The sequence below is a fragment of the Oryctolagus cuniculus genome, chromosome 19, assembly GCF_051225735.1.
Source record: "Oryctolagus cuniculus isolate XC-2025 breed Fujian yellow rabbit chromosome 19, ASM5122573v1, whole genome shotgun sequence".
Lineage (NCBI taxonomy): Eukaryota > Metazoa > Chordata > Mammalia > Lagomorpha > Leporidae > Oryctolagus > Oryctolagus cuniculus.
In genome coordinates, this window is record NC_142885.1 from 25,080,068 (window position 1) to 25,152,156 (window position 72,089).

Consider the following 72,089-nt stretch of genomic DNA (forward strand, 5'->3'; position numbering starts at 1 on the left):
TTTCCTTAAGCATGGCAACTGCTCCCTGGGCTGATCTCCTCTAGGATTCATGCCCATGTCTTCCACAGTTCGCCATTGTCAACATGTTACTTACCAAGTGACTTCCACTCAACCCATATTTATTGAATATTTGCAGTGGGAGGTATTCTGTTCCTCACTAGGAAACTGATGAGTAAATAATATACCATGTGATTTAATTAAGTAGCTTATGGAAGTAGTGGGCTTGTGTTGGGTGGAGGGTGGGGTGTTGGGGGTATGGGAAGTGGGGGTGGTACAGGAGGGCAAATCATGAACAAGAATAAAAATAAGTTCATAAATATCTAGTAACATCAAAGTACTGATTGAGTGACTGAAGAGAGATGCAAGCATCCATTGGTCATCAAAGAAGAAAAAGGCACATGCAACTGGGGAACCATGAAAAGCTTTCATGAGCAGATCAGGTGTACCTCGGCTCTTAAAGAAAGGACAGAGCCTCTACAGTGGCAGAAAAGGGCTTTCCAGGTGACAAGAAATATAAAAGCAAAAAACATGAGCAGGAGGCATAAAACAGTATCTGGAGTACAAAATACAGATGGGAGCGATGAGAAACAGATTGCAGAATGATAGGTTAAGGCCATGCGGGGCCTTGAATGAATGACAAGCTGAGAGAGGCAGTTGTTTGTGGGCTGAAAAAGTGTTGTCACAACAGAGAGGAAGGGGGATGGCAAAAGTACAGGCATCCGATCTAGGGGACCATGGGCCCTGAAGACTAAACAGGGACATGGTGATGCTGACAAGCTATCATGAAGTCAGGAACGAGCTGAAGTCCAGCAGAGAGTCCAACATTCCGGGAAGAGTAGGGATAAATTTCACTCACCTAAAAAGACTAAAATGTTTTCCTGCCCCTTTTTTTCTACACTGCCAATAAAACTTAACTGCATATTATATTTGGTTTGGATTTTTTTTTCTATTCCAAAACCTCTAACAAACAATGAGTTGCCTATACACTTATTTGTTTTGTTTAGTGCTGTACTATATATACATATTTCTTTCCTGGGCTTCTAAAATATCCTGAATCTAATCATTAACATTTTTCTACATTTCCATACTTTTAATAAGCAATCTCAACTCATATATTCTAACATAATTGCACCCAGGGATATCTTTGCTAATGTTCAGTAGTAATAATGCCTTTTCCACCACACAAGGCTTACAGAGCAATCCTCAATTAATTCCCAACTAATCTTTATTTTAAAAAATTCACAAGTGAATAGTCCTCCTGCTTCCCACATCCTCATGCCCTTTGTTGGGGCAGCTTCATTGCACAATGTATGGCTGGAAACCCAGCAGGCCCAGATGTTTTCATGGGAGAGACGCTGCACCCCCTCAAAATTCTCTACGTCGACTCTCCACAAATCCAAGATGAACGCTTTATCCCCACTGTCCTGCTAAAAGTGCTTCAAATGTCCTTTAGGAACTCCTTCTGCTTGTCAGCTACCTGACTGGCAATTCTGGAATTCAGACTGGAAATTCGAATAGACTGAATCTTTCATGAGGCTATGAAGGTTAATGATTCTATGTTGTTAATTGCCACTGTCTGATTCTATTAAGCTTTCTTACTTTTCCCCTAGAAATTCTAGCCTAGTTTCTGGCATGTTCCCCAACCTTTCCCAGAAAAAATGGTCTCCTCCCTGTTCCTCTAGGGGCCTGGAACTCTTCCTAGTTGACCTTACATTTTTGAATATGTTTTATTGTTTGCCTTCTCACTTCCACAATACCATTCTCTGACACTCATATCCATTGTTATGGTGCATTTGACTGTATTTTAATTGTGGATCTACAACTTAGTGATCTAACATCTCAGTATCTCTGAGTCCATTTGTCTTTTGATAACTGCCCAAATTCGATGTTTATACATTGTCCTCAATTAAGAATGACTTTAAGATGCATATTTGTCCTCAAATCTATGCTTGCATTTTCTTCTAAAAAACAGCTGGTTGATGCAAGTGTCTATTTTTAAAAAGTTCTTTTGTAAAATCATGCTCTTTTATGTTTCACTTTTAAAGATGCTTCATTTTTTTATCATATTTAGTTTCTCTTGGTGTTGGAGTTCTCATAATTTCTTGTTCTATTGAGAAGGTCCCTCTTTCAGCAGCTGAAGATTAAGAAGGTTGGTCCTTATGTCTAAACCCACAGGACACTTTAGTGGAAGGAAGGGTTCTGCACTTGCATTATCCCATACATTAGCCACACACAGATATGGTGTGCATGGAATGTGGTTCACTGAATCAATGGATTGCATTTTTAAGTTTACCTAATTAAAATTTAAAAAGCCTTAAGTGGCTATCAGTTCCCTTACTACACAGCATGAAAGAGCATTATAATGGAACAGGCAGGAATGTTTGTGTCCCATGTGGATTGAGCACCTGGTTTGCAGTCACTGTTGCAGTCCTGGCTTCACTTCCAATTACAGCTTCCTGCTAATGTATTGGGAGGCAGCAGGTAACCAATGAAAAACTTAAGTCAGGGCCACCCACACAGGAGACCTGGATTGAGTTCCAGGCTTCTGGCTTTGCCCTGGCCCAACCCCAGCTGTGGCAGCCATTTGCAGAATGAATCAGCAAATAAGAGATCACTTTCTGCCTGTGTCTGTCTCTCTGTTCCTCTGACTTTCAAATAAATAAAATAAAACAAATATTTTTATAAAAGGGAATATTACAATTATCTCTGATAACCACAGATACAAGCCGTGCATTGTAGTAAATCTGTAATGCCTTGTTGGGCAGACATGTCTGAAAAGAATGACATCCAGAGGACAAGTGCTTGTCCTCTCATTGAGAAAAGAGACTCTTCTTGTCTTGGAATTCTCAACCCTGATGGTGTGTAAGAATCACCTGGGGACTTTTTGTAGGCTGACAGTGTCCCGATGAAATGATGAGACACTTGGGACTTGCACCAAATTACTGGGAAAAATGAGAACAGAGACTAGGATGGCAGAAATGAGCTGTCATTTGTCATGTGCTGAGGAACACTGAACAGGACGTGCACATATCCCCTACCCCATTCTCCCATTTCATGCTATGATTTCCATGGATTGTCAAATTTAACACATGGCAGCTCTACTCTAGATGAACTTAATGTAATCCAAGAGGCTTCTGTATCTTTCGAAAGGACTTGTATTACTCCAGTGCTCACAAAATTTGAGAATCACTGGTTTATGAAGAAGTCCTGCTGCACAGAAAATATGAACTGTCTTTCCTTAAGATCCAAAAAGATCAGGAAAAAGGAATCAATTTAATAAACAATATTTATTTAAAAAAAAAAAAAACACTCAGGCCGGTGCCGCAGCTCACTAGGCTAATCCTCCGCATTGCGGCGCTGGCACACCAGATTCTAGTCCTGGTCGGGGTGCCAGATTCTGTCCCGGTTGCCCCTCTTCCAGGCCAGCTCTCTGCTGTGGCCAGGGAGTGCAGTGGAGAATGGCCCAATTCCTTGGGCCCTGCACCCCATGGGAGACCAGGAGAAGCACCTGGCTCCTGCCATCGGATCGGCGCGGTGCGCTGGTTGCAGCGCGCCCGCCACGGCGGCCATTGGAGGGTGAACCAATGACAAAGGAAGACCTTTCTCTCTGTCTCTCTCTCTCACTGTCCACTCCTGCCTGTCAAAAAAAAAAAAAAAAACACTCATCAAGGAGCAGGCTTTGTGGCATGGCTGGTTAAGCCACTGCTGGTGACATCGGCATCCTGTATCAGAGTGCAGGTTTGAGTCCCAACTGCTCTGCTTCTAATCCAGCCTTCTGTTAATGCACCTGATGGTCCAAGTACCTGGGCTCCTGCTACCCATGGGGCAGACTAGAAAGGAATTCCTCAGCAGAGCCAAGATGGTGGAATAGTGAGGGCGCGCACTGATAGTCTGGGAAAATTTAGTTTAATAAAAGCTGAGTTACGGTAGCCTCAGAAAAAGGATCAGGAAAAAATTGCAGAGGAAACTCTTCCGGAGCTGTTCACTGTGACTCAGAGGACCTACTGGGAGAGCAGGGTCGCCCACCATGTGGAAGCCAAACTGTGGGAGCTGCAGAGTCTGAGAGCCAGTGCGGGAAGGGGAGTCGATGTGACACAGACACCAGCGGGGAGAGGAGGGACACCCAGGGCTCCGAGTCCACACATCGGCGCTGGAAGCGGAGGTGAGCTCAGTAACTGGAGACATTGGTGGGGAAACGGTGGACAGAATTTTAGAGGGAAGCGGGCATTGAAGCGGGAAAGTTCAACAGACTGACCACAGGAGAGAAGGAAAAATTAATAAATAAATAAATAAAAAGGTGGGGGCATACTGGTGCAGACAAATTCCACTCTCTGCCAACCTTGCAAAGACAAGCAAGAGACAAAGAGCTGGGATATACATAATAAAAGGGGAGAGTTAAGGCTACAATTCAGTAGCCTAGGCAACCCAGTGGGAGTCCGCAGGAGAAAGGAAGCCTGCACAGACTCTTTGGGTAGAAGCCAGCGGAAGCTAAATACCATCCATTCTGCTCAGCCTTGCAATATTACTTACCTCCTGAACAAAAAATAAAATAAAATAAAATAAAATAATAAATAAATAAATAAAGAGAGATTTACCACACATAACCTGAGGGTGTCACCTTTGCACACCTGTAACCCTGAAGAACCAAGCAGAGCTCTCAGGCCACACCCATATCAAGCCTCCAAGGCTCCTCCAACAGCAGGCAGTCCACTTAACGCGGACACAGTATAAACAAAAAAAAACACCTCACAGTGAGGGAAACAGAATTAACCATGCCAAGCAACAAACACAGAAATCGAGGGAACAAGATCAACAATGACACTATGACACCTCCAAATAAACAAAACACCCCAAGCCAAGATTATGAAGATGATGAGATAGAAGAAATGCAAGATATGGATTTCAAAAAATTTACGATAAGAACATTTAGAAGTTTTCAAAAGCAAATCCTTGAACTACAGAAATCCTTAATGGACAGGATTGAATATCTCTCTCGTGAAAATGAAATTTTAAGGAAAAATCAAAATGAAACGCAGAAACTAGTAGAGTAGGAAAGTGTGATAGTGAAGAGAAATCAAAATGAAATGAAGAGCTCAATAGATCAAATGACAAACACATCAGAGAGCCTTAAAAACAGAATGGGTGAAGCAGAAGAGAGAATATCGGACTTAGAAGACAGAGACCAGGAAAGGATACAGTCAAACCAAAGAAAAGAAGAGGAAATTAGAAATCTACAAAATATTGTTGGGAATCTACAGGATACTATTTAAAAAACCAACATTCGGGTTCTAGGAGTTCCTGAAGGCATGGAGAGGGAGAAAGGATTAGAAGGCCTTTTTAGTGAGATACTAGCAGAGAACTTTCCGGGTTTGGAGAAGGACAGAGACATCCTAGTACAGGAAGGTCATAGAACCCCCAATAAACATGACCAAAAGAGATCCTCACCACGACACATTGTAATTAAACTCACCACAGTGAAACATAAAGAAAAGATCCTAAAATGTGCAAGAGAGAAACATCAGATTACTCTCAGAGGATCTCCAATCAGACTCACATCAGACTTCTCATCAGAAACACTACAGGCTAGGAGGGAATGGCGAGACATAGCACAGGTACTAAGAGAGAAAAATTGCCAGCCCAGAATATTATATCCTGCTAAGCTCTCCTTTGTGAATGAAGGTGAAATAAAGACCTTTCATAGCAAACAGAAATTGAAAGACTTTGTGGCCACTCGTCCAGCCCTGCAAAAGATACTTAAAGATGTGCTACACTCAGAAACACAGAAACATGGCCATCAATATGAAAGAAGGGAAAGGAAGAACACCTACCAGTAAAATGAGCATGGGAAGCTCAAAGCATATACTAGAAAATATCTCCGGGAAAATGGCAGTGCAAAGTCACTATGTATCAATAGTCACATTAAACGTGAATGGCCTGAACTGTCCAGTTAAAAGACACAGGCTGGCTGACTGGCTTAAGGAACAACACCCAACTATTTGTTGCCTACAAGAAACACATCTCTCTAACAAAGAGGCATGCAGACTGAAAGTGAAAGGTTGGAAAAAGATATTCCATGCCAACAGAAACCAAAAAAAAAAGCAGGTGTAGCCATATTAATATCAGACAAAATAAACTTTAATACAAAAACTGTTAAGAGAGACAAAGAGGGGCACTATATAATGATTAAGGGTTCAATTCAACAGGAAGATGTAACTATTATAAATGTATATGCACCTAATTACGGAGCACCAGTCTATATAAAAGATATGTTAAGGGACTTAATGGGAGACTTAGATTGCAATACAATAGTACTGGGGGACTTCAATACTCCACTCTCAGAAACAGATAGATCATCCAGACAGAAGATCAACAAGGAAACAGCAGATTTAATCGACACTATTGCCCAAATGGATCTAACAGATATCTACAGAACTTTCAACCCTACATCTACAGACTTCATATTCTTCTCAGCAGTGCATGGAAACTTCTCTAGGACTTAAAGGAATACAAATTGAGAAGGAAGAAGTCAAACTATCCCTCTTTGCAGATGATATGATTCTGTACTTAGGGGATCCAAAGAACTCTACTAAGAGACTATTGGAACTCATAGAGGAGTTTGGCAAAGTGGCAGGATATAAAATCAATGCAAAAAAATCAACAGCCTTTGTATACACAAGCAATGCCATGGCTAAGAAAGAACTGCTAAGATCATTCCCATTCACAATAGCTACAAAAACAATCAAATATCTTGGAATAAACTTAACCAAGGACGTTCAAGATCTCTACGATGAGAATTACAAAATCTTAAAGAAAGAAATAGAAGAGGATACCAAAAAATGGAAAAATCTTCCATGCTCATGGATTGGAAGAATCAACATCATCAAAATGTCCATTCTCCCAAAAGCAATTTATAGATTCAATGCAATTCCAATCAGGATACCAAAGACATTCTTCTCAGATCTAGAAAAAATGATGCTGAAATTCATATGGAGGCACAAGAGACCTTGAATAGCTAAAGCAATCTTGTACAACAAAAACAAAGCTGGAGGCATCACAATACCAGATTTCAGGACATACTACAGGGCAGTTGTAATCAAAACAGCATGGTACTGGTACAGAAACAGATGGATAGACCAATGGAACAGAATTGAAACACCAGAAATCAACCCAAACATCTACAGCCAACTTATATTTGATTAAGGATCTAAAACCAATTCCTGGAGCAAGGACGGTCTATTCAATAAATGGTGCTGGGAAAACTGGATTTCCACGTGCAGAAGCATGAAGCAAGACCCCTACCTTCCACCTTACACAAAAATCCACTCAACATGGATTAAAGACCTAAATCTATGACCTGACACCATCACGTTATTAGAGAACATTGGAGAAACCCTTCAAGATATTGGCACAGGCAAAGAATTTCTGGAAAAGACCCAGGAGGCACAGGCAGTCAAAGGCAAAATCAACTATTGGGATTGCATCAAATTGAGAAGTTTCTGTACTGCAAAAGAAATAGTCAGGAGTGTGAAGAGATAACCGACAGAATGTGAAAAAATATTTGCCAACTATGCAACAGACAAAGGGTTAATAACCAGAATCTACAAAGAGATCAAGAAACTCCACAAAAACAAAACCAACAACCCACTTAAGAGATGGGCCAAGGACCTCAATAGACATTTTTCAAAAGAGGACATCCAAATGGCCAATAGGCACATGAAAAAATGTTCAAGGTCACTAGCAATCGGGAAATGCAAATCAAAACCAATGAGGTTTCACCTCACCCCGGTTAGAATGGCTCACATACAGAAATCTACCAACAACAGATGCTGGCGAGGATGTGGGGAAAAAGGGACACTAACCCACTGTTGGTGGGAATGCAAACTGGTCAAGCCACTGTGGAAGTCAGTCTGGAGATTCCTCAGAAACCTGAATATAGCCCTACCGTTCGACCCAGCCATCCCACTCCTTGGAATTTACCCAAAGGAATTTAAATTGGCAAACAAAAAAGCGGTCTGCACCCTAATGTTTATTGCAGCACAATTCACAATAGCCAAGACCTGGAACCTACCTAAATGCCCATCAACGGTAGACTGGAAAAAGAAATTATGGCATATTTACTCTTTAGAATACTATACTGTAGTAAGAAACAACGAAATCCAGTCATTTGCAACAAAACGGAGGAATCTGGAACACATCATGCTGAGTGAAATAAGCCAGTCCCAAAGGGACAAATACCATATGTTCTCCCTGATTGGTGACAACTGACTGAACACCAAAAAGGAAACCTGTTGAAGTGAAATGGACACTATGAGAAACAGTGATCAGCATAGCCCTGACTGTTAATGAACAACTTAATACATTATCCCTCTTAGTAGTTTTTTGGTCTGTTCTACTTAATATGACTGGTTTAATTCTGTAATTATCACACAGTTATTCTTAAGTGTTGAAATTTAACTGAAATGTGATCCCTGTTAAACATAAGAGTGGGAATAAGAGAGGGAAGAGACGTACAATTTGGGACATGCTCAGGCTGACTTGCCCCCAAAGGTAGAGTTAGAAACATACCAGGGGACTCCAATTCAATCCAATCAAGGTGGCTTGTACCAATGCCATCTCACTAGTCCAAGTGATCAATTTCAGTTCACAATTGATCATAATGAAAGGACTAAGAGTCAAAGGAAGCACATAAACAAGTCTAGTACCTGCTAATACTAACCGATAGAATAAATAAAGGGGAGAGTGATCCAACATGGGAAGCGAGATACTCAGCAGACTCATAGAATGGCGGATGTCCTAAATAGCACTCTGGCCTCAGAATCAGCCCTAAAGGCACTCGGATCTGGCTGAAAAGCCCATGAGAGTATTTCAGGCATGGAAAGCCAAAACACTCAGGCAAAAAAAAAGAAAAAACCTAAATGAATGATCTCTGTTAGTGAGATCCCAGTGGAAAGAACAGGTCTTCAAAGAAGGAGGTACCTTTCTCTGAAGGAGGAGAGAACCTCCACTTTGACTATGACCTTGTCTAAACAAGATAAGAGTCGGAGAACTCAAGGGGCTTCCATAGCCTTGGAAACTCATGACTGGTGCATAGAGAGATTACTGAAGCCATAAATAAGAGTGTCAATTTGTAAAGTCAACAACAGGAGTCACTGTGCACTTACTCCTCATGTAGGATCTGTGTCCTTAGCGTGCTGTACATTGAGACTTAATGCTATGAGTACTCAGTGTATTTCACTCTGTGTTTCCATGGGGGTACAAACTGTTGAAAGATTTACTTAATGTATACTAAACTGATCTTCTGTAAAAAAAAAAAAAAAAAAAAAAAAAAAAAAAGAAGAAGAAGAAGAAGAAATTATCAATTCCGAACTTGACTCTCACTGGGATTAAACATGACAATAGGTCTGATCTGATTTCATCATCATTTAAAAAATCATCTATTATTTTTCACTTTATGTTTCTGTGTGGGAACAAACTGTTGAAATCTTTACTTAATGTATGCTAAACTGATCTTCTGTAGATAAAGAGAATCGAAAATGAATCTTGATGTGAGTGGAAGGGGAGAGGGAGTGGGAGAGGGGAGGGTTGCGGGTGGGAGGGACGTTATGGGGGGGAAGCCATTGTAATCCATAAGCTGTACTTTGGAAATTTATATTCATTAAATAAAAGTTAAAAAAAAGAAAAAAAACAAACCAATGGAGAGGAAATTAAGTAACAACCTATATAGATTCAAAATGAGGGAGAAGAGGAAACTACTAAAACAGGAAACAAAGTAAGATGCTAAATTCAGGTAAAACATATCACAAAATTTTAAATGTAAATTAACTAAGTGATCCAGCTAGAAATCAAAATTTTCTTATTTAATGGAAAAACAGTTAATTATTTGCCATTTAGGATACAATCCTTAAATGTTTAAGAGTAAAAATGTTGAAAATATACCTACACATTTTGAATAGAAGACTCTCTTGAGATCTGACAAGACAGACTTTCATGCAGGAACTATTACTAGATATATTCAGAGAGATTTCATAATGATATAGTTATCAATTCAGTGGGAAGATATAGAATTCTAAATTCTTATGTAGGTTAATATGGGAAGAGTTTTAGCACTTGTCTTTTTTTTTCTTAAAATTTTAAGCTTTTTATTTAGTGAGAGAAAGAACTTACCTTCAGAAACAGTAAAGATTCAGGTGAAAACAACAAAGAAAATTAAGAACATGCTCATAATTCATATTCATATGAATTGAACATGAGTTTTGCTGCACATAGAATCTTTCATAAAATAAACTTTATTAGGGTGAGCGTAGTGGCACAGTAGTTAAGTCAACACTTACAGTGCCCATGTCCCGTATCAAATGCTTAGTTTGAGTCCCTGCTACTCTTCTTTTCCAGCTTTTATGAATGTGCCCAGGAGACACAGAAAATGGTCCAAGTCTTTGAGTTCCTGCCACCCTTGTGGAGTGAGTTCCTGGTTCCTGACTTTGGCCTAGCCTAGTCCCAGCTGTTGCGGGTATTTGGAGTGTGAACCAGCAGTTGGAAAATCTCTCTCTTCCTTTTTTCTCTCAATGTTGCTTTTGATCTGCAATACAAAGAAATAAATTCAATTTTAAAAAGATACACTTGATCAGCAGCCACTTCCCCTCCCAGGTGTAGGTTAGGCTTGACTAACTTGTGTTGACTAATGAGAGCCATGTGAGGCAGAAGTTGAAAGGGATAGGTTTTGTGTTACCATGTTCCCTTTTCCTTGTGCTGTCATGGGACAGGATTCTACTATTCTTGCTTGGCACGCCTGGGTAACAAAGATAGTATGACTTCTGTGAGGAGAGTCCCCTGACACAAATGATGGACCTGTACAGTGAGTAAACCAGCAATCTGTTACTATAAAACCCTGCGAGTCACAGTGTTAACCTAGCCTTCCCACCTTGACCTCGTCAACTCTCCCTCCATCCCCTACCCCATGGCCACTGTCCAGCTCATGTTTTATTCACATTCACATTTTATTCAGATTCATGATAGGAGGAGGAAACCATATTAGATGATTTATATTTTCAAGATTTATTTATTTATTTAAAAGTCAGAGTTACAGAGAGGCAGAGGCAGAGGCAGAGAAAAAGAGAAAGAGAAAGAGAAAGAGAAAGAGAAAGAGAAAGAGAAAGAGAAAGAGAAAGAGAAAGAGAAAGAGAAAGAGAAAGAGAAAGAGAAAGAGAGGTCTTCCATCTTCTGGTTCACTCCCCAGATGAACACAATAGCTGGAGCTGTGCTGATCCAAAGCCAGAAGCTAGGAGCTTCTTCTGGGTCTCCCATGGGAGTTCAGGAGCCCAAGGACTTGGGCCATCTTCTACTTCTTTCCCAGGCCATAGCAGAGATCTGGATCAGAAGTGGAGCACCCAGGACTCAAACCAGCACCCGTATGGGATGCCAGTACTGCAGGTGATGTGTTTACCTGCTACATCACAGTGCTGGCCACAAGATTATATACTTTTATGAATGCTATAAGCAACTAGCACTGAAAGAAATTATAAAAAGGAGATTTAATAGGTAACACTTGTATAGAAACTACTTAGTGACTCTGTTTCCAAATAATTCAGGAGCATATTGTTATGATCTGTTTTCATAGGTTAATATTAAATAGAAATTTATTTTTAGATACATCCATCAGGAATGTCATATGTGCATACATCTGTATGTTCTCTGAATGGTTGAGAGCGAAATAAAATAATTGCTTACATCTGAATCGATAGATTTGGTGAATAGTGATAGGTTTTAAGAGGGATATAATTTTTTCTAGTTGAAAATTGCTCTTCTCACACCTGGTAGGAATGGCTGGCAGTGAGGCAAGATTGTTGCAGATTCTCTATCTTAGGAGAGTAGTGGGCTGGAGGGCTCGGGGGGGGGGGGGGGGGGAGGGTAGAGCTCATTAACGAGGTAGAGTGGGAGGAAATTAAAATCAGCTGTGGCTCAGAACAACTTTAAGAAGCAGGAGAATTGTGGCAGTGACTGCATGGAGTTCCTGATGAACAGATTGCAGAGTGAAGCAGTGCAGCCTGAACAGGCTGTATTTGCATGGGCGTTCATTGAGGCCTTCAGTATGGGGAGTCAGAGCAGGTAAAAGGAAAAAGGGCAAGGAGGGGAGCAAGGCCCAGGACTTGGAGGGCGAGGAGGGGAGCGGGCTTCGGACCTGGAGGTCATGAGTAGAGCAGGGCCCAGGCCCTGGAGACTGAGGAGGGGAGCAGAGTCTGCCCCTGGATTGCAAGGAGGGGAGTGGGGCCCAGGCCCTGGAGGGCCAGAGGGGAGCAGGGCCAGGCCCTGGAGGGCAAGGAGGGGAGTGGGCCCAGGCTCTAGAGGGCCAGAGGGGAGCGGGGTTTTGCCCGGAGAATGAGGAGCAGAGCTGAGTCCGGCTCTGGAGGGGGAGGATGGGCGCTGGGCCCAGTGCCTGGAGGGCAAGGAGGGCAGCGGGGTCTGGCCCTGGAAGGCGATGAAGGGAGCTGGACCCAGACCCTGGAGGGTGAGGAGGGGAGCAGGGCCAGGCCCTGAAGGGCGAGTAGTGCAGCAGAGCTTGGCAAGAAGGCGAGGAGTGGAGAAGGGCCCAGGTCCTGGAGGGCGAGGAGTGGAGCAGGGCCCAGGCCCTGGAGAGTGAGGAGGGGAGCAGGGTCTGATCCTGGAGGGCTGCAAGGGGAGCAGGGCCCACTCCCAGGAGGGTGATGGGGGAGCAGGGATCAGGCCCTTGAGGGCCAGGAGGGGAGTGGGGTCTCTCCCAGAAGGTAGAGAAGTGGGGCAGGGCCCAGGCCCTGCAGGGTGAGGATGGAGTGGGGTCTGGCCATGGAGGGCAGCGAGTGGCGCCTGGTATAGCCCTGGAGGGTGGCTAGGGGAGCAGGGCACAGGCCCTGGAGTGCGAGGTGGGGAGTGGCACCCATCCCTGGAGAGCGAGGAGGGGAGCAGGGTCCGGCACTGGAGGGCAGTGAGGGGAGCACAGCATCGGCCCTGGAGTGTGAGGTGGGAGTGGTGCCGTTCCTGGAGAGGGAAGAGGGGAGCGGGGCCCAGACTCTGGATAGCGAGGAAGGGAGCAGGATCCAGCCCTGGAGGGTGATGACATGAGTGGGGCCCATTCCCTGGATGGCAAGAAGGGGAGTGGGGCCAAGCCCCTTGAGAGCGAGCAGAGGAGCAAGGCCCAGGCCCTGGAGTGTGAGGAGGGGAGCGGGGTCTGGACCTGGAGGGCTGTGAGGGGAGCATCCTTCAGCCCTGGAAGGCAGCAAGCTGAGCTGGGCCCGGCCCTGGAGGGCGAGGAGGCCTGCACCTTAGGAGAGCCTTTTCTGGCCCTGGAAGGCAAGGAGGGGAGCGGGGCCCAGTCCCTGGAGGGCAAGCAGAGGAGCAGGGCCAAGGTCCTTTAGGGCAAGGAGGGGAGCTGGGTTTGGCCCTGGAAGGAGCTGAGGGGAGCAGGGCCCAGGCCCTGGTGAGTGAGGAGGGGAGTGGCGTCTGGCCTGGAGGGTGGCTATCAGGCCCAAATAACAAGATGGAGGCCCAGTCTAAAATAGGTGAACCGTGATCCAGGCTCAGATCTCTCACCTCCAGGGCCGGGCCCAGCTCACCTGTTGCCTTCCAGGACCTGGGCCCCGTTCCCCACGCTGCCCTCCAGTGCAGGACCCCACTCCCCTCCTTGCCCTCCAGGGCAGGACCCCACTCCCCTCCTCGCCCTCCAGGGCCTGGGCCCTGCTTCCCTCCTTTCCTCCAGGGCCGGACCCGCTCCCCTTGCTGCCCTCCAGTGCAGGACCCTGCTTCCCTCTATGCCTTCCATTGCCCTGCCCTGCTCCCCTCGCTGAGCTCCAGGGGCTTACCCTTCTCATGTCCTTGCCCACCAGGGCCTGGGCTGTGCTCCTTTTGCTGCCCACCAGGGCCATGCCCCGCTCCCCTCCTCGCCCTCCAGGGCTATGCCCTATTGCCCTCCTCACCATCCTGGGCCAGGCCCTCCTCACCATCCTGGGCCAGGCCCTCCTCCTCACCTCCGCCTACAGGGCCTAGGACCTGGTCCCCTCCCAGCACTCCAGGGCCAGGCCCTGCCCCCTCTTTGCCCTCCAGGGCCAGCCCCCCCTCCCCTAATCACCCTCAAGGACCAGGCCCAGCTCCCCTCCTCACAGTCCTGGGCCAGGCCCCCATCCTCTCCTTCCCCTCACAGGCCACTGAGTTCACTTTGTCACCCTACAGGGCCTGGTCCCCATCCCTACCTTGCCCTAAAAAGCCAGGTCATGCTCCCCTCAACGCCCTCAAGGGCTGGGCCCAGCACCACTCCTCATTCCACAGGGTCAGGCCTTGCTCCCATCCTTGCCCTCCAGGGCCTAGGCACGCCACCCGCATCGCCCTCCAAGGCCTGACACTGCTCACCTGCATGCATTCCATGGTCTGGGCCCCGATACCTTCACTGCCTTCCAGGGCCTAGAACCGTTCCCCTCGCCAACGTCCAGGGCCTGGCTCCATTCCCCTCCTCGCCCTCCAGGACCTGACCCCACTCCCCTCCTCGCCCTCCAGGACCTGACCCCACTCCCCTCCTCACCATCCAGGAACTGTCCCTGCTCCCCTCCTCACCCTCCACATCCGCGCCCTCCATGGCCTGGCCCCCATTCCTTCCTAGCCCTCCAGAGCCTGGGCCAAGTTCCCTCCTCGCCCTCCAGGGTTGGGCCCTGCCCCAACCTTGCCCTCCAAGTCTGGGCCCAGCTCCCCTCCTCACCCTCCAGGCCCTAACCCAGGTCCCCTCCATGCCCTCCAAACAGGCCCCGCTCCCCTCCTCGCCCTCCATGGCCTGGGCCCAGCTCCCCTCCTAGGCCTTCAGGGCTGGGCCCTGCTCCCCTCCTCACAGTCCAGCACCGGGCCCCACTCCCCTCAGGAATGGCCATCACTGCCCACCAGGTCATGGGCCCCACTCCCCTCCTCACCCTACAGGGTCAGGCCTTGCTCCCATCCTCACCCTCCAGGGCCTGGGTCTCACTCCCCTCACTGCCTTCCAGGGCTAGGGTCCACTCCCCTCAGGAAGAGCATCACTGCCCTCCAGGGCATGAGCCCCGCTCCCCACCTTGCCCTCCAGAGCCGGACCCTGCTTCCCCCGCCACCCTCCAGAGCCGGACCCTGCTTCCCTCGCCGCCCTCCAGTGCAGGACCCTGCTTCCCTCCTTGCCCTCCAGGACCTGGGTCCCGCTCCCTCACTGCCTTCCAGGGCTTGACCCCATTCCCCTTGCCAGCCTCCAGGGCCTGACACCGCTCCCCTCACTGCCTTCCAGGGGCTGGCCCTGCTCCCCTCGCGAGCCTCCAGGGCCTGACCAAGCTCCCCTCCTTCCTATCCAGGACCTGGGATCCGCTCCCCTCACTGCCTTCCAGGGGCTGGCCCTGTTCCCTTCGCCAGCCTCCAGGGCCTGTCCCCTCACCCCTCCTCACCCTCTGGTTCCTGACAACACTCCCCTCCTCGCCCTTCAGGACCTGACGCCACTCCCCTCCTCACCTCCAGGCCTAGGCCCTGCTGCCCTCCTCACCCTCCACGGCCAGGCCCTTCTCCCCTCAGGAACGGCCATCACCGCCCTCCAGGTCATGGGCCCCACTCCCCTCCTCAACCTCCAGGGCCAGGCCCCGATCTCTTCCTTGACCTCCAGAGCCGGGTGAACTCATCACCCTACAGGGTCAGGCCTTTCTCCCATCCTCGCCCTCCGGGGCCTGGGACCCGCTCCCCTCCTTGCCCTCTTGGGACTGGGCCCTGCTCCCCTCCTCACCCTCCAGGGCCTGGGTCTCACTCCCCGCACTGCCTTCCAGGCTAGGGCCCACTCCTCTCAGGAAGGGCATCACTGACCTTAAGGGCGTGGGACCTGCTCCCCACCTCACCCTCCAGGGGCAGGCTACACTCCTTTTGCCACTTTGAAGTGCCAGACCCTGCTCCCCACTCCACCCTCAAGTATAGGACACTGCTCCCCTCCTTGCCCTCCAGGACCTGGGTCCCGCTCCCCTCCTCACCCTCCAGGGCCTGGCCCTGTTCCCCTTGCCACCCTCCAGGGCCTGACCCCTCTCCTCTCCTCACCCTCCAGGACCTGGGTCCCGCTCCCCTCACTGCCTTCCAGGGCCTGGCCCTGTTCCCCTTGCCGCCCTCCAGGGCCTGACCCCTCTCCTCTCCTCACCCTCCAGGACCTGGGTCCCACTCCCCAACTCACCCTTCAGGTCCAGGCCCAGCTCCCTTCCTTGACCTCCTGGGCCAGGCCAGCTCCCCTCATCACCCTACAGGGTCAGGCCTTGCTCCCATCCTTGCCCTCCAGGGCCTGGGACCCGCTCCCCTCCTTGCCCTCTTGGGACTGCGCCCTGCTCCCCTCCTCACCCTCCAGGGCTTGGGTCTCACTCCCTGCACTGCCTTCCAGGCTAGGGCCCACTCCCCTCAGGAAGGGCATCATTGCCCTCCAGAGCATAGGCCCTGTTCCCCACCTTGCCTTCCAGTACCTGGCCCTGCGCACATCCATGCCATCATTGGCCTGGGTCCCAATCCCCCCACTGCTTTCCAGGACCTGGCCCTGTTCCCCTCTGTAGCCTCCAGGACCTGCCCCCACTCCCATCCTTGCCCTAGAGGGCCTGACCCTGTTCCCTTCCTTGCCTTTCAGGGCCTGGCCCTGCTCACATTCACGACCTCCATGGCCTGGGCCCCGTTTCTTCGTAGCCCTCCAGAGCCTGGGCCGAGTTCCCTCCTCATCCTCCAGGACCGGAACCTTCTCCCCTCAGGAACAGCCAACCCTGGAGGGCCCAGGCCCTCCTCACCCTCCAGGGCCTGGGCCCCATCCCCTCCTTGCCCTAAGGGGCTGGGCCACACTCCCCTCAACTCCCTCTAGGATTGGGCCCAGCACCCTCCTCACCCTCCAGGGCCAGGCCACGCTGCCCTGCTCACTCTCCAGAGTCTATGCCTGCTCACCTTGATGCCCACAGAGTCTGGCCTCGCTCCCCTCTCATATTCCATGGCCCAGCACTGCTCCTTTCTTTGCCCTGCAGGGTCAGGCCCCACTCCCCTCAGGCACGGCCATCACTGCCCTCCAGGACATGGGCCTGCTCCCCTTCTTGTTCTCCAGGGCCTGTGCCCCATTCTCTCTCCACTTCCTGTTCATGGACCGTTCCACTTGCCACCAAGCAGGGCCTGACCCCGCTCCCCTTCTTGCCCTCCAAGTTCTGTCCCTGCTCCCCTCCTCACCCTCCAAGGTCAAGAACTACTCCCCTCAGGCATGGCCATTATGCCCTCCAGGATATGAGACCTGCTCCATTCCTTGCCTTGGAGGGTGAGGAAGGCAGCAGTGCCTAGGCCCTGGAAGGCAAGGAGGGGAGCAGGGCCTGGTCCATGAGGGCGATTAGGGGAGGGGGGGCTGGTCCTGGAGGACAACGAGAGGGCAGGGCCTGGCCCTAGAGGGCAGCGAGGGGATTAGCTCCCAGGCCCTGGAGGAGGAGGGGAGTGGGGCCTGGCCCAGGATGGTGAGGAGGGGAGTAGGGCCTGGCCCTGGAGGGCGAGGAGGGGAGCGGGGCATGGCCCAGGTGGGCAGCAAGGGTAGCATGGCCCAGGCCCTGGTGGGCAAGGAAGTGGGCAGGGTAAGCCCCTGGAGTGCAGCAAGGGGAGCAGGGCAGGGCCATGGAAGGCATAGAGGGAAGCAGGGTCCCGCCCTGGAGGGCAACAAGGGGAGTGGGGTCCAGGCCTGGAGGAAAGGAGGGGAGCAGGGCCCAGTCCTGGAAGGCTAGGAGGGGAGTGGTATCCAGCACTGGAGGGTGGTGAGGGGAATGGGGCCAGGCCCTAGAAGGCAGTGAGGGGATTGGGGCCCAGGCGATGAAGGGCATGGAGGTGAGCAGGTCTAGGCAGGAGAGAGGGGTGAGGCCATGGAGGGCAAGGAGGGGAGCCAGGCCAGGCCCTGAAAGGCAGTAGGGGGGGGGCGGGTTCAGGCCCTGAAGGGCAAAGAGGGGAGTGTGGTCAGGCCTTGGAGGGCAGCGAGTGGAGTAGGGCAGGGCCATGGAGGGCGAGGAGGGAATGAGGCCCAGGCCCTGGAGGGCGAGGAGAGCAGGGCCCATTCCCTGGAGGCCAGTGATGGCCATGCCTGAGGGCAGTGGGTCCTGACCCTGGAGGGCGAGGAGAGTAGGGGGGCCTAGCCCAGTATTTTAAGGAGGGGTGCAGGGCCTGGCCCTGGTGGGTGAAGAGGGGAGCAGGGCCGGGCCCTGGAGCATAAGTAGTGGAGCCAGGTCTGACTCTTGTGGGCATCAAGGTGAGTGGGCCCAGGCCCTGGAGGGTGAGGAGGGGAGCATGGCCAGGCCCTGGAGGCCTAGGAGGGGAGCTGGACCTGGCCCTGGTGGGCAGCAAGGGCAGCTGGGCCTGGCCCTGGAGGGTGGCAGTAGGTGCGGGGACTGGCCATGGAGGGCGAGGAGAGGAGCGGGACCAATATCCTGGAGGGCAGTGATGTTCCTGAGGTGAGTGGGGCCCGGCCCTGGACTGTGAGGATTGGAGCAGAGCCCAGCCCTGGAGGGCGAGGAGGGGAGCTAGGTACAGGCTGTTGAGGGCGAGGAGGGGAGTAAGGCCTGGTCCTGGAGGGCGTAGAAGGGAGCTGGGGTCAGGCCCTGGAGGGTGATGAGGGGAGTGTGGCCCTGCCCTTTAGGGTGAGAGGGGATGGGGGCCAAGCCCTGGAGGGCAAGGAAGGGAAACTGCCTAGCCATGAGGGCAAGAAGAGGAGTGGGGCCTTGCCTAGGATGGTGAGGAGGGGAGCAGTGCCTGGTCCTTGGGTGCAATTAGCGGAGAGGGCCCAGCCCTGGAGTGCAAGGAGGGGGCAGGGCCTGGCCCTGGAGGGTGGCGAGAGGATCAGGGCCAGGCCATAGAGGGCATGGATGTGTCATTGCCAGGTCCTTGAGGGTGAGGAGGGGAGCAGGGTCAGGCCCTGGTTGGTGGCGAGGGGATCCGGGCCAGGCCCTGGAAGGTAAAGGAGGGGAGCAGGACCCAGGCCCTGGAGGTGAGGAGAGGAGTAGGGTCCAGTCCTGGAGGGTGAGGAGGGAACTGAGACCAGGCTCTGGAGAGCTAGGAAGGAACGGGGCCCAGGACATGGAGGGCATGGATGTGAGAAGGGCCACATCCTGGAGAGCAAAGAGGCGAGCAGGGTCAGGCCCTGGAAGGCAGTGAGGGGATCGGGGCCCAGTCCATGGAGGGTATGTAGGTGAGCATGGCCAGGCCTTGGGGGTCAAGGAGAGGAGCGGGGTCAGGCCCTGGTGGGCAGTGAGGGGATCGGGGCCCAGTCCATGGAGGGTATGTAGGTAAGCATGGCCAGGCCTTGGGGGTCAAGGAGGGGAGCGGGGTCAGGCCCTGGTGGGCAGTAAGGGGAGTGGGGCCCAGGCCCTGAAGGCGTGGAAGGGAGCAGGGCCCAGCACTGGAGGGCTAGGAGGGGAGCAAGGCCCTTCCCTGGAAAGCAAGGAGGGTAGCAGGGTCCAGGCCCTAGAGGGCGAGGAGGGGAGCAGTGCCCGGCCCTCTGGGGAAAGGAGAGGAGTGGCGTCCTGCACAGGAGAGAGGCTGGGGTGGTGTAGGGTCCTGCCCTGGAGGTTGGCAAGAGGAGCAGGCCTGCCCCTGGAGGTGAGGAGGGGAGTGGGGCCCATGCCCTGGAGGGCAGTGATGGCTGAGGAGAGAAGGGACTGGCCCTGGAGGTGAGGAGGGCAGCAGGGCCTAGGCCTGGAGGTCAGGAGGGGAGCAGGGTCTGTTCCAGGAGGGTGAGGAGGGAACTGGGCCCAGGCTTTGGAGGGCTAGGAAGGAACAGGGCCCAGGCCATGGAGGGCATGGATGTGAGCAGGCCCGGGCGCTGGAACGAGGAGGGGAGCGGGTCAGGTCCTGGAGGGCCAGCAGGGCAGCGGGGTCACTCCCTGGAGGGTGTCGAGGGGAACAGGGCCAGGCCCTGGAAGGAAGTGAGGGGATTGGGGCCCAGGCCATGGAGGGCATGGAGGTGAGCAGTGCCAGGCCCTGGAGGGTGAGGAGGGAATGGGGCACAGGCCCTGGAGGGCAAGGAGGGGAGTGGGGCCCATGCCCTGTAGGGCAGTGATAGCCATGCCTGAGGGGAGTGGGGCCTGACCCTGGAGGGTGAGGAGGGGAGCAGGGCTGGGCTCTGGAGCCTGAGTAGCATAGCAAGGTCTGACCCTGATGGGCATCAACGGGAGAAGGCCCAGGCCCTGGAGGGCAAGGAAGGCGGCAGGGTCAGGCCCTGGAAAGCAGTGAGGGGAGCGGGACCCATGTCCAGGAGGGAAGTGATTGTCATGACTGAGGGGAATAGGGTCTTGCCCTAGAGGGTGTAGAGGTATGCAGGGCAAGGCCATGGAGGGCTAGGAGGGCAGCAGGGTCCAGGTCCTAGAGGGCCAGGAGGGTAGCAGGGCGTGGCCCTGGAGGGCAAGGAGGGTAGTGGGGTCCTTCACTGGAGGGAGGCGGGGGTTGCAGGGCCCAGTGGGTGGCAAGTGGAGCTGGGCCCAGCCAGCCGTGGAGTAAGGAGAGTGGAGCAGGGCCTGGCCCTGGAGGTTGAGGAGGGAAGTGTGGCCCGGCCCTCATGGGCAAGGAAGGGAGCAGGGTCCTGTAATGGACCCTGGAGGGCATGCTGGTGAGCGGAGGCTGGCCCTGGAGGGCAAGGAAGGCATCAGGGTCAGGCCTTGGAGGGCGAATAGGGGAGCAGGGTCAGGCCCTGGTTGATGGCGAGGGGATCTGGGCCAGGCCCTGGAGGGAGTGGAGGGGAGTGGGGTCAGGCCCTGGAGGGCATGGAAGGGAACTGGGTCAGGCCACGCAGGGCAGCGAGTGGAGCTGGAGTGGGGCAGGACCTTGAGGGCATGAGGTTGAACAGAGCCAGGCCCTGGAGGGCAAGGAGGGAAATGGGGTACAGGCCCAGGAGGATGAGGAGGGGGGCGGGGCCCATGCCCTGGAGGGCAGTGATGGCAGTGCCTGAGGGGAGTGGGGCCTGACCCTGGAGGGCAAGGAATGGAGGGGGGCCTAGCCCTGATGGTAAGGAGGGCTGCAGGGCCCAGCCCTGGAGGATGAAGAGGGGAGCAGGGCTGGGCCCTGGAGCCTGAGTAGCGGAGCGAGGCCCGACCCTGGTGGGCATCAAGGGGAGTGGTCCCAGGCCCTGGAGGGTAAGGAGGGAAGCAGGGTCTGGCCCTGGTCGGGGGCAATAGGAGCAGGGGCCAGGCACTGGACGACTAGGAGGGGAGCAGGGACCAGCCTTGGTGGGCTGCAAGGGGAGTGGGGCCTGGCCCTGGAGGGTGAGGTGGGGAACAGGGCCTATGCCCTGAAGGGCAGTGTTGCCCTTCCTGACGGGAGTGTGGCCAAGCCCAAGAGGGCAGGGAGGGAGTCGGGCCTGGCCCTGGAGGGTGAGGAGGGGAGCAGGGACTGGCCTTTTAGGTTGAGGAGGGGAGAGGCCCTGGCTCTGGAGGGCAAGGTAGGGACCAGGGTTTTGCACTGGAGGGTGGCAGGGGGAGCAGGGCCCGGCCCTTTTTGGCAGCAAGAGGAGCGGGGCCTGGCCCCGGAGGGTAAGGAGGGCAGTGGGGCTCAGGCCCTGGAGGGTGAGGAGGGAATGGGGCCCAGGCCGGGGAGGGCGAGGAGGGGACTAGGGCCTATGCTCTAGAGGGCAGTGATAGCCATGCCTTAGGGGAGTGGGGCCTGACCCTGGAGGGTGAGGAGGGTAGGGGGGCCTAGCCCGGATGGTAAGGAGGGGTGCCGGGCCTGGCCCTGGAGGGCAAGGAAGGCAGCAGGAAAGGCCCTGGAGGGCGAGGAGGGGAGCAGGGTCAGGCCCTAGAAGGCAGTGAGGTGAGCAGGGCCCATGTCCAGGAGGGTAGTGATGGCCACAACTGAGGGGAATGGGGCCTTACCCTAGAGGGCATGGAGTAATGCAGGGCAGGGCTATGGAGGGTTAAGAGGGGAGCAGGTTCCAGGCCCTAGAGTGCCAGGTGGTGAGCAGGGCTTGCCCTGGAGGGCAAGGAGGGGAGCTGGGTCTAGGCCCTAGAGGGTGAGTTGGGGAGCAAGGTGCAGCCCCGAAGGGCAAGGAAGGGACTGGGGTCCTGCACTGTAGGGTAGTGGGGGAGCAGGGCTCTGCCCTGGAGGCAGGCAAGAGGAGCGGCCCGGCCTTGGAGGGCAAAGTGGGGAGCAGGGACCATGTCCTGGATGGCAGTGATGGCCATGCCTGAGGGTAACATGGCCTGGCCCTGGAGGGTGAGGAGGGCACCAGGCCCCAGGCTCTGGAGGGTGAGGTGGGCACCGGACCCCAGGCCTTGGAGGGCAAGGAGAGGAGCATGGTCCAGCCCTGGGGAACGAGGGAGGGAGCGGGGTCAGGCCCTAGAGGGTGGCAAGGAGAATAGGGCCAGTCCCTGGAAGGCAGTGAGGTGAGTGGGTCCTAGTCCATGGAGGGCATGGAGGTGAGCAAGGCCAGGCCTTGGAGGGTGAATAGGGAAGCAGGGTCAGACCCTGGTTGGTGGCGAGGATTTCTGGGTGAGACCCTGGAAGGCAGTGAGGGGAGCGGGGTCAGGCCCTGGAGAGTGTGGATGGGAGTGGGGTCAAGCCCTGATGGGCAACGAATGGAGGGGACAGCACCATGGATGGCAAGCAGGGGAGCAAGCATGGATGGCAAGGAGGGTGAGGAGGGCAGCGGGGCTCAGGCCCTGGAGGGTGAGGAGGGGAGCAGAGCCCATGCCCTGGAGGGCAGTGATGGCCATGCCAGAGGGGAGTGGGGCCTGACCCTGGAGGGCGGGGAGGGGAGGGGGGCCTAGCCTGGGATGGTAGAAGGGATGCAGAGCTGGCCCTGGAGGGTGAGGAGGGGAGCAGGGCTGGGCCCTGGAGCCTGAGTAGCAGAGCGAGGCCCGACCCTGGTGGGCATCATGGGGAGTGGGCCCAGGTCCTGGAGGGTGTACATGTGAGCGGGGCCTAGCCCTGGAGGGTGAGGAAGGCAGCAGGGTTGGCCCTGGAGTGCAAGGAGGAGAGCAGGGTCAGACCCTGGAAGGCAGTGAGGGGAACATGGCCCATGCCCAGGACAGAAGTGAGGGCCATGAGAGAGAGGAGTGGGGCCTTGCCCTAGAGGGCATGGAGGTATGCAGGGCAGGGCCATGGAGGGCTAGGAGGGGAGCAGGACCTGGCCCTGGTGGGCGGCAAAGGGAGCGGGGCCCAGCCAGCCATGGAGGGAGGAGAGTGGAGCAGGGCCTGGCCTTGGAGGGCGAGGAGGGAAGTGGGGCCCGGCCTTCTTGGGCAAGGAGGGGAGTGGGGTCCTGCACTTGAGGGCAGCGGGGGAGCAGGGCCCTGCCCTGGAGGGCAGCAAGATGAGCGGGCCTGGCCCTGGAGGGTGAGGAGGGGAGTGGGGCCCAAGCCTTGGAGGGCAGTGATGGCCATGTCTGAAAGGGGCAGGGCCTGGCCCTGAGGGTGAGAATGGGAGCAGAGTCCAGCCTTGGAGGGCGGCATGAAGAGCGGGCCTGGACCTGGAGGGTGAAGTGGGGAGTGGGGCCCATGCCCTGCAGGGCCCGATGGCCATGCCTGAGGGGAACAGGGCCTGGCCCTTAGAGGGTGAGGAGGGCACAAGGCCCCAGGCCCTGGAGGGCGAGGAGGGGAGGAAGGTCCAGCCCTGGAGAAAGAGGAGGGGAGTGGGGTCAGGCCCTGGAGGTGAGGAGGGGAGCAGGGCCCATGCCCTGGAGGGCAGTGATGGCTGTTCCTGAGGAGAGAAGGGCCTGGCCCTGGAGGGTGAAGAGGGGAACAGAGCCCAGGCCTCATAAACAGGCATCGCTGCCAATCAGGGCATGGACCTCGCTCCCCATGTTGCCCTCTAGGGCCAGGCCTTGCTCCTCTTGCCGCCCTCCAGGGCCGGCCCCTGCTCAACCTGCCACCCTCCAGGGCAGGACCACGCTCCCCGCCTCACCCTCCAGGGCCAGGCCCTGCTCCCCTCCTTGCCCTCCAGGGCCTGGGCCTGCTCACCTTGATGCCCACCAGGGTCGGGCCTTGCTCCCCTACTCACGCTTCAGGGCCCAGCCCTGCTCCCCTCTTTGCCCTCCAGGGCCCTGCAGCCTTCCTTACCATCCTGGGCTAGGTCCCCCTCCCCTCCTCACCCTCCAGGGTCAGGCCCCACTCCTCTTGGGCACTGCCATCACTGCCTCCCGGGCATGGGCCCTGCCTCCCTCCTAGTCCATCAGGGCCTGTGCCCCATTCTCTCCTTACCATCCAGGGCCTGAGCCCCAAGGCCCTCCTCACCCTCCAGGGCCTGAGCCCCACGGCCCTCCTCACCCTCCAGGGCCTGGCCCCGTTCCCCTTGCCACACTCTAGGGCCTGGCCCCTCTCCCCTCCTTGCCCTCCAGGGCTGGGCCCTCCTCAACTCCTTGCCCTCCAGGGCCAGGCCCCATTCCCCTCCTCAACCTCTAGGGATTGGACCCTGCTCTCCTCCTCACCCTCCAGTGCCAGGCCCTGCTCCCCTCCTCGCCTTCCAGGGCATGGACCCCCCCTCCCTTCCTTGCCTTCCAGGTCCAGGCCCTGCACCTCTTGCTATCATCCAGGGCCAGGCCCTGTTTCCCCTGCCACCCTCCAGGGCCGGGCCCTGCTGCCCTCCTTGCCCTCCAGTGCCGGGCCCTTCTCCCCCAGCTGCCTTCCCGTGCAGGACCGCGGTCCCCTACTCACCCTCTAGGGCCGAGCCCTGCTACCCTCCTTGCCCTGAAGGGCCAGGCCCCATGCCCCTCTTGAACGGGCATCGCTGTCCTCCAGGGCATGGGCCCCGTTCCCCTCTCTCCTTCCAGGGCCAGGCCTCGCATCTCTTGCTGCCTTACAGGGCCAGGCCCTGCTCCTCCTGCCGCTGTCCAGGGCCTACTCTGCTCCCCTCCTTTCCCTCCAGGGACAGGCCCTGCTCACCTCCTCACCTTCCAGGGCCTGGGCCCTGCTCCCCTCCTCGCCCTCCAGGGATTGACCCTGATCCCCTCCTCGCCCTCCATGGCCTGGGCCCAGCTCCCTTCCATGCCCTCCAGGGCCAGGCCTCGGTGCCCTCCTCGCCATCCAGGTCCAGGCCCAGCTCACCTCCTTGCCTCCAGGGCTGGGCCCCACTCCCCTACAGACCTCCATGGGCAGACCTTCCTTCCCTCCTCAACCTCCATGGCCCTGCCCCACTCCCCTCTGCACCCTCCAGAGCCTGACCCTGCTGCCTTCCTCACCCCCCAGGGCTGGGCTTTGCTCACCTCCTCGCCCTGCAAGGCCTTGCCCTGCTCCACTCGCTGCCCTACTGGGCCTGACCCTGCTTTCCTCCATGCCCTCCAGGGCCTTACACTGCTCCACTCACTGCCTTCCATTTCCTTGCCTGGATCCCCTTGCCACCAACCAGGGCCTGACCCCACTCCCCTCCTCACCCTCCAAGGCCTGGCCCTGCTCACCTTTATGTCCTCCATGGCCTGGGCCCTGATCTCCTCACTACCTTCCAGGGTCTGGCCCTGTTCCTGTTGCCCTCCTGGGCTTGACCCCGCTCCCTTCCTCAACCTCCAGGTCCAGGCCCCCCACCTCTCGCTGCCTTCCAGGGCCAGGCCCCACTCCCCTCCTTGCCCTCCAGTGCCTGGCCCTTCTCCCCCAGCTGCCTTCCAGTGTAGGACCCTGGTCCCCTCTTTGTTCTTCAGGGCTGAGCCCTGCTCCCCTCCTCTCCTTCCAGGGCCAGGCCCTGCATCTCTTGCCACCACCCAGGGCCAGGCCTTGCTCCCCCTGCCACCTTCCAGGGCCTACCCTGCTCCCCTCCTTGCCCTCCAGGGCCAGGCCCTGCTCACCTCCATGCCCTCCATGGCCTGGGCCCAGCTCCCTTCCATGCCCTCCAGGGCCAGGCCCCAGTGCCCTCCTCACCATCCAGGGCCAGGCCCCGGTGCCCTCCTCACCATCCAGGGCCAGGCCCCGGTGCCCTCCTCACCATCCAGGGCCAGGCCCCGGTGCCCTCCTCGCCATCCAGGTCCAGGTCCAGCTCACCTCCTTCCCTTCAGGGCCAGGCCCTGCTCCCCTCCTCACTCTCCATGGTCCTTCTCTGCTCCCCTCCTCACCCTCCAGGGCCAGGCCCTGCTCCCCTCCTCACCCTCCATGGTCCTTCCCTGCTCCCCTCCTCACCCTCCAGGGCCAGGCCCTGCTCCCCTCCTCGCCCTCTGTGGTCCTTCCCTGCTCCTCTCTCCACCCTCCAGGGCCAGACCCTGCTCACTTCCTTGCCCTACATGGCCTGTCCGTGCTCCCCTTGCCACCCACCAAGGCCAGGCCCCGCTCCCCTCCTCACCCCCCAGGGCCAGGCCCTGCTCCCCTCCTCACCATCCTGCACCAGTCTCCCCTCCCTTCCCCACCCTCAGGGCCTGACCCTCTGGCTTCCGTGCCCTCCAGGGCCTGGGCCCAGCTCCCCTCCTCGCCCTCTCAGACTGGACCCTGCTCCCCTGTTGCCCTCCAGTGTGGAACCCCACTTCCCTCCTCGCCCTCCAGGATCCGGCCCCACTCCCACACTTGCCCTCCAGGGCCTGGGCCCTTCTCGCATCCTCGCCCTCCAGGGCCTGACCCTGCTCCCCTAGCCTCCCTTCAGTGTGGGACCCCACTTCCCTCCATGCCCTCCAGGGCCTGCCCCTGCTCCCTCTAATATTTCTAAAACCTATATTAAAGTTGATTTCTGAACTCTGGAAAATTGAAATTGTGTTAAGTAAAATGCAGATCATGCATTGGGGAGATCATGTGCATTTGGTCATAAAGTTTATAATCACTGTCTAGTTACAGTGGAGAGTGAACATGATGCATACAACTATGGTAAAGTCTGAACGCCTGAATCTAACACTGAACTGTACATGTAGTGTTAATGACCATGCTAAATTCTAACAGCATTTGAATCACTAGAAATATTGAAAAGCACCACAAATATTTATAAATCTCACATCTGTATTCACAGTAATGATGCTAAAAGTACAATGTGTAACATTTCCCAGTACGCGCTTATATGCATTTCCCTTTCACAAACACACATGAATGCACACACGTACAAATCATAGAAGCTTAGGGGTTCAGAAACAAATATTTATGGACTTTAGGCCTTCATTATAGTTTATTGACAATTGAAAATAACCAAGTTTAATACTAATTTATATGTGTTGAAATTTTTGTAACTTTGAACCCACTATGCTTTCCAGCATGATTAGCAAGCCGACATCTGCTACATCTTCAAAGGGACTCTTAAAAATTGAAAGTTTACAGTGGTGCTTAAAACAATCAATACAAAGTAGGTGGTTCTGAGAATGTCTATAAATAGTGTCAATTGCTTGGCTTCCAATGCATTTGATTGTTCTCCAAGCAGTGTGGGAACAGGGTATAAACTGCCCACTTTCAGTTAAAATAACTAAAATTGATTAATTGGTGTAATGCTAGTTTTTTTTTTTTTGTGGGGGATATACAATATATATTTTAAGTATGTTCTTTCAAATTAGTGAATATAAGTATGTATTTCCTAAAAATCAGAACTTAATCCAAAACACGACATGATTTGGGGACATGAATTTTATTAGATGTTGCATTATATTAGATTTTTGTAGAATGGCAAATATTTTATTTATAGCTACCAACTCATAAAACATTTGTTGTGGAACAGTGTTTGTCTATATGCCTGGCATTGTAGAATGACAGGTACACAGAGCACTTAATAAACTGAAAGTTAAACTCTAAGTTACATCTTACTCAAACTGATTGTGCATCATATTGTAATTTTTCCTAGATATTCCATCATTGTGTTTTACTATTCATTTCTGTGTTACTGAGTTGTGTATTTTAGTATTTTCTTTAGAGTAGAAAAAAATACTATGTTGCATCTCAAAGATTAAGGATAATGTTGAACAATTTAAAAGTCTCAAAACTATAGAATCTATTTCTTGGAGTAGTAGATTAATTTTGGGGTAAGAACGCTTCGAAATGAAGATGCTTTATTGTTGAAAGCCATCAATAAATTAAAGGAAAAATGTAAATAAAAATGGGAATATTTTCCAGTTCTGTGTAAATCTCTAAAATATTTGAAAAGGAAAACCATTAAGTGCAAGATATGACAATATATAAGTTTTCCTTCAGATTAGAAATTTGATGCTAAATATTTAACATTTAATCTTTATTTAATAGTAACTATGAATGGAGGCCATTATGTTGACACCCTGTAAGCTGATTTCTACTCTTAAACTGAAAAAAAAATATGTTTTGTTCATTACCCCTTTTCCCTCTGTGCTTGAAAACATTGGCTTTTATCACAACACTGGAAGTATATGGAAGCCAGGAGCCAGGAGCCTCCTCCAGGTCTCCCACATGGGTGCAGGGGCCCAAGGACTTGAGCTGTCTTCTACTGCTTTCCTAGGCCATAGCAGAGAGCTGGATCGGAAGTGGAGCAGCCAGGACTCAAACCGGTGCCCCTATTGAAACCTTAAGTTTTAGCCTTCCCAATAAAAATAAATCTCAGCATCATTTAAAATGTTGGCTACTGCCATTGAGTGAACACAATGAAATTTGACAAAACGTTTTACTTGGGTGTAAGATACCATTCTCTGAATCAGGTTTTATGATTACCTAAGTCATTTTTCATCCTTGTTTTATGAATATAAACATCGATACATTTTCTTAGCTTCAGATTTTGAACATTCCAGTGATGTAGCTCCTGCTAACGAAGTGCCTGAATATTTTGGTACCTCGTAGCCTTTAATGTGTGATATCTGGTCATATACACATGGGATCTATTATAAGTTAGAGATAGTTTCCATAAATAGAATAATATTTTGGATAACCACTGATGAATTGAAGAATCTATTTCCTCTTCAAATTTTTTTATTTTAAGGCAATTTTGAGAAATTGAATTTTACCTATAGTTTTATTTGTCTTTGTGTCCAGGTAAAGTAATAAATAAAATAGCTCCAGTTATACCAAGCACCTGCATATGTTTCTAACTCTACCGTTTGAGGTAAGTCAGCTTGAGCATGTCCCGAATTGCACATCTCTTCCCTCTCTTATTCCCACTCTTATATTTAACAGCGATCACTTTTCAGTTAAGTTTCAGCACTTAAGAAGAATTGTGTATTGATTACAGTATTCAACCAAAAGTATTAAGTAGAACAAACAAAAAAAAATACTAAGAGGGATAACATATCAAGTTGCTCATCAACAGTCAGGGTGAGGGCTGATCAAGTCACCGTTTCTCATAGTGTTCATTTCACTTTAACAGGTTTCCTTTTTGGTGCTCAGTTAGTTGTCACCTATCAAGGAGAACAAGTGGTATTTGTCCCTTTGGGATTGGCTTATTTCACTCAGCATAATGTTTTCCAAATTCCTAACAGGGATCACTTTTCAGTTAAAATTTAAACACCTAAGAATAATTGTGTGTTAATTACAGAGTTCAACCAATGGTACTAGAACAAAAAAAAATACTAAAATGGATAAAGTATTACATTGTACATCAACAGTCAGCACAAGAGCTGTTTGAGAAACAGTGACTTGACCATGCTTGTATATTTTCACTAAAAATCATTAGAATACTTATTTTGAAAAGCTGAAGTCTTAGGCATTTGGATGAATATACAAAGGAATTTCAAAAAGTGGAAAACAAAATTAAAAGTTCATCTTGGTGCAAAAAGTTTTGAACACAGTGAATAATTTTTTTCAAAACACACACTTTCCCTAAACAGTTTGAAGACACTTCATACTTCAGCTGCCATCAAAACAAAAGTAGAAAAATAATTTTTTTCATTCCAGTCAATGAAGCTGGATTAATACAGTGATACTAACTTGGACTATAAAAATTTTTATGTATAAGTCTATCATGATGACACTATTTTAATAGAAATATTTATAATCTGGAATTATTTTTTCAGATTGTGTTTGCTCATCTTGAGATGAAGATAAAGAAACATGTCTCCCCCAAATCTTCCTCTTATTTCAACTCACTCCAATCTTCTTAGTATATTTGAATGGTAATGGAAATGTGTTGACTTTTGGAGTTCTGTACTTGTCCTTCCATTTTCTACAAGATGTGTCCATTATGTATCTGTTGTCTTTTTTGTTCCATTACTAAATTTGTGGAATTTTGGTATGAAATATGCAGTGTAACTCTCAAAGAAAATAGTATATAAGGCATTACAATTACTATGAAATCATCAAAGATTTTTCCCACATAAATATGTGTATATAACTTTATATGCATATATTTATATGTGTAAATGTGTATTACTATTTATAGGTACATGGCTCTTATTTTCCACTATGATGTCTATTTTAAAAATTAAAATGGAAATCATTTGTTGTGATGCACCTGTTAAGCCATTATTTGGGATGTCCATGTAGTGAAAAGTGTCTGGATTCCAGTAACACCTCCACTTCCTATACAACTTCCTGCTAATGCTCACCCTGGGAGGCATCAGATGATAGATGAATTACTTGGGTCCCTACCACCCAGGTGGGAGACCCAGGTGGAGTTCTTGGCTCTTGACAATGGTATGGCCCACTCCTGGCTCCTGTGATTATGGGGAGTGAACCAATAGATGGAAGATAATCTCTTTCACTCTCACTGTCTCATTCTGCCTTTCAAATGAATAAAAACAAATAATATTTTAAAATTAAATGGTAAAATATCATATGGTGAGAAAGAAAACCAACAGACATACTTTCTCTTAAATACAAAGTGGTATTCCTAAAATCCGCACCTTCTTCTTAGAATTTTCTCATGTGAAATTGCACATGACAGATGGATGCTGGTATTACAGAATTACTGTACCTCCTCTCCTAGAGAAGAACATAAGCATGGATTTCAATAACTCTATTCCTCCCATTTTTTGTTTCCTGTCAAGATTATTTTGCATGAACATTTCAGTCTTGGTGACAGTGATTATGATGATGACTTACGTTTTTTTTTTTTTTCCCCATCTGGAATGGTCAATGGAGAAAATATCCCTATGGAGAATCTTGAAAGCCTCATTATTCCAATATCACAAATATGAAAATTGAGACACAGAAAAGTGTGGTTTTCCCAAATTCACACAAAAACTCAGAAGTGAAGCCAAGAGTAGTACCCAGCTCATGTGCAACAAATCTAATGCAACCTGCACTGTCAAGCTACACAGTGATTAGGTTGAGTAGTGTAATTACCTAAAGTACAGGGCAGGAAAATAGCGCCCCATTTACCAACCCAGTCACAGCAAGTAGAGGAATTACGTGAATGAGAGTCACCATATGGATGGTGCTCACACATTTCACAATCCTGTACTTTACCTTCTTATCCTGAATGCTCTAAAAACAGGAGTTTGAGATAGAATTCGAATAAAACATACAAACAAACAATCTCCAATTCTGGAGCCAGATAAAGACATAGGTGTTTAAATCCTGGGGTTAGAGTTTCCATCTGTGTCATGTTCATGTAAACTTTACCTCAATTGTCTCATTTATAACACAGAAATAATGTTCACAACATGAGGGGAAAGTGTATTAGAAATAAAGCACAGGTAGCACATATGCTGTAACATGATGCATGCAGTGATCCTTATGAGTAGTAAGCAGTAATAATATGTCAGTTCTCATCAAATATTTTTTAAAGATTTATTTATTTATTTGAAAGGCAGAGAGTTACAGAGAGACAGAGGCAGAGAGAGAGAGAGAGAGAGAGAGAGAGAGAGAGAGAAAGAGGAAGAGAGAGAGAGAGAGAGGTCTTCCATCCGCTATTTCACTCCCCAAATGGCAGCAATGGCCAGAGCTGAGCAAATCTGAAGCCAGGAGTCTGGATCTTCTTCTGGGTCTCCCACATGGGTGCAGGGCCCAACAACTTGGGCCATCTTCCACTGCTTTCTCAGGCCATAGCAGAGAGCTGAATTGTAAGTGGAGTGACCAGGACTTGAACTGGCACCCATGTGGGATGTTGGCACTTCAGGTGGCGGCTTTACATGCTATGCCATAGTGCTGGCCCCTCACCACTGAACTTTAAATAAAATTTTTACTATATTGTATTATTTTTGTCAAATGGACTAGTGTATAGATAGGTAATAAATGACACATGATGTTAATTGAGCCCAGCAGTGAAATCAGTGACAATCCCTAGTTAAGAATCATCTCAATTTCAGTATTGAATTGTGTAAATGTCTAAGGAATTTATACTAACTTTTATGAATCATGTGATTTGAAGGTTACAGATATAAATATGTCTTTGGAAATTTGAGTTATTTCTCATCACATTCCCATTGGCACTGTGTATTCACAGAAATTGAGATTATTTCAAATATGAAAATGCAGAACATTCAAAATATATTTGGTGTAAAGAATGAAATATATTTGGTGGTGAAGCAGACCTGTCCCTATCAGATACAAAGATCTGGTATAAAATTACAGCAAGAATGAAAATATGATGTTCTCACAGGTAAAAACTGACCCAGGGACAGAACAGAGTAGAGCAGAAAGCTGTGCATATGAGGGGCCTTCAAAAGCTCACGGATGGGGCCAGTGCTGTTGTGCAGGGCACTGAGCCTCTGTTTGTAACACCAGCATGCCATGTGGAGCACCAGTCTGAGTTCTGGCTGCTCTGCTTCAGATTCAACTCCCTTCTAATGCACCTGGGAGAGCAGCAGACAATGCCCTGAGTACTTACTCCCTGCCACCCACATGGGAGACCCAGATGTGGTTGTGGGCTCATCTGACTGTTTGGGGGAGTGAACCAACAGATGGAAGATTTTTCTTTCTCTGTTTCTCTTTCTGTCTCCATTAGCATAACTTTCAAATAAATAAAATAAATCTTGAAAAAAAAAAAACCCTCAGAAACCTCTTGGAACACAAGAAGTTATCATTTAATTCCATTTTCTGTGAGCTTTTTGAAGCCACTTTCTACAGGGAAGCTTTATTGATGATGGAATTGAAACAGTGATCACTGAGAAAATGGTGACTTTTGTAAAAAGCTACCTAGAACAACTTGTTCTTTTTAAATATTTACTTATTTGAAAGAGTTACACAGAGAGAGGGGAGGGAGGGAGGGAGGGAGGGAGAGAGAGAGAGAGAGAGAGAGAGAGCTCTTCCATCCACTGGTTCACTTCCCAGTTGGCTGCAATGGCTGGAGCTGCACTGATTCAAAGCCAGGAGCCAGGAGCCAGGAGCTTCTTCCCAATCTTCTCCATGGGTACAGGGGCCCAAAGACTTGGGCCATCTTCTACTGCTTTTGCAGGCCACAGCAGAGAGCTGGATCAGAAGTGGAGCAGCCAGGTCTCGAACTGGCACCATATGGGATGCTGGTGCTTCAGGCCAGGGCGTTAACACACTGCACCACAGCACTGGCCCCAAGAATAACTTGTTATTCACACAGAATAAATGGAAGCAATTGCTTTCCTCTGTATACTAAAATCAATACTTCCTGGTTTGACAGGTTCAATTTGAAATGCAAACCTTAAACTCTTGGAAGATGTAGAATACATTTGTGGCCTCAGCAGAGAGTATCCTTCAATAGCTCTAACCATTAAAGAAACAGTGTGTAAATATAAATACATTAAGAGCTTCTGATCATCAACAAATACTCCAAGAAAAGGGGAGGGCACAAACAGAGAAGATAGTAGCTTCCATACAACTGAAGGTATTAAATTAGGACTCAGACATTTTAAAGTCCATAAAGAGCAAGATTAATTTTAAAAAGAATTCATATCAGATACATGGAGGTATTTCATAGAAGCACTACAGTGGGCCATTATTTTTTTAAAAAACAAAGTTAATTTATCTATGAGAAATGAGAGAGAGAGGCCTTCCATACACTGGCTCACTCCCCAAATGGCAGCACTTCCCAGATGCAGCAGCAGGGAGTGAATTGGACACAGAGCAGCCAGGACTCCTGGTGCTCCAACATGGGACATGGACACCAACTCTGGATCCTAAACTCTTCAAAGATACTTGACTCCATTAGAAAACAGGAAAGGCAAAATAAAAGCACAGTAAGATAACATTTATTGTCATTGTGTTGTAAAAAAAAAGTTGAACCTGGTAAATCCAAATGCCGGCAAAGATTTGGGTGAACTTGAACCTTTATGCCCTGGAATGAATAAGAAAACTAAACTGATACAACCTTGGGAAACATTTTTTTTTCACATTAGTGTGTTAAGATGAACATTCACATAACATTCAACCTATTGATGCAGCTCCTGGCTACGTATCCACATAGGTCCCATCACAGGTTTATCATGCAAGAGCAGAACCAAATACCTTGGAGACATCTTGAATGATAAGCCCTTTCTTGTCTACTTCTCTTTATTATTGTGATTTTTAATTTTTAAATCCACAAAGCAAAAACTGGGAGGTAATACAATGAATTCCCTTTGTTGTTAAATATGAAAGGTAATCATTTGTGTGCATCTTGTGAATGTTTATAAATTATTATCATGAACATGCAACCTGACTAAACTCAGGGTGGGATTATTTTTATATTTACTCCTCTTCCATGGTGTCTTCGTGTAAGCCTTTGAGAATCTGGTTCTCCTAGGCAGACCAAAAGGAGAAAGCACTTGAATTTAATGTTCTGTTTTGCTTCGTGTGTTTCCTTTCTTTGTCCAAGGTGAAAGTGTGGTTCCAGAACAGGAGGATGAAGTGGAAGAGGGTAAAATTGGGCCAGCTGGGCACTGCTGCCCGAGAAAAGGAACTGGTGAACGTGAAGAAAGGAACCCTGTTCCCTTCAGAGATATCAGGGATCGGTGCAGCCATGCTCCAGCAAACAGGGGACTCTCCGGACAATGAAGACAGCCACAACAGCGACCACAGCTCAGAGCATGCACACTTATGATCCACACAGACAGGACCAACTCCATCCTCAGGAAAGAAGCACCGTGATGGCAAGTCTTACCCAACAGAGTTTTCACAGAGAGATGGCCATGGCCATGATTTTTAATATTATCAAATTCAGGCATCATGGGTCTGTTTTGCATGATTTATAGAGGATTTATACTAAGTGCCACTTATCAAAGATGCTTCCATGATGAAAATCAGAAGGTGAATTTTCTTTGAATAGTCAGAGATGTTTGGTTGTATGTATGACAGTGAGCAGGTATGTTTGCCTTTGCTTGTACTGAAAAATTAAATGGGTACCCAAGAACAAATTATGACACATTTCTACACGAGATGCCTCCAGAGTGAAATCGTTGAAGATGATCTTGCTTTAAACTCTCAGCTGATGAAAATAGGCACTGATAATGCCAGCCAGGCCAGCTTCCTGCCTTTTTATGCATGTGTCATTCTGAGACAATCCATATGTGCTTACTTGTGTACAAGTAGAGAAACATACAGTAGATAGAGTCTGATATGACATATTCTTGTACCACAGACAAAACAAACATTATGTTGCATTTACTATCAACTGCTGCTAATACGTTTTTATACAACTTACCTAGCTCCTCCTTGATTCGTCCTATCTTGTAGCTTGAAAAAAAAAATAGGATCATAGGCAAATCAGTTACTTTGTGGAAAGAGCTTTGTTGTGGCAGACACTGTCTGATTTTATTTCTATAAAATTAAAGCTGTTATGAATATGACTTAATTAACAAGAAAATGTTTCTTCCTTCTTAGAAATGGTGTCAGACAAGGAGCAAAGCCAAATGGGCTCCCCAAGGGGATAGACAAAACAATTCTGAATGTCTTCAAATTAAATTCAGTAAAAACACATTATTTTTTAATATGTGATGTATTCTTGCAGAACAACCATCTTTGTATTTTGTGAAAAATGTTTAATAAATGATCCTTTATAAATAATTTTGGTCTCCCCATTGTGATTTCCTTAATTTCTATAGATTTTAATATTCATATCTAAGAGTGCCCCAGACTCAAGTGCACTGTGCTAATTCAGATCAAGATCATTAATGAATCAGTTTTTCATTTGTAGATTTATTATGGCAAGAAAAAAAAGCAATCTTTGGGTGATCGAAGAGAATCTAAACATCATCATACAATAAACCATTTTCTTAATTTGAAGAATATGGCAAATTAATGTTTTTGTGTGTTTTACAAAGCAAAGAGAAAAGATAACACTAACTGCCACGACAAATAAGTAAAGTAGTCATATATTTTAAAATTTATGTTTAACATATGTGAATCAATCCAATAGTTGTTTTAAAGTCACACCAACCAGAGTCCTTGAGCTAGGAAATCAGAATCTTCATTGGAATGGACACCACAGGTATCAGAAGACAATGATTATAGGCTGGCGCCACGGCTCAATAGGCTAATCCTCCACCTGTGGTGCCGGCACATGGGGTTCTAGTCCCAGTCGGAGTGCTGGTTCTGTCCCGGTTGTTCCTCTTCCTGTCCACCTCTCTGCTATGGCCCAGGAAGGCAGTGGAGGATGGCCCAAGTGCTTGGGCCCTGCACCTGCCTAGGAGACCAGGAGAAGCACCTGGATCCTGGCCATTGTGGGGGTGAACCAACGGCAAAAGGAAGACCTTTCTCTCTGTCTCTCTCTCACTGTCCACTCTGCCTGTCAAAAAAAAAAAAAGTCAATGAGTGTATTAATACATTTCGTGTCATGTATGGTTGTACATGCATTAGATGCCTAAGACCTACTTACAACTATATCATGTTATTTTTTAACTGTTCCACATTTAACCAGAAGAATTTGGAAACATTACCATCATTCCTCCTTCCTCCATAGAAATAAACTGAAAAATAATTCATAAACATTTCCAAATTACTCATTATTTGATTTTATTTCAGAATTAGATTGACAAAAATATATTGATTCTATTCTAACTTAGTCTAGCAAGACATATATGAATATTCAAGAAATAAAGTAAATTATATTTTTGTATCATATTTTCTCTTTGTGAGATACATTTTATCACACTGGTAAACAATATATCTAATTTAATTTTGGGGAGAGCCTGTTCAAATTAAAGGTACAAAATATGCCTTTCTATCAATCACTTGAAGGAATTAAAATTATGCTTGTATTGAAGATATCTATTTCTTTTTGTAGAATAACTCTGCCTCTCAAAGAAAACAAATCTTAAAAAACAATTCTATAAAACTATTCAGTTAACATTTGAGGTAAGTGATACTTAGGTGAAAATATGATGTTTGCAATATAAATACAAACAACTGGCATAGCTATTATTTGAACCATCTGGGAAACAGTGTATTTTGCTGTCAGTCCCTTATGCTGCATTCTGTTTGTAAAAAGCAATTCAGAAATAGAAAGAAAGCCACAGAGAATTTAGCATGAGAGCGGTAGTCTAAACATTCCAAACCTGAAAACGTTTGAAGTCTGCAGAACTGATCTGCAAATGCTCTTGAGAAAGTGGTGTTTGTTGTGGTGGTTGTGGTTGTTTCCTGATTTCTTACCTAAAACTGGCCAGGAAAATTGAGTAATACTTCTCTCACATGTACCTCAATGTTCACCCTTTGCCAAATGATGCTAACAGGAATGGACAAAGGAACAAACGTGGTCCCAGAAAAAACAGATTGCTACATCAAGTTTTGAGAGCCTATAAAAATTCAATAAGAATTTTTGAAATAAATCTAATAATTCTCTATTTACATGTGTTTTCTCAATAATCTCATTTTGACATTTGATATGCTTAGATATAGATACATTTAAAAATTAAAAATAGTTTTTCTTGTATGCCTTATTTCCCACCTTTAGTAACTTTTTAAATTAAATCTGGCTTCAAACTGTGATCAAGAATTCCAGAAAATATTTTATTATATCATGGTTAGTAATTCCCCATTAAAATATTGTTTACTTTTTTAAAAATACAGTTTTCTGAAACAGTTCTTAAAACAAAATGAATTTTCAAAGATAATTATTGTCATATCCAGTTCCTGTTAGGGTCTTTATTTTGTATTTCTGCCCTTTTGGAAATGGTTCATTGAGATAAACATTCATTTCCTTTATTTAAAGACTAATCACATGATTTTGGAACACATTTTTGTAGAACTATTCAAGCATCCACTGCTTTTGCAAATGTGTAATACTGATGGTTGAAAATATTTTTACATCTTTTTTATGTTCAGTGTATATTGATATTGAAAATCCATCACTTATCTAACCTGATGAAACATGAAACTCAAACTATTATTTTATTCAAGCTAATACTTCTAATTAAATAATTTGCTTGGCTTTCATTTTCTTTGTGAGAGCTCCATTTTCATTGGCTTTGCCAACATTGGAATTGGTAATTTTTGTGATCCTGGGCCTATGTAATGTAAGAGAGTGGTGTTTAAAAAGTAGTAAGCAGGAGCGAGCATTTGGCCAAGTGGTTAAGAATCCCCTTGAGACAACCTTGCTACAATGGAATGAGGGCGTCTGAGTGTGGTTTCCATTTCTGTCTTCAACTTCCTGCTAATGCAGACGCTGGGAGGCAGCACAGGAGGGCTCAAGGAATTGGGTTCCTGCCACACACACAGTAGAATTACTCTCTGCCTTTCAAATGGATACATGAAAACTAAAATATAGGAATATAAAACGTGGAGAAAGTTATGTCTAAAATTATCAGGCTTTAAAAACACACACACCTGTATATTCATTAGACAATCGGCTCCTAACACTGCTACACCTGCAGGTCCAATTGGGACTGTCAGATGGGCCAACATCAGCGTGACCAGTGCCAGTCCTGCCGGCTCAAGAAGTGCTTCCGGGGGGTTGTGCAGAAGGAGGGTGAGTGGCCCCCAGCCCCGCTGCAGCCTGGTGGGGGCGTGCGGTAGGTGGGTGAATGGCACCCCAGCCCCGCTGCCTGCGGAAGGAGGGTGAGCGGCCCCCATTCTCCCTGCAGTCGGCCGGTGGGGCCTGGGGTTGGCACCTGCTAACCACAAGACCAGGGCCATTGCACCATGTACTGGCACAGGAATCCAATTACAGCTGTGGCCAGGGCCCGGTCCCCCTGCCCAGGCCTGGCCACTGCGTCCTGAAGAAATACACAGACACACACAGACACACACACATACATGCACACTCATGCACACACACGCACATACACACATTTATTTGGTTTCCGTTGCTCCCACCCCTGCCTCTGTTTGCTTAAGGCAGGAGCTGGGCAGCCTGAGCCCATGGGGACCCCACTCTTGTTCTCTCCCCAGGAGCCCTGGCCTGGCCCAGGGCAGACACAGTCCAAGCAGCACGGCCCTAAACTCCAATGCCCTGCAGTTTCTCCAGGCTCCACATGGGGGGGGGCGGTGGTCTTGGGGTAGGGGTAGAAGGGGTTCCAGCCTCAGGATAAATGCGCACCCCATACCTGCTTTCTGTCTGCCAGTTCCTCCCAGGGTCTGACTCCAGTCTCTCACGCTTTTGAAGTCCTCCCCCTCACTGTGTCTGTGAGGGAAGCTGATAAAGTCCGCACAGAGCCCCTTGGAAAAGCCACTCCCTTCAGCTTGGGGGGTTCACCTGTGCCCCTCTTCTCACGTGGCTGATCTGAAATCCCGCTGGCCCGGCCCTCAGGTTGGCGCGAGTACAGCCACGTGCTGCACCCCCCACCCCATGCGCGGCTTCCCACCATCACAGCTCACAACCCCTTACTTTGCTTTGGAACCCAATGACTTCTCCAGGGACTCTCTTTGTCTTGTGCACTGTTGTGCCCCAGGGTCCCTGCATACAGTTGGCCCTCAATAAATAGCCCATGGCTTCAGTTGCCACCAGGGTAGCTTTTCCTTCATGGCCAATACTGCTCTAAAGCAGATTTGTTAATTCGGGGGTTGGTGTTAAAGAGGGAGTTGTGGGTGGGATTTGAAGCCTATGCCCTAGCCTGGGCTGGAGGTGGGAGAGTTGGGGTGGGGGTTTGAAGAAGGGGGGGTGAGCAGGTGCAAAGGCCCTGGGGTAGGATGGGGGGAGTGGTGCAGGCGGGACTTATAACCAGCGCAACACTTTTGGGGCCCATTTGGCCACTCCTACTGGACAGCTGACTCCCACCCCCGCAGGACTCAGCCCCACCTCCAGCCCCGAGTCCCCTCCAGGGCTGGTAATGTGCCCTGCGTGAGGCCGGCCTAGGGCTGGAGCTCATGGATTAGATCAGGCCAGGTGGGCGGGCTCATTAAGGCTCCTTAATTTGCCCTGCCTGGCAGCCAGCCCTCCCTGCCTCGGTTTCCCTCCTCCCACCTCACCTGCTTGCTGAGGGCAAGGCCCCAGCTCCCAGTCCCACCTGGGGAAGACCCCAGGCTCCCTCCCCACCCGGGCTCTCCCGGAGCTGGGGTGGGGTGGGGACTCTGAGAGAGCCTAGCTCTGGCTGTCTTCTCCCTGCCCTTCTCTCTCTCCCTCCTACCGCCCCGCAGCGCTGCAGCGCGGCCATATCCCGCAATCGCTGCCCGGCGGCGCTGGCCGCCTCCTCTGGCAGCCCTCCTGGCTGGGCGCTGGCGCGGCGGTGGACAGAGGCTTGTTCCTGGTGCAGCTGCGGACGCAGCAGGTGCGGGCGGCGGCGGCGCGGCACTGGGCATGGACCAGGTGAGAATGCTGGCGGCGGGGCTGCTCTTAGCGCTGCCCCTGCCTGCACAGGGCGCCATCGCCGGCCGAGCGCACGTGGCCTTCCTGGACCAGGAGCAGGTGGACGAGCTGGGCCGCCTGCAGGGGGACTCGGTGGAGTCCGGTGCCTCAAAGTCATGGCGCTCTTGGCCTCCGTGGGCGCTGAGAGGCTGCAGGAGCAGTTCAGGTGGCTCTCATGGAGTATTGCGCGCCCAGTACCCGTCCCAGCCCCAGCGCACCCGGCCTTGAGCTAGCTCCAGGCGCCCCTCATTGCGCAGCTCCACTTCCTGCGCCTGGTGGGCAAGACGACCACCGAGACGCTCACCCGGGACTCGCTGCTGGTGGGCAGCCCCTTCAACTGGCCCTAGGACTCTGGCCGGTGAGCCACCGCGTCAAGAAGACACTCTGCTCTGATTTCGGTATCACAGATTGCACAACACCTGGAAATAGTTTCTTTAAATGTGAAGATCAGCCGGCGCCGTGGCTCAATAGGCTAATCCTCCACCTTGCGGCGCCGGCACACCGGGTTCTAGTCCCGGTCAGGGCGCCGGATTCTGTCCCGGTTGCCCTTCTTCCAGGCCAGCTCTCTGCTATGGCCAGGGAGTGCAGTGGAGGATGGCCCAGGTGCTTGGGCCCTGCACCCCATGGGAGACCAGGAAAAGCACCTGGCTCCTGGCTCCTGCCATCGGATCAGCGCGGTGCGCTGGCTGCAGCGGCGGCCATTGGAGGGTGAACCAACGGCAAAGGAAGACCTTTCTCTCTCTGTCTCTCTCTCTCACTGTCCACTCTGCCTGTCAAAAATAAAAATAAAAAAAAAAAAAAAAAAAAAATGTGAAGATCGGTTACAACGCAGAGAGGTTAAATGAAAAAGTGTCTAATCACGACCACATTCTTTCTTAGTAACTTCAGGCAGATTTAGCATCTCTACAGTATATTAAATAATGGCCAGATATTTCCCAGGAACACCATGTTTTTCTGATGGATTTCAAAATTTCATGGGAAATAGAAGGAGAAGATAAGTTTATGTTGGTGCATAACATTTGAAATATGTATTTCTCATAATACATGTTTTCCATGAACTTTTTAAATAACCCATGTATATATAAATTTCAACATGTTTTGAACCAAAATAAATTTAACTTTTAATTCCACTTCCACAATCTTTTTAAGGTACGCTTATGTGAGTCAAACAGATGGCTTCGCTCACATAACACAAGGCTTGAGGAAATATATCTGTATAAACATGTTTTTGGGGCTGGTGCTGTGGTGCAGCAGGTTAACGCCCTGGCCTGAAATGCTGGCATCCCAAATGCCACCAGTTCAAGACCTGGCTGCTGCACTTCCGACCCAGCTCTCTCCTATGGCCTGGGAAAGCAGTGGAAGATGGCCCAAGTGCTGCACCCGTGTGGGAGACCCAGGGGAAGCTCCTGGCTCCTGGCTTGGGATCGGCGCAGCTCTGGCCATTGCGGCCAACTGGGGAGTGAACCAGTGGGTGGAAGACCTCTCTCTCTCTCTCTCTCTTTCTCTCTGCCTCTGCTCTCTCTGTGTAACTCTTTCAAATAAATAAATCAATATTTAAAAAATAAATAAGCATGTTTTAGAAAAATAGTGGATATATATATATATCATACATCCTGCTCTGCAAGGGTTTTTTTTTTTTCTTAATAATGTAAATATATTTTATAGCTAAACTGTGTTTCTTCATATGGATTTATCATATAGTATTTAATGAATACTGTACTGTTAGATATTTACTTTTCTATCCTCAAGTTTCCCTAAGAAAAAGTTTCCATAGGCCCTTCTGAAACCTATTTTTTCCATAGAAAGATTTTTTTAGGAAGTGCTTATTTGGGACAAGAGTATATAATAAACATAATCTGTATTGCTAAGACTTTTGGTACACATCACCGATTTCTTTTGCAAATTCACATTCTATTCAATGGCCATTGCCTCATATATGTCAAAATGTCAACAGTTGCAATAGTTGTTTTGAATCTGATGAAAAACACATACTTTAATTTGTATTTATTCAATTTTTAAATAAATTAAACTTCTTACTGAGTTTGCTGATAATTTTATATATATTATATATAGTTATTATTATATTATATATTATATTATATTTAAGATATATAATATATAGTCTAATGTGATATATTCTAATATATAATTATGTTATAAATTATATAATTATGTTTATTATATATGTTATGTAACTATATAACTGTTATATAACTATATAATATATATAATATAATAATATATGCATATATATGTGTATATATATACACACACACACACTCATAGATTTATTTATTTATTTATTTATTTTTATTTTTCACAGGCAGAGTGGACAGTGAGAGAGAGAGACAGAGAGAAAGGTCTTCCTTTGCCGTTGGTTCACCCTCCAATGGCCGCCGTGGCCGGCGCGCTGCGGCCGGCGCACCGCGCTGATCCGATGGCAGGAGCCAGGAGCCAGGTGCTTTTCCTGGTCTCCCATGGGGTGCAGGGCCCAAGCACCTGGGCCATCCTCCACTGCACTCCCTGGCCACAGCAGAGGGCTGGCCTGGAAGAAGGGCAACCGGGACAGAATCCGGCGCCCCGACCGGGACTAGAACCCGGTGTGCCGGCGCCGCTAGGCGGATTAGCCTAGTGAGCCGCGGCGCCGGCCAGATTTATTTATTTTTTTTGACAGACAGAGTTAGACAATGAGAGGGAGAGACAGAGAGAAAGTTCTTTCTTCCATTGGTTCAACCCCCAAATGGCCCCCATGGCCTGGAAGCTGAGCCGATTCGAAGTCAGGAGCCTGGTGCTTCCTCCCGGTCTCCCATGCAGGTGCAGAGCCCAAGCACTTGGGCCGCCCTCCACTGCCTTTCTGGGCCACAGCAGAGAGCTGGACTGGAAGAGGAGCAACTGGGACAGATTTTTCATTCATTTCTGGAAATATTTTTTTAAGATTTATTTATATATTTGAAAGGCAGAGTTACAGAGAGGCAGAGGCAGAGAGAGAAAAAGGTCTTCCATCTATTGGTTCACTCTCCAGATGGCTGCAACAGCAAGAGCTGCCCTTATCTGAATTCAAGAGCTTCTTCTAGGTCTCTCACATGGATGCAGGGGCCCAAGGACTTGGGCCATCTTCTACTGCTTTCCCAGGCCATAGCAAAGAGCTAGATATGAAGGGGAGCACCTGGGACTTGAACTGGGGCCCATATGGGATGCCAGCACTGCAGGTGGTGGCTTTACCCACTATGCCATAGCATTAGCCCCAGGATATACTTTTTAATTTTAACAAAGTTAATAAACTATGAGTAAAAGTAATTGAGGAAACACAGGGAAAAGTAACACTAGTGTCCATTTTCATGTATTAAAACAATTGTTTACAGAGAAAAGAGCTTTGTCAAGATTAGAAAAAAATATTGTAAAACTCTTAGGGGTAAGGACGGTGCCGCAGCCCACTAGGCTAATCCTCTGCCTGCAGCACCAGTACCCAGAGTTCTAGCCCCAGTTGGGGCACCAGATTCTGTCCCGGTTGCTCCTCTTCCAGTACAGCTTTCTGCTGTAGCCCAGGAAGGCAGGGGAGGATGGCCCAAGTCCTTGGGTCCTGCACCCATATGGGAGACCAAGAGGAAGCACCTGGCTCCTGGCTTTGGAACGGTGTATCTCTGGCCATAGCGGCCATTTGGGGGGTCAACCAATGGAAGGAAGACCATTCTCTCTGTCTCTCTCACCATCTAACTCTGCATGTCAAAAAAAAAAAAAAAAACCAAAACCAAAAACAAACAAACAAACAAAAAAAACCTCTTGGGGTAAAAACTTGACTAGAGATAAAAATCCACTATACTTTGAAAATCAAATTCCCAAACACAAATATAAATTCCTAAAATCCAATATAAGAAGTATAAAATAGGAAAACTCCAAATTAAAACAAGCAAGTTGAATCCCAATTTGAAGGCCACCAGCCAATAAAACAGTTAGAGAAACAAAACTTCAGTTATAGAAACACAAAATATTTCAAACATTTAAGAAATAAAAAACACCTATATTTTTCAGATGTATCAAAGTATAAATAAGCAAAGCATACTTTCAGATTTCTTTTAGAAAGCCAGCATTACATTGATAATGATGCAAGGTTGACTAGAACTTTCAATATAAATTAAGTATAAACTCTCTTTCATATACAGATGTATAAATCCTTAGTATTTTTATAATAAATGAAATCGCATATGAAAATATAATGAATAACAAGTCACATATAATAAAAAATACAAGAGGTGGTTAACATTTCTTAACAAGTCATGTAAATTTTCCAGGTAGGTGACAAATTCAAGGAGAAAATCACATGACCATTTAATGTTCAAAAACATTTAAAAATCAGCATGTAATTTTTAAAAACTGCTTGCAGTATAGTAAAAAAGAGCAATGGCTTTCTTATTCAGATCAAAATTTTTAAAAGGATCCTACAACAAAAACCATGATTAATACAGAATCATTGAGAGCTTTTACCCTGGAAGTAAACCTAGACCAGGAAGTCTCCACTAGTGCCAACTTCTTATTGGAGGAGTAGTTGGGGGCGAGGGAGAGAGCAAAAAGAAATAAAATAAGATGTAAAGATCAATTTCTTAACAATAAATTGCCAATATATTGGAGATATTTATTTAGGGAGAATCCATAAAATCTAAAAACAAATAAACTGATAAATGAATTTAATGTTGTGGGAAAGATCGATGTTTAAAAATCCATTAGATTACCAAGTGCCAGCAAGAAATAACTAGAAAATATAAAAGATCAATAGGCAGAGTAGAAAACAGAAGAAAAGAAAAAAAAAAAGAGTAAATTATGTTACATCTAAGTGTTATTCAAATCAATAAGTAATACAAACGACCCAACAGAATGAGCAGAAATACAAGGAAAACGAAAGCGCCGGAAGCGGATAAACAGAACTGTAACTCACTGCAACAGGTTACCGCCAGCTCCAGGCAGCATCTCAGGGAGAAGGACGGGGACCCAGGGCGAGGCCAGTGGGTAGCAGGAGCTCGGAGGTGAGAGCCCTCCAGCCGCGGGGAGGCAGAGCCCAGGGGCGGCCATTTCAGACCTGAACCCAGGTCTGTCTCTCGCTGTTCCCATCCAGGACAACTTGAAGTTAGGGGTCCTTGCTATGGGGGATGCTGATTGGCTCCGTGCTTTGTGACGTTCCGTGCACTCAAGGCTGGCAAACTGTCCAATCAGGCAAGGTGACGTCCACAGTGCATCAGCACGCGGGGCCTGGACGTCACAATCTTCTCAGAGTTTTGCCTGCAGAGTGAACTCCTGGGAGACAGCTCCGCCGCCAGGAGTCTCCCAAGCGAAGTGGACCTCTGCAGCTCTCCACCTTCACTCACCGGGGACGCTGGGCACCTCGGAAGCTGACAACCACGACATGGTGAGTGTGTGGACCTGGTTGTACCGAGAGGGGAAAACGGAACCGAAGGCCAGGAGGACACAGGCCTCCGGCATCTGTGGGCTCCATATTGGCGCTGGCACAGGGCTTCCCCTCGGTCCCCTCAGACCCGTGGGTTGGGGGTTTTACCGGCACCCAGCACCCCCGAGGTCCTGCCCCTTCCCTGCTTGGGTGAGACTTCTCAGCCCGGAGTCATAGCAGGCCAGCTGTGTGGCAGTAGCTGCACGTCTCCCCCGATTGTGCAGTGGGGACTGGGCGGTCTCTAGGGAGAATGTGGGCTCTGTGTATGCGGTTCATGCAGGACAGGCGCTGTAGGTTCCTCCTTCCCTCCCCACAGGGACCTGGTTCCCCCGAGTTTTCTCAATATGTGGCCTGCAGGGTATTTTCCAGGGCATTGACCTCTTTACTCAGCTGTTTCTAGGATGTCTCACTCCTTCATATGTTTCCAATATCACAGTAACATAGACTGAGTAAGGTAGAAACAGAAGTTTTATTTGGCTTGGGGTTTTCGCCCAGGTTTTAGAGAAGCAGAAAGACCCTGTAATTTGGTACTTGGGCAACGTCTTAGCACTTGCACTTTCTCTGTACAGGGTGCCATCTCTATTTGCACTTTCAAAATAGAAATTTTGACCACTCAAATTTATGTGTGTTTTAAAAATGATTTCTCTTGCATGAAAGTCTTCCAAATCCTGTAGATATGTCTAGTTTACTAAGTTATTTTGGATTTATATTTTAATATAGGAGCCTGTTTAGTTTTGCTTGTTTTAATTTTCTTCAAGATTGTCAGAGTATGACTGACACAATTTGTGTATCATCAAGGTATGAAAACTGATGTTTTGCTATGTGAGGGACATTAAAAAGTTATGGACAATTCACATTATCTTTTGATTACATTTTTTCATAAACTTTCTGGAATCCTCTTGTACATATACATTATGAAATGATTAAGACAATCTAATATATCCATCACATTACATCCCTATGTTATTAAAGAATATGTAAGATATTAGCAAGTTGTGAGTATGTGATATCATAATCAACTATTTACTGTGTTGAATATTAAGGTCTTGAGGTGTTAATTTTGTTAATTTATCTCATAGCTGCAAATGTGTGTTCAGCTAACATTTTCCCATGTCCTTCACTCTCAGCCCATGACAACCACCATTCTAGTCTGTGATTAAGTGCGACTTTCTTAGATTACACATATGAGTGATATTGTGTGGCATTTATCTTTCTGTGCCTTATTTCAAATAGCCTAATGTCCACATTCATATTTTTGGATCCACATCCTGACAAAATGGAAGAATTTCCTTATTAAGGTTGTCTGTGATTCCTGTGTATGTGTGTTTATCACATTTTCTTTATTCATATGTTGACAGTGGGGTTGTCTCCATATCTTGTTCTTGTAGATAATGCTGCCAGTAATGTGGAGATAAAGGTATCTATTTGAGATACTGATTTGGTTTCCTTTGGATATACACGCAGTTGTGAGATTGCTTTGTCATATGTTCTATGTTTAATTTTGATTGAAGACCTACATAATGTTTTCTGTATTGGATGTACCAATTTACTTTCTCAGCAACAATTTTTATATTCCTTTTTTCCACCCTGGGCCAATGTTATATTTTACTTTTGGATAATTGTTTTAACACATATGAGATGATAATCACTGTGGTCTTAATTAGCATTGTAGTCTTCATTAGCTGTTTCTGAACCCCTTTTAAGTTACCTGTTGGCTACTTGTATATATTCAATGGAAAACTGATCAATCCTTTGTGCAATTTTTATTACAATATTTGTTTTTGAGTTGTTTGTGTTCAAACTCAGGTTGTCCAATGTTTTCTTCATTTCTTACTTCATCTGTTCTGTTTTTCCTATCACATGCAGAATATTTCTTAGATTTTTTTCAGTCTTTGCTTTTGTCACCTATGCGTTTAGTGTCATATCTAAACAATCATTGTTGAGACTAATATCAATGAATTTGCTTCCATTTGTAAGGGGTTTTATATTCTCAGAGCTTTTATGTAAGCCTTCAATTCATTTTGATTTGACTTTCATGCCTGGGGTAATATAAAGATATTATATTTCAGTTTTTGGCATGTAGATGAACAATTTTCCTCTGCTTCAGATGTGGTCACTAAACACTAAGTGGCAGGATCCAGGCAGAAACTGTCACAGTCCAGTTTTTCCCTAATCTGCCTTGTCTCCCAGACCCACTCTTCTGTGCTCTGCTGCTCTTCCCTGTCTGCATGAAGAGACCTCAGAAGTGAGCATGCACAGAGAGAGACACATGAAGCAGTGTGCAATGTTGGGGAGAAGCAGAAACTATGTAATAAAGGGGCAGGGCCCAGAAGGCTCTGTCTCCTTTCTCGGAAAGCCTTGGATATACAGAGGCATTTCAAAAATTCACTGAGGGATTGACATTTGGCATGTGTTACAACCCTGCTTAGTATGTCCACATCCTATATTGACATGCCTAGGTTGCAGTCACAACTCTCAATTCCAGCTTTATGCTAATATGCACTTTTGGAGGGAGTGATGGCTGAAGTATGTGGGTACCTGTAACCCACATGAGAGACTCGTATCATCTGGGAAGCAGAGCTGATGGGGTCCTCCATGCAGAGTGGATGAACATAAGGTGTTCCTTTGCTGCAATGTGTGTTGGTGATCTGGAAAATAACACTCCATCATGAACTTCGTATGTCAAACAATGATGCACAACTGAGAAAAGGAGGCCACTGAGGTATTCAGGCATTTTTTCAATTAGTCTGTGCTGCTGCCATCCCCACAGGGAAGGGGCCCAACTGGAATAGTCCCAGTCTGACCACATGCATGCAGGGGGTTTATTTAAATTTTGAAAATTAATTTCATTCACATTAAAGGCACAGCGATCTCTCATCCATTGTTCTCTCCAGATATTCACAATAGCTGGAATTCAGCCAGGATGTGATGTGAAAACATCAGGTTTTATGAAGTGAAAATCCCAGAACTCAGTGTGGATGGCACAGACTCAAGTATCTGAGCTATTATATGCTGCCTCCTAGGGTGCACTTTAGTAGGAAGCTGGATTGGAAGTGGAGTGAGACTCAAACCTACACACTCTAATATAGGATGTGGGTCTCGAAAGAGCCATCTTACATGCTGTTCCCCAATGCTCACCCCTCTGTTATTTTAAGAGGAGTCCTACAATAGTCCAAACCAACTCTCCTGGCCCTGATGGTCATAGCACCTGAAGTTAAGCTGTGCAGACCCTCAACACTCTAGAAAATACCCAAGTACATCCACGCAATGGAGTGTTCACAGCAGCAGCTTCCTGCTGTGCTTGTCACTCAGAACTATGAAGCTAAAGGTGTGCCATCAGGTGCTGTTCTGCCTGACACCTCTTCATCCACTTTCCACAAGCTGATAGCACATCTGGCCATCCACATCAAAGTGGTCACTATTAGATGCTGTGTTGAAGGGGGATCCCAAGTTGTCTCATTTCAGATAAACTTCATGTGTTGCTTCAGACACTCCTTGGCACTGATGTGGCTCATCCCCCCAGATAGTCTCCATAGCAGGTCCCTTGGCACAGTAGTTCATGCACCCCACAGGCACCTCTGTGGGTGACACTCATCTGTTTGCTGGGCTCATAGCCTAGATAATTGTGACCTGTGGGCACTGAATCAGGTATTACTTCATTAGTGTGGTGAACCAGCCTGCTGGGTCATTGGCAAAAAGGAGGACAAGTCCTTAGTATACCTGCATGGTCAACATATTAAGGCAGGACTCTTCCTTTTACCATGAACCCTGGTATTGTTTCTCCCCACTTCTCATTTACCGTTTCTCATCCTTGGTTGGCATGGACAGTCTGGAATATCTCTTCTCCACCAAGCCTAATGCTTTGTACAGGTGGGGTATGCTGACGAAGAGCCTGTACATTTCCCCAAGCCCCTCTGCACCATCAACACCAAGCAAGGCCGTAGTAGAATTTGCCTCAGTTAATCACATAGTGAAAGCATGTGGTTTGAAATTTGTATTTGTAACTTATCGCAGGTGGAAGCTTAACATCCTGCCTCACAATCATAATTCCACCCAACCTATTTTTACAGGTTAAAAAAAGAAATCATTTTCAGACTGCATTGATTTGCAAAAACGTGATAAAATAATTGTAGTGACATTAAGGTTAGATGTTTAATATGTTGGTAAATTTGCCTAGATAGAGTGCCTGCCTTCTAATTTTGTATTAGGAAGGAAGGCAAGTTAGGGGGTGACAACCATAGTATTATGTAGTGAGTAGTAGACAACTTTTCTGTTTGGTTCACCCCTTTGAACAGCCTGACATGAAATAGAAACTGCTCAAATGTTTGTTGAATGGGTAGAAATATCCAAGGAACCTGGAAGATATGAGAAATACCCAAAAACCTATATTTTTTCAGTGATTTACTGTATGCCCAGCTTTGGCTTCATGCTGTGGGAGCCAGTGCTGTGTCTAGGAATACTGATAGCAGCAGCAATTTATTGTGCTTCTTGTGAGCCAAGCATTCTGCACACATTTGTTTTTCATTCTCTCTGCTACTCTGTGAGTTGGACATTGTGGGTTTTTTTTATCCATAAGGAAACTGAGGCCAAAAGAGGCCAAGCAGCTGGACAACAAATAGGAAGGTGTGCCCTTAACTCCTGTATTCTAAGGCCTGCTTGGCTCAGAAAGCATACTTTCTTGTGGGAAGTAAACATAATTAGGACAATTACAAATTAGCATGCTAGGGAATAATTGTATAGTATGCCTCTCTTTCTACATATTTGTGTGCTACCAGCATTTCATAAAGTGTGGGGTTTTGTCATGATTAAGGCTGTATGCTCTGGAATTAGATGCATGGATTGGAATCATTCCTGTGTGTGTAAAACTGGACATGTAGCCATGCATTTAAACATTTATTACAACTTCTTATAAAGTGTGGATGATAAAGGCACCTGCCTCCTTGTTGTGAGGGATGTGTAACTTGTGTAAAATAATTCAGTGTGTGGTAGGCATTGCATCTCAGCAGGTTAAGCTACAGCTTGGAATGCTCACATCTCATATTGGAGTGCTGCTTTGAATGCTAGCAACCACCATTCAGCTAGCTATTGATGTACTTGGGAAAGCAGTAGAGGATGGTGCAAGGGCTTGAGTCCTGCCACACCTCTGGGAGGTTTGGATGGAGTTCCTGGCTCTTGACTTTGGACTGATTCAGTCTTAAAGAAGGGCACTTGATGATTGATCCAGTGGTTGGATGCTTTCTCCCTCTATTCTCCCTCATCACACTCTCCCCCATCTCTCTTTATCTCCTTCTTTATCTTTTACTTTGCCTTTTAAATAAATAAAAACAAAATGGTTCAGTGTCTGACAAACTGTGGTTCTCATACAATTCAGTGTCTGACAAACTGTGGTTCTCATACAATGTAGGGTTTACAAAGCCACTGATTTGTATCAGTTTTATTCATCTATCCTACACATCTCAAATGGTGATTTAAAATAGGTAAACAGTAAGTGTTTAATGAATAATATATTTTAATATGTAAATATCTAGGTCCAGTTACATTAGAAAGATCCTCATTCTATTTTCACATGTAAAGCAAGATTGGGATGGACTGAATATGGGGCAACATAAACCCAGAGGCGGAGGGGAACCAGAAGGAGTGGAGAAACTTTTGCAAAATGAATTATTGGAAAGTATGCTGGACAAATAGCTCATTTACATGTTTTATTACTAGTTTTAGAATGAGTATACTCTCTATGTTTTTCTTGGCAATCACAATATAATGTGACACACGTGTTGTGGCAATAGGACTCCATTCTAATGTTGATCCTACAAAGCTGTTTTACTGTTTCTTAGAATTAACACTGGATTCCACCTCACTTGCAATTTTCATTAGAGAGCTGCTATGGAAAATTTCTATACCTCTCAAGAAAGAGTAATACTGTCATGTAAGGCCAGGTGCATCACACAAATCATCCCAATCAGATTTCTCAATGCTTGATATAATCAGAAAACTGTGTTTTCTTAGCTTCTTGGTAAAGTTCACTCATAAACTCAGAAAGAATTTATTGAAAATATGTGTGTCTGTCCATGCCTGTAGTGTAACAAGTGTAGTCTATGAATTCAGTCCTGTACTTTAGGAGTTTATAGGATTATTGAATGAAGCAAGGAGCATAATAGATTTCTATTTAAAATGTATGATGGCTTTTGTACTTAAAATATGTTCTAGGTCTTTCATGTCAGTTAATTGACATTAACTGTTATTTTGTATCCTTGGAACTGCATTATGGAATATTTTCCTTTAATATTTCAAAGTAAATACCACAATTCTCAAAGATGGTTTTGTGATTCTGGTCATTGCTTACAACATGTTGCTGTGAAAATAATAGAATGGTTACAGTCTCATGGTTTTATTGACTGTGGGTTTGGGAGATTCCAAAATGGAGGAAAGAATAAGTTGAAATTCTACTGATTTTGCTCTTCATTGGAGCACTGCACAGCATAAAACCACTGCCCCTCCAAGCCTTCTTCAACCACACACCTCATTCTACAAGAGTCTTTTTTTTGCATTGTCTATAATTCCATTTATACAGAAGAGGCAAGTATATATGGAGAGATAGCAGTTTATGACTTACATGGGTCTGCCGGGTAAAATTGGTATAATTGGAGAAAGACTTCAAAAATGCTTGTAAGAACTTTTGGAGTGATGGGACTTCCCTAAAACTGGATTGTGGTGATGGTTTCCCACCGGTATCCATTTACCAAAAGTCATTGAACAGTATTGTTAGAATGTATGATTATTTTATGTATGTGATATACACAAATTTTAATTTCAATCTAAAAATTAAAACAAATGTATGCAAAGTCTTTTTACCTTTAACAGAAGAAAAATAATCAATGTTTTGATTCTATCTAGACAAGTAGTATAAAATATCAAATCATATTATATAATATATATAAATAATATCTGACAATAATACTAACACTACTACTAGATATGTGCTGAGTATATGATAATTTGCTTGATCCAACCTGCCTATGAAGTAAAATAATCATCTTCATTTTACATTAGAAGGGCACTTATAATGGTTTTATATTTTGCCTAAGGTAACACAAATTGTAGTTGGTAGAGGTACAATTTGATTTTTTTTTTGACAGGCAGTGTTAGACAGTGAGAGAGAGAGACAGAGAGAAAGGTCTGCCTTCCCTTGGTTTATTCCCCTAATGGCCACAATGACTGGTCCTGTGCTGATCCAAAGCCAGGAGCTGGGTGCTTCCTCCCAGTCTCCCGTGCAGGTGCAGGGACCCAAGCACTTGGGCCATCCTCCAATGCCCTCCCAGGCCACAGCAGAGAGCTGGACTGGAAGAGGAGCAACCGGGGCTAGTATCTGGCACCACAACTGGGACTAGAACTTGGGGTTCCAGCACCGCAGGCAGAGGATTAGCCAATTGAGCCACAGCATCAGCCAGTAGAGGTAGAATTTGAATCCTAACAACCTCTAGAGTCTGGCTGGCAATATCTGATAGGATGATACCATGGATTTGCCATTGATTCTTCTACCTCAGAGCTTTTGCCCATTCTGTTTCCTTTAGAAGAACAAACTTACACCCCTTTCTTCCTGTAATAACTCTTATTCATTTTTTGAAGTGGAGAATAACTGTTTTCTGGAGTCTTTTTACCCTCTTTTTTATTTTTTATTTAGTATATATAAATTTTCAAAGTACAGTTAATGGATTGCAATGGCTCCCCCCCCATAATTTCCCTCCCACTCACACCCCTCCCATCTCCCACTCCCTCTCCCATTCCATTCACATCAAGATTCATTTTCAATTATCTTTATATACAGAAGATCAATTCAGTATATATTTTTTTGATTTTTTTTATTTAGTAAATATAAATTTTCAAAGTACAGTTAATGGATTACAGTGCCTCACCCCCCATAATTTCCCTCCCACTCACACCCCTCCCATCTCCAACTTCTTCTCCCATTCCATTCACATCAAGATTCATTTTCAATTATCTTTATATACAGAAGATCAATTCAGTATATATTAAGGAAATATTTCATCAGTTTGCACCCACACAGAAACACAAAGTGTAAAATACTGTTTCAGTACTAGTCATAGCATTACTTCACATTGGACAACACACTAAGGACAGATCTCACATGAGAAGTAAGTACACAGTGACTCCTGTTGTTGACTTAACAATTTGACACTCTTGTTTATGGCCTCAGTAATCTCCCTAGGCTCTTGTCATGAGCTGCCAAGGCTATGGAAGCCTTTTGAGTACGCCGACTTTGATCTTATTCTGAGAGGGTCATAGTCAAAGTGGAAGTTCTCTCCTCCCTTCAGAGAAAGGTACCTACTTCTTTGATGTCCCTGTTCTTTCCACTGAGATCTCACTCACAGAGATCTTCCATTTATGTCTTCTCTTTTTTTCCAGGGTGTCTTGGCTTTCCATGCCTGAAATACTCTCATGGGCTCTTCAGCCAGATCAGCATGCCTTAAAGGCTGATTCTGAGGCCAGAGTGCTATTTAGGACATCTGCCATTCTATGAGTCTACTGTGTATCCCGCTTCCCATGATGGATCATTCTCTCCCTTTTTGATTCTATCAGCTAGTATTAGCAAACACGAGACTTGTTTGTGTGATCCCTTTGACTCTTAGACCTATCGGTGTGATCAATAGTGAACTGAAATTGATCACTTGGACTAGTGAGATGGCATTGGTACATGCCACCTTGATGGGATTATATTGGAATCCCCTGACATGATTCTAACTCCACCCTTTGGGGCAAGTCCGATTGAGCATGTCCCAAATTGTACATCTCCTCCCTCTCTTATTCCCACTCTTACATTTAACTGGGATCACTTTTCAGTTAAAATTTAAACACCTAAGAATAATTGTGTGTTAATTACAGAGTTCAACGAATAGTACTAGAACAAATCAAAGAGAAAATACTAAAACGGATATAATATTACATTGTACATCAACAGTCAGGACAAGAGCTGATCAAGTCATTGTTTCTCATAGTGTCCATTTCACTTCAACAGGTTTCCCCTTTGGTGCTCAGTTAGTTGTCGCTGATCAGGGAGAACATATGATATTTGTCCCTTGGGAACTGGCTTAATTCACTCAGCATGATGTTTTCCAAATTCCTCCATCTTGTTGCAAATGACCAGGTTTCATTGTTTTTGACTGCTGTATAGTATTCTATAGGGTACATGTCCCATAATTTCTTTATCCGGTCTACTCTTGATGGGCATTTGGGTTGATTCCAGGTCTTAGCTATTGTGAATTGAGCTGCAATAAACATTAATGTGCAGACAGCTTTTTGTTTGCCAATTTAATTTCCTTTGGGTAAATTCCAAGGAGTGGGATGGCTGGGTTGAACGGTAGGGTTATATTCAGGTTTCTGAGGAATCTCCAGACTGACTTCCATAGTGGCTTAACCAGTTTGCATTCCCACCAACAGTGGGTTAGTGTCCCTTTTTCCCCACATCCTCTCCAGCATCTATTGTTGGTAGATTTCTGAATATGAGCCATTCTAACCGGGGTGAGGTGAAACCTCATTGTGGTTTTGATTTGCATTTCCCTGATTGCTAGTGATCTTGAACATTCCTTCATGTGTCTGTGGCCATTTGGATTTCCTCTTTTGAAAAGTGTCTATTGAGGTCCTTGGCCCATCTCTTAAGTGGGTTGTTGGTTTTGATGTTGTGGAGTTTTTTGATCTCTTTGTAGATTCTGGTTATTAACCCTTTATCTGTTACATAGTTTGCAAATAATTTTTCCAATTCTGTCGGTTGTCTCTTCACTCTCCTGTTTCTTTTGCAGTACAGAAACTTCTCAATTTGATGCAATCCCCAATGTTAATTTTGGCTTTGACTGCCTGTGCTTCTGGGGTATTTTCCAAGAAGTATTTGCCAGTACCTATCTCTTTCAGGGTTTTTCCAATGCTCTCTAATAATTTGATGTTGTCTGGTCTTAGATTTAAGTCTTTAATCCATGTTGAGTGAATTTTTGTGTAAGGTGAAAGGTAGGGGTCTTGCTTCATGGTTCTGCATTTGGAAATCCAATTTTCCCAGCACCATTTATTGAATAGACTGTCATTACTCCAGGGATTGGTTTTGGATCCTTGATCAAAAATAAGTTGGCTGTAGATGTTTGGATTGATTTCTGGTGTTTCTATTCTGTTCCATTGATCTATCCATCTGTTTCTGTACCAGTACCATGCTGTTTTGATAACAACTGCCCTGTAGTATGTCCTGAAAGCCTCTGGCTTTGTTTTTGTTGTACAAGAATGATTTAACTATTCTAGGTCTCCTGTGACTCCATATGAATTTCAGCATCATTTTTTCTAGATCTGAGAAGAATGTCTTTGGTATTTTGATTGGTATCAAATTGAATCTGTAAATTGCTTTTGGGAGAATGGACATTTTGATGATGTTGATTCTTCCAATCCATGAGCATGGAAGATTTTTCCGTTTCTTGGTATACTCTTCTATTTCTTTCTTTAAGGTTTTATAATTTTCATCATAGAGATCTTTAACGTCCTTGGTTAAGTTTATTCCAGGGTATTTGATTGTTTTTGTAGCTATTGTGAACGGGATTGATCTTTGCTGTTCTTTCTCAGCCATGGCATTGCTTGTGTATACAAAGGCTGTTGATTTTTGTGCATTGATTTTATATCCTGCTACTTTGCCAAACTCTTCTATGAGTTCCAATAGTCTCTTAGTAGAGTTCCTTGGATTCCCTAAGTAATCATATCATCTGCAAAGAGGGATAGTTTGAGTTCTTCCTTAACAATTTGTATTCCTTTACTTTCTTGCCTAATAGCTCTGGCTAAAACTTCTAGAACTATATTGAATAGCAGTGATGAGAGTGGGCATCCCTGTCTGGTGCCCGATCTCAGTGGAAATGCTTCCAACTATTCCCCAGTCAATATGATGTTGGCCGTGGGTTTTTCATAAATTTCTTTGATTGTATTGAGTAATGTTCCTTCCCTACCCAGTTTGCTTAGAGTTTTCATCATGAACGGATGTTGTATTTTATTGAATGCTTTCTCTGCATCTATTGAGATAATCATATGGTTTTTCTTCTGCAGTCTGTTAATGTGAACATTAAACCATCCCTGCATACCAGGGATAAATCCCACTTGGTCTGAGTGGATGATCTTTCTGATGTGTTGTTGCATTCTATTGGCGAGAAATTTTTTGAGGATTTTTGCATCTAGGTTCATCAGGGATATTCTCTTTCAATGCTGCATCTTTTTTTGGCTTAGGAATTAAGGTGATGCTGGCTTCATAGAAAGGATTTGGGAGGATTCCCTTTTCTTCGATTGTTCTGAATAGTTTGAGAAGAATTGGAGTTAGTTTTCTTTAAATGTCTGGTAGAATTCAGCAGTGAATCCATCTGGTCCTGGGCTTTTCTTTGTTGGGAGGGCCTTTATTACTGTTTCAATTTCTGTCTCAGTTATGGGTCTGTTTAGGTTTTCTGTATCTTTCTGGCTCAATTTTGATAGGTTGCATGTATCCAGTACTCTATCCATTTCTGATAGATTTCCCTGTTTGCTGGCATACAAGTCCTTGTAGTAATTTCTGATGATTCTTTTTATTTCTGTGGTGTCTGTTTTTACATTTCCATTTTCATCTCTGATTTTATTGATTTGGGTCTTTTCTTTTTTTAGTTAGTTGTGACAATGGGGTGTCAATTTTGTTTATTTTTTCAAAAAACCAACTCCTCATTTGGCTTATTTTTGTAATTTTTTTGGATTCAATCCTGTTGATTTCTTCTCTGATTTTAATTATTTCTCTTCTCCTACTAGATTTGGGTCTGATTTGCTGCAGTTTTTCTAGATCATTGAGATGCATTGAAAGCTCATTTATTTGCTACCTTTCCAATTTCTTGATGTAGGCACCTATTGCTATAAACTTTCCTCTTAACACTGCTTTTGCTGTATCCCATAAGTTTTGGTATGTTGTGCTGTTATCCTCATTTACTTCCAGAAAATTTTTGATTTCTCTTTTAATTTCTTCTGTGACCCATTGTTCATTCAGGAGCATGTTGTTCAATCTCCATGTGTTTGCGTATGCTCTAGGGATTCCTGAGTTGCTAATTTCCAACTTCATTCCTTTATGGTCTGAGAAGCTGCATGGTATGATTCTAATTCTTTTGAATTTGCTGAGACTTGCTTTATGGCCTAGTATGTGATCAATCCTAGAGAAGGTTCCATGTACTGCTGAGAAGAATGTAAATTCTTTAAGTGTAGGATGAAAAGTTCCATAGATATCTGTTAGATCCATTTGGGCTGTAGTGTCATTTAAGGTTTAGGTCATCACAGTGCTCAGTTTATGTCAATGATAATTTATGATGTCAGTTCTTTGTGTGTTCACAATAAACAGTTTATATATATATATATATATATATGTATGTCATATATATATGATAAAGTTTTGCATATTGCATCTAAATATTAGTTTATGACATCAAAAATGTTTATAATTTCACATTGATTATGGTATCACAATGGTTTTCTATCATATAAATTGGCTAAAATATCACAATGATGGTTAATACATCAAAATTGATTATGTCAACATTCTTTACTTCAAATTTGATTATGATATTACAATGGTTGGTTTATGACAATGATAACTTGTGACATCTCAACATTAGTTTATGACAACAATGTACTATGACATCACAATTGAATAGGACATCACAATGGTATTATGGCACCACAATTGACTTTGATATTGCAATGATGGTTATGGTATCAAAATTGATTATGATGCCAAAATGGTTTTTATGACAACACAATACATTATGACATCACAGAGGTAGTTTTATGTCATCAGAATGGTGGTTTATCACAAAATGATTTTCACATCAAAATTTTTATTATAATCCAATGGTTTTTAATGACATCAATATTGATGATTTCATGATGATTCCTTGGTTTATGACATCACAACATATTGTGATGGCACAGTAGGGCATGATATTATTTTTATGGCAGCACAATTGACAAAGATGGCACAATGGTTTATGGTATGATAATGTTGTTTTATCACATAACAATTGATTATGGCTACACAGACTTTCATGGTTTATGACAACCACATTGATTGTGATGGCAGTGTTTGGTCATTGCAACTCAGTTCATAATAGCTAAGATATGGAATCAACACAGGTGTCCATCAACTAAAGACTATATAAATAAATTATTTTTTATATACACTATGGAATACTACACAGTGATTTAAAATAAAATGCAACAAAATGGATTAAACTGGAAACCATTATACTTAATGAAATAAGCCAGCCACAAGAGGACAAATACCATATTTTCTCCCTGATCTGTGGAAACTAATAGAGTACCTAAAAGGTAATCTATAGAAGTGAAGTTGCCACTTTTAGATGCAATGGTTTTAAACAGCTCTTGTCACAATTGTTAAAGGATAATTTTTTTCATACTATTTGTAGAACACTTATATATTGTAGGGTTAATCTTATGAGTATAAAGTTGAGGAGCTGGTGCTGTGGTGCAGTATGCTAATCCTCCACCTGCAGCACCAGCATCCCCTATGGGCACCAGTTCTAGTCCCAGCTGCTCCTTTTTCCAATCCAGTGTCTCTGCTATGGCTATGGCCTGGGGCTTCGGATTGGTCCAGCTCTGATCATTGCAGCCATTTGGGGAGTGAACCAGTGGACAGAAGACCTTTCTCTCTGTTTCTCCCACAAACTGTTTGTAACTCTATCTCTCAAATAAATAAAATTTTTAAAAAACAAAGTTAATTGAAAATAGATCTTTGTAAAAATAAGAATAAGAATAGGAGAGAGGAAGAAGTGTGAGAATGTGGATGTGAGGGAGGGTAAGGTTGGAAGAATCACATTACAGTGTTTTATGACAATATAATGGTCATTTATGACATCAAAATTGATTATGATGGCATGAGGTAGTTTTATGTCATCACAATTTGAATATGGCAACAAAAAGGTAGGTTTATGATATTAGAAGGGTGGCTTATCCAAACTAATAGACTGATATCACAATTTTTAAAAATATTTATTTAATTTTTTGAAAGGCAGAAGTAGAGAGGATATTCATTCCCCCAAGTGGCTAAAATGGCCAAAGCTGTACCAGTTCAAAGACAGGAGCCAGGAGCTTTATCCAGGTCTCTCACATGGGAACAGGGACCGAGGACTTGGACTGTCCTCTGCTGCTTTCCCAAGCTCATTAGCAGGGAGACAGATTGGAACTGGGGCAGCCAGGATTTGAACCAGTGCCCATATGAGATGTTGTTTTGGCACATGGCAATTTAATCCATTATGCTACAATGCCTGCCTCCACAATTTTTTCTATGATAATGCAAAGAAAGTATATGCCATCAAAATTAGTTATTATGGAACACTGTTTATAAAATCACAACTGATTCACAAAGACAGTTTTACGATAGAAGAATGGTGGTTTTTTTTTAAAGATTTTAATTATTTGAGAGGTTGAGTTACAGACAGTGAGAGGGAGAGACAGAGAGAAAGGTCTTCCATCCACTGGTTCACTCCCCAAATGACTGCAACTCCAGCCGATCTGAAGCCAGAAGCCAGGAGCTTCTTCCAGTCTCCCATGTGGGTGCAGGGGCCCAAGGACTTGAGCCATCTTCCACTGCCTTCCCAAGCCATAGCAGAGAGCTGGATTGGAAGAGGAGCAGCCAGGATTCCAATGGGCACCCATATGGGATGCTGGCACCACAGGAACATGATTAACATACTGTGTCATAGCACCGGCCCCCAGAATGGTGTTTTATCACTTAACATTTTATTTCAACATTACATTTTTTTGACAAAGCAAGGGTATTTGTGACATCAAATTTTATTATGACACAATGTGTGATGATTTAACAAAAAATTTATGAAAGAAAAATGGTAGCTTTATTACATCAAAATTGATTATGACAAAGACATATTAAGGGTATGTTTCTGATACCAGAATGTATGATACTATATTATTATGGCAATATAAAGGGGTTTATTACATCCAAATTGATTATATGGTATAATGTTTATGACATCACAACTAATTATGGCATCAGAAACATTTTTAATATCAGAATTGATTATGATAGAATGTTAGGTTGATATCAGAATGGTAGATTATAACATAAAAATTGATAAAAATTTCACAATGTGTCTTATGACAATACCATGATGACACCAAAGTTTATGAAAGAACAATGGTAGGTTTATGATATCACAATTTGTTACAGTAGCACATTGGTATGTTTATACTATCAGAACTATAATTGATCATGTATCAACTGGTTATGACAACATAATGTTTTTTGATAATACAATGGCAATTTATGATTTCAAAACTCATTATGATGTCATAAAATTTGGATTATGACATCACAAATTATTAGGACTTCACAATGGTAGGTTTATGATATCAGAATGAATGTTTATCAGAAACCAATCAATTATAACATCAAAATTAACTATGATTTCACAATGTGGATTATCAAATCACAATCATTTAGGACACCTAAATGGTAAGTTTATAATATCAAAATTTATTATGACATCACAACCATATCAGAATCATATCATAGTAGTAGTTTATGAATTCATTAATTATGACATCACAATATACGAGATATGACAACAGATTTGTTGACATCACAATCACAAATGTAAAATTATGGTATCAGAATGATAGCTTATCACAAACCAATAGATTATATCATGATGTTTTATGACAATAAAGGTGGTACATGACATCAAAATTGGTATGAAGGCAGAAAAGATTATATCACTTGATGATGATATCACAAATGTAGGTTTATGATATCAGAATGGTTGTTTACTCAGACCATTTGATTATACTACAATGTTATTATGAAAATATAAGGTTGATCTATGACATCACAATTTCTTATGATGGCATATTGTTTTCATTATGATAACACCATTGATTATGATATCAATGACAGGATCATGATAACAGAAATGAGGTTTAACATAACAAACATTATAATCTTCCAATGTGTCAAATGAAAATACAACAGTGGTTTATGACATCAAAATTGGTAGATGTAGCAAGATGATTGGTTTATAACATCACAATTTTTATGATGGCACAATGGTAGGTTAATGACATAGCAGTTGACATCACAATGGTATTTTATATCAGAATCATGGTTTACCACATAGCAATTGATTATAACATGAAAATTTCTTATAACAATTGTGATTAACAGCATCAAAATTAATTCTGATGCCATAATGCTCTGGCTGATTGCATCATGGTACTTTATTACAGCAACAGCAGGTTTTTACATCAGAATTGATTATATTGGCAAAAGGGAATTCTTATGTTATCAGAATGGTGGTTCATCATTTGAAAATTTATTATGATATCGTAGTGTGTTTTATGACAGTATGATGATGGGTTATGATGGCACAATGGTAGGACTATGATATCACAATTGATTATGACAGCACAATGCTCATCTATCATACCAGAATCATTTATCACATACCAATTGCTTTTTTTAAGTTTTATTTAATGAATATAAATTTTCAAAGTGAACTTTTGGATTATAGCTGCTTCCCCCCCCATAACCACCCTCCCACCCACAAACCATCCCATCTCTGACTCCCTCTCCCATCCCATTCTTCCTCAAGAGTCATTTTTAATTATCTTTATATACAGAAGATCAACGTAGTATATACTAAGTAAAGATTTCAACAATTTTCACCCACACAGAAACACAAAGTATAAAGTACTGTTTGAGTACTAGTTATACCATTAATTCACATAGTACAACACATTAAGGACAGAGATCCTACATGAGGAGTAAGTGCACAGTGACTCCTGTTGTTGATTTAACAATTGACACATTTATTTTTTTTTAACTTTTATTTAATGAATGTAAATTTCCAAAGTACGACTTATGGATTACAATGGCTTCCCCCTCATACCGTCCCTCCCACCCACAACCCTCCCCTTTCCCACTCCCTCTCCCCTTCCATTCACATCAAGATTCATTTTCGATTATCTTAATATACAGAAGATTAGCTTAGTATACATTAAGTAAGGATTTCAACAGTTTGCTCCCACACAGAAACATAAAGTGAAAAATAATAGATGATTTTTTTAAATGATGATGAAATCATATCAGACCTATTGTCATGTGTAATCCCAGTGAGAGTCAAGTTGGGAATTGATAATTTCTTTTTTTTTTTTTACAGAAGATCAGTTTAGTATGCATTAAGTAAAGATTTCAACAGTTTGCACCCCCATAGAAACACAAAGTGAAATATATTGTTTGAGTACTCGTTATAGCATTAAGCCTCAGTGTACAGCACATTAAGGACAGAGATCCTACATGAGGAGTAAGTGCACAGTGACTCCTGTTGTTGACTTTACCAATTGACACTCCTGTCTATGGCATCAGTAATCTCCCTATGCTCCAGTCATGAGTTTCCAAGGCTATGGAAGCCCTCTGAGTTCTCCGACTCTTATCTTGTTTAGACAAGGTCATAGTCAAAGTGGAGGTTCTCTCCTCCTTCAGAGAAAGGTACCTCCTTCTTTGATGACCTGTTCTTTCCACTGGGATCTCACTCACAGAGATCTTTTTGCCAGAGTGTCTTGGCTTTCCATGCCTGAAATACAAATTGACACATTTATGATGTCAGTAATCACCCAAGGCTCTTCTCATGAGTTGCCAAAGCTAGGAAAGCCTCTTGAGTTCAGCAACTCTGATTTATTTAGACAAGGGCATAGTCACAGTGGAAGTTCTCTCCTCTCTTCAGAGAAAAGTATCTCCTCCTTTGATGGCCCGTTCTTTCCACTGGGATCTCACTCACAGAGATCTTTCATTTAGATCATTCCTTTGCCATAGTGCCTTGGTTTTCCATGTCTGAAATACTCTCATCGGCTTTTTAGCTAGCTCTCAATGCCTTAAGGGCTGATTCTGAGGCCAGAGTGCTGTTTAGGACATCTGCCATTCTATGAGTCTGCTGTGTATCCCGCATCCCATGTTGGATTGTTCTCTCCTTTTTAATTCTATCAGTATTAGCAGACACTAGTCTTGTTTATATGGTCCCTTTGACTTTTAATCCTATTATTGTGATCAATTATGAACTGAAACTGATCATTTTGACTAGTGACATGTCATTGGTACATGCCACCTTGATAGGATTGAATTGGAATCCCTTGCACGTTTCTAACTCTACCATTAGGGGCAAGTCCGATTTAGCATGTGCTGAACTGTACATCTCCTCCTCTTATTCCCACTCTTATATTTTTTTTGACAGGCAGAGTGGACAGTGAGAGAGAGAGACAGAGAGAAAGTCTTCCTTTGCCGTGGTTTCACCCTCCAATGGCCACCGCAGCCAGCGTGCTGTGGCCAGTGCACCACGCTGATCCAATGGCAGGAGCCAGGTGCTTCTCCTGGTCTCCCATGGGGTGCAGGGCCCAAGTACTTGGGCCATCCTCCACTGCACTCCCTGGCCACAGCAGAGAGCTGGCCTGGAAGAGGGGCAACCGGGACAGAATCCGGCACCCCGACTGGGACTAGAACCCAGTGTTCCAGCGCTGCAAGGTGGAGGATTTGCCTAGTGAGCTGTGGCGCCAGTTCCCACTCTTATATTTAACAGGAATCACTTTTCAGTTAAATTTAAATACCTAAGAATAATCTTGTGTTAATTAAAGACTTCAACCAATGATATTAAGTAAAACAAAAAAAATACTAAAAAGAATAAAGTATTAAGTTATTCCTCAACAGTCAGGACAAGGGCTAATAAATTTTTTTTTAAGATTCATTTATTTATTATTTGAAAGGCAGAGTTACCGGAGGGGATCTTCCATCCACTGGTTCACTCTCCAAATGGCTGCAACAGCCAGAGCTGGGCCAATTCAAAGCCAGGAACAAAGAGCTTCTTCCAGGTCTCTGATGCAGGTGCAAGGGCCCAAGGACTTGGGTCACTTTTTACTGCTTTCCCAGGCCATAACAGAGAGCTGGGTCAGAAGTGGAGCCACCAGGACTCAAACTGGCACCATACAGAATGCCAACACTTCAAGAGGCAACTTTACCCACTATGACACAGTGACAGCCCCACAAAATGCTTTTCACAACAGATTTCTAGGTCAATATAATGATGTTTTATTTTATTAAAACTGATTATGATGGGACATTGTTTAGTTTATGACATCACAAACTATAGGGTATCACATTGGTAGATTTATAATTGCAGAATGGCTGTCAGATACCAATTGATTATGATATCACAATTTTTATGACAAAACAGTTAATTTTTGACATCACAATTGACTATGATATCACATTGGATGACTTATAACATCAACATTTATGATGACATCTCTTTTTAAAGATTTGTTTGGTTGTTTATTTATAGATTTATTTGAAAGTCATAGTTACACAAAGAAAGAAGGAGAGGCAGAGAGGGAGAGAGAAAGAGAGAGGTCTTCCATCCTCTGGTTCACTTCCCAATTGGCCACAATGGCCAGAGCAGCACTGATCTGAAGCCAGGAGCTAGGAGATTTTTCCAGGTCTCCCACATGGGTGCAGGAGCCTGAGGACTTGGGGCAACTTCCACTGCTTTCCGAGGCCATAGCAGAGAGCTGGATGGGAAGTGGAGCAGCTAGGACTTGAACCAGTGCCCATATGGGATGCTGGCACTGCAGGCAGCAGCTTTACCTGCTACGCCACATTGCCAGCCCCTATGATGACATCCTAACAATTGGTATATTACATCAGAATTAGTTTTGACATCACAGTTATAGCATTATAGTATCAGAATGGCAGTTTATCACAAAACGAAGATTATATTATGTTTTTTATCACAATACAATGGTTGTGTATATTTATCAAAATTGGTTATGATGATATAGTTTATGTATGACATCACAATTGATAATGACATCACAATGGTATGTTTATGATATAAAAATGTGGTTTATCAGAAAATAGATTGTGATTTCTCAATGTTATGATATTAAATGTCAGTTTATGACATCAAAATTGATTATGATGGCACAGAGTAGTTTTATGTCATCATAACTATTTGTGATGGCACACCAGTAAGTTTATTAGATCACAATAGTGGCATAGCATATATTGATTAGGACATCACACTTCTGAAATATTTTATGGTGGTCTATGACAGGACAATTGGTTAGGATGGCATAATAGATGGTTTTTGACAACACACTTGACTGTGATATCACAATAGTAGGTTTGTGATACCAAAATGTCATCACTATGTAATTATGGCAGTACAATGTTGTATTATGACAATATAATTTTGATTATGATAGCACATTTTGATGTATGATATCACAATTGATTATGACAGCACAATGGTAAGCTTAAGTCAGAAAGGGAGTTTAGATCCAACATGGGAAGCGGGATACACAGCAGACTCATAGAATGGCAGATGCCCTAAACAGACTCTGGCCTCAGAATTAGCCCTTAAGGCATTCAGGTCTGGCTGAAGAGCCCATGAGAGTATTTTAGGCATGGAAAGCCAAGACACTCTGCCAAAAAAAAAGCAAAACCTAAATGAAAGATCTCTGTGAGTGAGATCCCAGTGGAAAGAACGGGCCATCAAAGAAGGAAGTTCCTTTCTCTGAAGGGAGGAGAGAACTTCCACTTTGACTATGACTTTGCCTAAATAAGATCAGAGTTGGCAAATTCAAAATGTTTCCATAGCCTTGGCAACTCATGACAAGGCTACACCAGAGAGCTGGATTGGAAGTAGAGCAGCCGGGACTTGAACTGGTGCCCATGTGGGATGCCGGCATCGCAGGTGGCAGCTTTACCCACTTTGCCACCGTGCTGGCCCCTTTAATTACCTTTATATACAGAAGATCAGCTCTTAGAAAACATTTCAACAGTTTGCACCCACACAGACACACAAAATATAGAGTACTGTTTGAAAACTAGTTTTACCATTGATTTTCATAGTACAGCTCACTAAGGACAGAGGTCTTATATGGGGAACAAGTGCACAGTGATTCCTGTTGTTGATTTAACAATTGACACACTTATTTATGACATCAGTGATCACCCGAGGCTTTTGTCATGATCTGCTAAGGCTATGGAAGCCTTTAGATTCCACAAACTGACAGTATTTAGACAGGGCCATAATCAAAGTGGAAGTTCTCTCCTCACTCCAGAGAAAGGTACCTCCTTCTTTGATGGCCCCCTCTTAGTATGATATATTTATCACAAATGTATGGTGATGATGGTTTATCACAAATCAATACAATCACAAATACTATCAAAAATCAATACTACAATACAATGATCTTATAAAAATAAAATAATGATATGACATCAAAATTGATTTTGATGGCAAATTGCTTGATTCATGACCTCAGAGGGATACTGACATAATAAAGTTATATTTACAATATGAGAAAGGTTTATGACATCACTATGTTTTTGTGACAATACAATGGTTGGTGTATGACATTACCATTCCTAATGATGATATAATGATTAGTTTATTACATCACAGAGGAGTATATCAGGATGGTAGCTATTTGATATCAGAATGGTAAAATGATCATATTGTTTTATGACCACACAAAGGTGGTTTATGATATCAAAATTATTTATGTTGGCATAATGGTTGATTTACAACATCATAATTGTGGTTTTATGACATAACAATGATAGTATATGGCATCAAAGTTGATTATTACATCATAATAGTGACTTATAACCTCAAAATTTATTATGATATCACAATAGTGGTTTATGATATACACTTGGATGTGATATTACAGTGATGTTTTATGACATCAGAATGGTTTGATGACATCTAAACATTTACAACAGAAAAATATATCATGACCATGGTTTACTTATTATATCACAGTGATAGGTTTATGTGATCACTTATTAGTATATGACATAACAATGTTTTCATAACATCAAAATTGATTATGAAAACACCATGGTGTTTATTATATTGGACTTCTAGGTTTATGTCTTCTCCATGTTGTTGTTTATGACATCATAATCGTTCTTCCTGACACCCTATTGGTTATGTCATCACAATGATAGTATATTATGTCACACAGATTTTTGCATTCTCAATTGATTATCATATCACAGTGCTTTCATGGCATCACAATTGATTTTGACATCAGAGTGAATTTTGTATTCATCACAATTGATCATCACATCATGATGGAAGGTTTATGGCATAAAATTGGTTTATAACACCATTTCATTACATTGCAATTGGATGATTATCAGAATGTTATCACAATTGATTATGACATCACAATAATGCTTTATGACATCAGTAGTGAGTATATCACTTGGTACATTTATAATATCACAATGGTTGTTTATCACATCCAAATTGATAATGACATCAAACATTTTTATGAAATTAAAATAGATTTTGACACCACAATATTAGCTTTATATCACACTGGCTTATCATGATGTTACAATTGATACTGGCATCAGAATTGTTTTTGTGACCACATAATTGATGTTTATGACAACTATGTTTTATTTTACATGACAATGCATGAAAATATCACAGTGATTTTAGGACATCATGATTTATTATAACACAATAGTGGCTTCTGACATCATAATATTAGTTATGAAAAGCCAATTTATGACAAAATGATTGATTTATGACATCAAATGGTAGATTTATGTCATAGAAATGTTTCATGACATGACACATGATTATGACATCATGATGCTGTTTTATGTGATTATTATTGATCATGAAGTCACAAACGCAGACCAATAACCTCCGAATTGGTTATGACATGACAGAGATAGGTTTTTGTTTTCACAATGGTGACATGTTATAAACCAATTGTTTATGACATCACAATGGATTTTGGAGCTAAAAATTAAGTTTTGTTATCACAATGGTAGTTTATAATATCACAATTTTGTTAATGGCATCGAAATTGAATATGACAAAATAAGGGTGGATATATAACAATATTAGGTTTATGACATAACATTTTATGACTTCGCATTGCTTATTTTTTTAATTTATTTATTTGACAGAGTTAGACATTTAGAGAGACAGAGAGAAAGGTCTTCCTTCCATTGGTTCACTCCCCAAATGGCCGCTATGGCCAGAGCTACACCGATCTGAAGCCAGGAACCAGGTGCTTCTTCCTGGGCTCCCACATGGGTGCAGACGCCCAAGCACTTGGGCCATCCTCCACTGCCTTCCTGGGCCACAGCAGAGAGCTGGACTGGAAGAGGAGCAACTGGGACTAGAACCCAGTGTCCATATGGGATGCTGGCACTGGAAGCAGAGGATTAACCAAGTGAGCCACAGCGCCAGCCCCATGACATAACATTTCATGAGTTCACATTGCTTATGACATCACAATGGATAATTTTGAAATCACAATTGATTATGACAGCACAGTGTTAGTTTTGGCATCACAATAGATTTTGGCATTGTAATCTTTTGTGACATCACAAGTGATTATAACATATTGCTCACTGACATGACAAAAGGTTTGACATGATATTTTTAAGGTTTCACAATTGCTTAAATATCACAATTGTAGTTTATGACATCACAATTAATTATGAAAACGAAGATTGTTTTAGCACATTGCAATGGTCTATGTATGACATCAAAAAGTTTTATGGCATCATAATTAATTATGAAACCACAATAGTTGTTTATGACATTCCAAATGATTGTGACATAACTATGGTAGATTTATGAGATCACAGTGAATTATATGTCTGCACAACCGATTCTGTCCCAACAATGGTTACTTCATGTCATCACAGTTCATTTTATGACTTCACAATTGATGTTGACATCACATTTCTAGATTTGTGATGTCAAAATTTCTGTTTGTAATACTAAAATGGTCTTATTAATATCACAAGTGACTATGATATCACTATTTCAGATTATGACATTACAAAGGTGGTTCCCTACATAATAATTTATTGTCATGTACAATGTAGGTTGATGACATCAAAACCATGGCTTAGTACATCAACATTTATTATGAGAAACAACAGGGTTGTATATGACATCACACTAATTGTAACTCACTATGGTGGTTTATGGCATCTCAGTCATTGTTTATATTCACAATTTATTGTGAGAACACAATGGTTGGTGTATGAAATCACAATGTAGGTTTATGGCATCACAATATTGGTTTACAGCATCACAATCACTTATTATGACATGATGCCAGTTTAAACACTATATCATAATATCAGAATGCTGACTTTATAAATATTACAATGGGTTTCATTACTTCACAATTGATTTTGCCCATTAAACGGTAGAATTAAGACATCACAGTGGTTATCCAGATATCACAATTATGACATCATAATTGTTTTCATGTCATAATGATGGAAGATTCATGACAGTTATCACAATGATGTTTTATGTCAGCACAATTGATTAAGTCAAAACCATGCCAGATTTAGAATATAACAATGATAAACTTTGACATCACAATGGATTTTATCACTCACATTGAATATGATATCACAATTGCTTTTAAGTAATCATAATTCATCATTATATCACAATGGATGTTTTGGACATCACAGTTGATTGAGATAACATGACAGTAGCTTTACAACATCATAATGGTGGTCAATAATATCACATTAGGTTTAGGATGTCACAATTGACATGATAATGATACAATGGTGGTTTAGGACATCATAATTGACAACACAGAAGTCGGTTTCTGACATCACAGTGATAAAATGTTAGTATAATAATGGTAGTTAATATCACAGTTGATAATGTCAGCACTATTTGATTTATAGTAACAGGATGTGGATTTATGACTTAATAGATGCTTTTAATAATAAAATGTTTTGGTTATGACACCTTAATGGTTGTCTTATGAGATCACAATGGTGGTTAATGACAACACAATGTTTTTTGTTATCATCACGATTTATTGTCATTGCAATGTGGTCTATGACATCACAGTTGAACATGACGCCACAACAAAGGTTTATGGCATCATAATTGATTATGACACCACAGAAATAGTTCATGACATCACAATGTTTGTTTATGACATCTAAATATATATTTATGACATCAAAATTGGTTACAAAATCACAACAGTTTAATAACACCATGATTGATGGCACCAAAGTGGTGGTTTATAATGTTGCTATTGATCATTACAACACAAATGAATGAAGAACATTCCAATAGATTGTTGATTGAAAAATTGTTTAGGAAAACACAAATGTTCTCAAAATACAACAAAAGGGTAGACTCATGATATATAAATTTTGGTTTATGATATCATAATATTTTTTATGACATGACAATTGATTGACACCACAAAGTATTATGCCACCAATGGTGTCTGGGGATATCCCAAGTGATTATGAACAGATAATGATTAGTTTATGACATCAAAATTGAAGCCTTGTGACAATTCAATGGTGTTTCCTCTGGATATTAACAAAACAGATGTCATGCATTTACCATGTTCAAGTAAAGTTAATGTAGAATACCATACTGCCCTCCCTTCTGTTTTCCATCAAACTCCTCCCTCCTTCCCCTGTCTTCTTACATCAGCTTTTGCAAAGACAGAATCTTAAACCATTCTATATTCACAGGCTTCATTTATGGCTAGCCATAATATTCAACAATAAAAAGTGAGAAGACTAAGGACATTAATAGTATGAACAAGTACTAAAAATGGCAATTATATCACAAAGCGTCCATCTCATTCCTACATATTTTTTTGTATTCTATATTAGTTGCAAAGATCAGGAAAAATATGATATTTGCCTTTTTGGGATTGCTAATGTCCCTATACACAATGGTTTCCAGTTGCATCTGCATCCATTTTGTTATAAAAGCCAGGATTTCATTGTTTCTATGGCTGAGTAGCATTTCCTAACATGTGTGTATCATATTTTATTTTTCCATTCATCAGTTGAATTGATTCCATGTCTTAACTATTGTTAGCTGACCTGTCATAAACATGGAGGTACAAATAATTCTTTCATATGTCGTTTTCATTTTCATTTTGTTTGAGTAAATTCCAAGGAGTGGGATGGCTGGGTCATATGGATGATTTATTTTCACATTCCTGAGGAATCAACATAGTCATTTCCATAATGGTTGAACTAATTGGCATTCCCTGCAACCGTCAATCATGGTACATTTTTGGCCACATCCTCTCCAGAATTTA

General features: G+C 44.7%; 1 long non-coding RNA gene across 2 annotated transcripts; it reads left to right on the top strand.

Moving 5' to 3' along the window:
• Positions 1-11,934: 11,934 nt before the first annotated feature.
• Positions 11,935-35,652, top strand: LOC149120429 (uncharacterized). Of its 2 annotated transcripts, none has more exons than XR_016226347.1 (3): positions 11,935-12,102; positions 28,858-28,927; positions 34,529-35,652. It is a non-coding gene; the product is annotated as an uncharacterized LOC149120429 (long non-coding RNA). The 2 variants fall into 2 exon arrangements; XR_016226346.1 differs by lacking the exon at positions 34,529-35,652 and adding an exon at positions 29,835-30,503.
• The last annotated feature ends 36,437 nt before the right edge of the window (positions 35,653-72,089 follow it).